The sequence below is a fragment of the Pteropus vampyrus genome, unplaced genomic scaffold (assembly GCF_000151845.1).
Source record: "Pteropus vampyrus isolate Shadow unplaced genomic scaffold, Pvam_2.0 Scaffold1000003592, whole genome shotgun sequence".
Lineage (NCBI taxonomy): Eukaryota > Metazoa > Chordata > Mammalia > Chiroptera > Pteropodidae > Pteropus > Pteropus vampyrus.
The window spans coordinates 1-59,602 of NW_011917994.1; the positions used below are offsets into that span (position 1 = coordinate 1).

General features: G+C 46.1%; 3 protein-coding genes across 7 annotated transcripts; 2 read left to right on the top strand and 1 right to left on the bottom strand.

Annotated features, from left to right (window-relative positions):
* Positions 1-1,397: 1,397 nt before the first annotated feature.
* LOC105311379 (acyl-coenzyme A synthetase ACSM4, mitochondrial-like) lies at positions 1,398-24,205 on the bottom strand. 4 transcript variants are annotated; one of them, XM_023527069.1, is made up of 7 exons: positions 24,201-24,205; positions 23,690-23,692; positions 10,300-10,551; positions 8,276-8,486; positions 5,228-5,435; positions 2,295-2,438; positions 1,398-1,590 (listed from the first exon to the last, which is right to left on the bottom strand). In XM_023527069.1, exons 3-7 carry the CDS (start codon positions 10,498-10,500, stop codon positions 1,416-1,418), a joined length of 939 nt encoding a protein of 312 aa, XP_023382837.1. In that variant the 5' UTR covers positions 10,501-10,551; positions 23,690-23,692; positions 24,201-24,205; the 3' UTR covers positions 1,398-1,415. The 4 variants fall into 4 exon arrangements, with proteins under 4 accessions (XP_023382837.1, XP_023382836.1, XP_023382838.1 ...); XM_023527068.1 differs by lacking the exons at positions 23,690-23,692; positions 24,201-24,205 and adding an exon at positions 13,800-14,304; XM_023527070.1 differs by lacking the exons at positions 23,690-23,692; positions 24,201-24,205 and adding an exon at positions 11,795-12,167.
* A 4,448-nt stretch (positions 24,206-28,653) lies between these two features.
* Positions 28,654-49,726, top strand: ACSM4 (acyl-CoA synthetase medium chain family member 4). 2 transcript variants are annotated; one of them, XM_011387359.2, is made up of 14 exons: positions 28,654-28,972; positions 32,195-32,446; positions 34,260-34,470; positions 37,311-37,518; positions 40,271-40,414; positions 41,102-41,258; positions 43,071-43,150; positions 44,600-44,723; positions 45,388-45,468; positions 45,605-45,706; positions 46,150-46,277; positions 46,371-46,470; positions 48,054-48,173; positions 49,312-49,726. In XM_011387359.2, the coding sequence occupies exons 2-14, from the start codon at positions 32,246-32,248 to the stop codon at positions 49,396-49,398; spliced, it is 1,743 nt and encodes a 580-aa protein (XP_011385661.1). In that variant the 5' UTR covers positions 28,654-28,972; positions 32,195-32,245; the 3' UTR covers positions 49,399-49,726. The 2 variants fall into 2 exon arrangements, with proteins under 2 accessions (XP_011385661.1, XP_023382835.1); XM_023527067.1 differs by having other exon boundaries at positions 46,150-46,229.
* Positions 49,727-55,711: 5,985 nt separating this feature from the next.
* On the top strand, positions 55,712-59,597 carry LOC105311380 (THUMP domain-containing protein 1-like; the record flags this gene model as incomplete). The annotated part of the gene is made up of 3 exons (XM_023527066.1): positions 55,712-55,795; positions 58,512-58,779; positions 59,221-59,597. Coding segments are annotated over exons 1-3 (729 nt in total), but the record flags the coding sequence as incomplete, so codon positions are not given.
* Between the last annotated feature and the right edge of the window lie 5 nt (positions 59,598-59,602).

Consider the following 59,602-nt stretch of genomic DNA (forward strand, 5'->3'; position numbering starts at 1 on the left):
TCACCGTTTCTGTAAAAGATATCAGTCCTTTTGAGGGAATTGATGACGTGCATCAGAAAAGCATTTTTTCCAGGCCTTTTCTTAATTGTTTAAGATTTACCAGGCTCATTACACTTCTAGTTCCTTAAAGTCGAAGGTGTCTGAAATCTGGAGAAATGCTGATGTTTTACAGATCCTCTTTCTGAGAGGTCCCACTGTGTCACGTAATGAACTGACAATTTGTGTTAAATTTAAGCATTTGAGAGAACACCCTCGAGATGTGTGTCTAGGCGTCTGGATCATCATAAAGCAAGAGTGACTTTTGATCCTTAAGTGCGCATTGCTGCTGTGTGTGCTTCTGACCGTTTTTATTAAGTGTAGTGCTTGTCACTAAGATTAGTGTAAATCCAGAAATGTTTTTACAGCCCTGAAAATACACACATTGTCTCTGTAAAATAAGGATGTCCTTATTTAATATTACAGTTAGTAAGATATATATCATTGTATTAACATATCAATCATATTAATGATTACTATATTATTAGCATTAATATATCTTAATATAGTATTAAATAAGAATTATTGATATTAATAATCTTGATATAACATTAAGTAAGAATATTAAAATAAGGATATATGTTAAATGTTTTATTTAACTATTATAAGGTATTTAATATTTTATAAAAAAGGATATTTTTCTGTTACAGATGTAAGTTTTGAAACTGCCAAGTCAGCGTATCTACCTCAGGGCACTTTGTAACCCGTGTAGAGATTCCAGTTCTTATGTCACCCTACACTTCTGTTCAGACCTCAAGCCATCTCGTCAGACCTGTTCGCACAATCACAGGGTGTGTATAGCTTTTCCCCCCACACAGGTGTGCTGTGTATTTAATAATGTGCGCTTCTGTAAACTTCATAGATTTTTCATGCTTGAAAGATAATTACCCAAAGCACGCTTTTCTAAATGCTAAAGCAATACGATACCTCCGTCTAGCTGTCTCTGGCAGAGATGGAAGGACATGCCTGGTTTCGAGAAGAGTATTGGGTTCTGAGAATTAATGGTGAGAAGCTTGGGGTTGGGGGCAAAGGGGGACCCCGCGTTCGGTCCCCACACAGGGGTTCAGATCTGACAGTGATTGTCTTTGTTTCACTAATCAGAAACCATAGCTTTGTCTAGACTTGAGACTTCTAATTCGTTTTTGAGAATCAGACTTTTAAATGGCCACAGAGTATGTGACATTAGCAAATCTTGAACAACAGAGGATGTCGCGCTGGAGTGTGACAGGTGTTCCCTCTCCACTCAGTCAAATAAACTGAAAAACCAAGTCCCCAGAGGCTTTGCCTCTTGAAAAGGAGTGATTTCTGTAAAGCAAGGCGCCCTGTATTCTAAGGAGTCCTTTTTCTGTGGTTTTGGGGGTGACGAGTTAGAGATGTATTTAGACATCACAACTTACGTCTAGGAAGGTGTCAGCGTCAAACTGGGCCATCCGATGCACAAAGATACAGGCTCCATAAAGCCAGGGAGCGAACAAGCTGCCGATGGCGGCCTTGATCCAGCCAGTGTCGGACAGACTCCATATGATGTCTGAGGACTTCAGGTCTAGCCAATACCTGAATGATGCGGAGAAGTGACAAGACAGACCAAAACAGAACGGGAAAGCGAACAAGCTGGTATCTTTGAGGACTGGCCCGGGAGCCCAATGGCTACAGGGAGGGGCCGAAAGAAACCGCAAGGCAGGATAAGGGGTTCTCCCTTCCACTTTCGTAGAGGACTTTTTTCTAATTTCTAGGTAGTCTGGGAGTAGAGTGGGAGGCTGGGTTTGGCATAGTTTCCGGAATTTTTCCATCGATGCGACAAATATTTATTGAGCAAATGTTATATGCTAGGCACGGTGAGCAAAAGAACAGAGTTCTGCTCTTTTTAGGGAGCTAGATGGCGCATAAGCTCGCATTAAAATGAGGAAATGCACAAATCAGTGTCGTAATTTCAAATAGCGGTACGTGCTCTAAGGACAATGAAACAGTGATGCGCTCGTTTTCGGATGTCTAGGAGGGCCTTTCCAGGTGGGTGAGTCTCCCTGGCGGTGAGGACAAGGAGTCAGATGTGCTCCTGTGGGGATCGAATGAAGTTCTTGCTGCATCAGTCAGCGAGACGGTGCCGTCTCCTGAGCGGGGGTTGGGCAGGGGCGTCAGAGCTCTGTTCTGGAGATGTCACATGGGCGATACCCAACAGCCATCCGTGTAGAGGCGTTGACTAGGCACACATGTTGGCAGCTCAGAGAGGCGTTTAGCAAAGACAGGGTTCTTCTCCCTACCTTCCAGAGATGGTATACCCAATCCCGAGGCTGCTCTGTGAGTGCAAGGCCATCTTGGGAGAGCCGGTGGTCCCGCTGGTGAAATAAATGGCCATCGGTTCTTGACTTGTGGTCTCCACACAGCTGTGCTCTTCAGAGGCGGCTCTGGAAAACAGGACCCCCGAGGTGGTGGCCGCAGATGGCAGACAAGTTTAACTCTGATATTCCTCCCTTAGTTCTGCATGTCCACGCTCTTCATACTAGAAGGTCATTAATAGTGCAGAACCTAATCCAGAGCCTGCCTGAGAGGCAGTTTTCATGAGCTCCTAAAGGAACTGGCAGGGCATTGCTAAGATTTAAGGGTTCATTTGTCTGCCTGCCTGTCTGTCTGTCTGTCTGTCTCTTTAAAGTCCTTCTCTCTGTAGGCCAAATGGCACAATCTCTTTTAATAACAAATGGATGTGTATTTTATTTAATCTATGAATTTTTAAAAATTAGTACTGAATTTTTATAAGTGGTTATGAACATCTCAGGAGCTTTTTATGATTTAAAGAAAGGTCTTTTGGCATTTGAATCAAACTTTGCAATACTCTTTATTCAGTATCTTCGCTATCACTGGCAGACACAGTCCCTTAGCAGATAGCATCCCTTTCGTCCTCCTTGCACTGATAAAACTGATTTTGTTCAGGTGTCAGGCAGCCATGTGTTTCAGGGTCAACTGTTCCCTGTACAGCTCTGGAGGTCAGGGGAGGGGCGTGGGGTGGGAAAGTGTAGCGACGAGAAGGGAAGTGTCCTTTTTACCAGGAGAAGAAAAGAGAAACATCAGTCTGGTCCATGATTTTGACCTTTCCTCCATCCTGTTACGAGTATTCTGGAGTGTGTTCATGGACTTCTATCCTTGGGAGGCAGAAGGAGGGTGAGAAGCCTTAAAATGAACTCCCTGGATAGAGACAGACTCTAATGATGTGACGCGAGCCCTCATTCCTCCTGCGTGTGGTTTTCTCAAAGACTGGCCATCTGTTGGCAGCGATCGCTCTGCTTCCCTTAGTTTTCAGAGGAGCGCTCCGTGCGTTTCTGGAGTCAGACACTCCAAAGTTGATCGTTTGAAGTGGGGACTCCTCCTATCTTGAAAAATACGCCCCCCTCCCCAACAAATGTTTAAATTTCATTTTGAAATTCACGGTCAGTTCAAAGTCCCTTTTGTCACTTTTGTGGTACCCTTAAGTTTTCTTGGGGACTCAGCAGAATATGGTAGTTGTTTATGACAGCGGACCTCTGAAGTGGGGGTGCGTATAGCCCAGGGGGTTTGCAAAACAACTTGGATGAGGAAGAAAATAAAACCTCAAGTTACATGTATGCTTTTATTCATTCTTCAAAATGCCTATTTCTTATATTTGCGTAATGTTCAAAAGTACATGTGTGTAATTTATAAAGAAATATACATGTATCCGAGGAGTGTGTTAAAAAATATTTTACCGATAGAGGAGCTTATTCAAATAACCTGGGAATCACCGCACTGCTGAATGACTGTATCTACTTGAAAATAATAATGACGATAATTATCATTACTGTAATATATATGGAGCGATTACTCTGCCAGGCATTATACTAAACATTTCACATTTGATTCTTCTCCAACTACACTATCCTTATCCCCATTTGAAGGAGAAGATACAGAGTTTCAGAGATGTCACTTGACCTACCCAAAGTTACACAGCTTATAAAAGGCAGGATTCACATGGGCCTTGGGAGAGAATTTGGGGATTGATCGATAGGATTTGGTTTACACTAATTAGTCGGATAAAATTTCATTCCAACAAAAAGAGAAAAACTGGTCTATTATTCAACAGGCTTTTCATGTCCCCTTTCTATAAGCTTCTCTGGAAGAAGTTTTTTTTAAGACATAAGCTATTTAACAGCTGTATGAACAATAAAACCATTCATTACCATTTTTCTTCCCCTTTTATTTAGACTGCGGAAAGTACTTTCTCCCATATTAGCTTATTTTGTCATTAAATAACACTTGAGATACGCACAGTATAATGATCCCCATTTTACATATGAGGAAAACTGAGGCTAACCGATCTGTTTTGTTCGTTCGTTCATTCGGTAAATATTTCTTAAACACCAGCTATATGGTAGCAACTGCAGATGGAGTGATCAGCTACACAAACAGTGCCTCTGCCTTCTTGGAGCTTACCTGTTGGCAATCTTTTTCTGTAAAAGGCCAGATAATAAATATCTGAGGCTTTGTGTGCCTTCAGGTGTCTGCTGCATCTATTCAACTCTGCTCTTATAAGAGGAAAGCAGCCATAGACAGTATATAAACAAAGGGGTGTGGCTGTGTTCCACTAAAACTTGATTTACAAAAACAGATGTCTAGACAGAACTGGCCCATGGACTCTAATATGCCAATGACAGGTACGGGAGAGAAAGAGACGGTAAATGACTAGTCGTGACATTCAGCTAGCGTCAGGGACTGTGAAGAACACAAGAGCTGACCGAGTAGCTTGAAATTCTACTCTACGTAGGGTGGTCAGGGACAGCCTCGCTGACGATGAAACATCGAGCTGAAATCTGACAGGAAGGACCCAACTGTGAAAGGGACCAGGGAAGAGCATGCCAGGCAGGAGGAGCAGGTGCAAAGGCCCTGAGGGAAGGCATGCTTCAGGAACTAAAATAGTGGCCACAGGGGCTCAAGGCAGGGAGGGCGGTGGGAGATGTGTCCACGAGCTAGGCGAGGGCCAAGCTATGCAGGACATTCATGGCAGGCCAGGTGGGAACGGGAAGTGGAGGCAGAGCTGCCTTCCCCCTGCCATCGGGTGATTCCTTTCTGGGCAGGAGCCCGGGTCAACTCGTGGCATTACTGAGTCCTCGGAGGCAAGGCGACTCTGAGATGCAGCTGTGAGTGGTACTGGTTCTGGAACCGCAGATGAGGATGGGGAGATACTCACTGAAGTAATTCCTGCAAGCTGAGCCACCCCTGCCGGCTGCGTGGAGACACCTGGAGTTTGGTCTTCAAGTGAGGACACTCTGACACGATGGACTCCACGGCTGGGATCACCTCCTCGCTGGCCACGACGCACTTGGCCTTGGATGCTTGTAGCCGGTAGAGTATGTCTTTTGCCGTCAGCAGGGTTGTTCCCGGCATGAAGACCAGCCCTGGGGAGGAGAGGGGGCCCCGAGCTGAGTGGAGCTGTTCATTCCGTGACACCGTGGACTGTGGACACCTGGGCTTGTGCCGGGGTGGAGCGGGGCTGCGGGATCCGGCCTTCTGCCCCCCTGCCTGTCCTCCAGGGACCTGCCACAGATCCCTGATCACTGCGAGAGCCTTAGAGCCCTGGCCTCAGAGTCTCTCAGGCCCTGGGTCTAACCCTGTCCTTGCAACTCTCTAGCTTTGTGACCTTGGCTTGGTGCTCGCTCTCTCTCTGCCTTCCTTTCCTTACCTGTAAAGTGGGGATAATTAATAACAGTAAGTGTCTGGCACACAGTAGACATTGTAATGGCGGGCTATTACTATGCAACATTTTCTCGAATATTTATATCATTATTATAGAACGCAAATAACAGCTTACACATCGTAACACATTTTCATGAACACGTTTGAACCAATGGTCTCCGAAGTGAGTTTTGCGAGATAATTCACAAGGGATGAGAAAAGAAATTGAAAATAAAAACAATGCATGGAAATCCTTTTATCTCTTTTTTGTATATATTTTATAGCATGCATACTCTATTAGCGCAGAACAATATAAACCACCATAACCAATGGGGGGGATGTCGTCTCACATATTCTTATACAAAGCCTGTGCAGCCAGAAAGCCTGGAACCGCTGATTTAAGGGACATGTAGGTCTGTGCCGTCATTGCCATTTGATGGCATCTGAGCCTGGGTCACGGCAGGTGAGTGGCAGAGCCGGCCCTCAAGCCTCCCCACGGTCTGGCCTCCTCGAGATGTGCCCTCACTGTTCGGGCCATGCTTCGTTTATCCCACCTCCCTACTGCGTTCTAAGCGCCGGCCTGATTCTGTGCTACTAGCTCCTTGCGAGAAGAATGGCTGTGAGAGAATTAGAGGGGTGTCAGAGGCACGGCGGTGGGCACTGGCTAAAGCGAATCACTGGAAGAAAGCGGAGTGTGCGCAAAGCGTTACCGAGCACTTATTATGTGCCTGGTGTCTCACTTAAGATTAATCCCAGTGTAGAGATGACAGCCAGCCCTGGGGTCGCAAAGGCAGCAAGTGGCATAACCAGGATTCAAAGACACATCTGAGATGCCTAAGATCGGTACCACAAATCAAGCTGTTTATTTCTTGGCGAGGTCCCTGAAGTCAGCTCAACAGGGAGAGGTAGAGTTGGATTCCTAGGAAGGAGACTTTATTTATCGAATGTATTTTAAGAGCGCTTACGTGTCATCCCCTCTTGAAGAAATGAATAAGTAAGTGATGACAAGGAAGTTAACTAGAACGCCTTAGCTCCGATGATCTCGGATCCTTCCGCAATCCAAAAATATAAGATTATTTTCCAAGCCACTTTTTCTTTTGGGCTCAGTAATAGTATTCCTGGTGTATTTAAACCATGAACGTGTTCGATGGCTGGATATCTAGCTTGGGAGTTAAGGGGGAGGTTTCCTTCTAGCAGATTTTAGACTGTACATACTTTACGGCGTAGTACACGCCTGTCAACGTTCGCTCAGAAGAGTTAACAATTTTGAGTTAGTAACATAATCCCCAGCTGCTTGATGAGCATCTAAAAGTTAATTAAATATTTTTGACCATTCAATCTGTGGGTTCATTTTTAATCTCTACATTTCACAAATTACGTAACACATGTTACATAATACTAAATGCATTTTTATGACAAATAAACCACCTTTAATCTTCTAATGCACAACTGGTTTCACATTTGCAAGTTCCTTTTTATAGTGAATGCAAAATAAATTTTATGTATTAGCGTTTTGATTTGATATTGGGAGCCAGAGCATCTTTCAACACCGTTATGAAATCCTTATAATTGGCCTTTTAATGATATCCCATCATTAAAGGCATTGTCAGTTTCAATTAGCAATAAACACACCTCCACCAGACTTTAGACTCAGCTAAGTTATAAAATATTTAATTATCTCTATATAGCTTTCAATTTTTCTATTATCGATCATATTGCAACAAGTATCTTTGTGTTCAACACAGTAGTACAGAGAATGCTTTGATATTCTTATTTAGGTTTAATTGAGTTATACATGTCTGGTCGTGGCAAACGTTTTCTGTAATGGGACAGATAGTAAATACTTTCGGCCTTGTGGGTTGTACCATCTCTGTGTCAGTCAGCAGTCCTGATACAGAGCAAAAAGAGGCCACAGACACGTAAATGAGGGAGCATGGCTGAGTCCATGAAAATCATAAAGCTTTATGATGAAACCAGAGCCACCCCATGGGCCATGGTTTTCTCTGACCTCTGCCCTAGAGGTGGAAGCAACACCGCAGAATTTTATTTGCGGTACATTATAAATTACTACTTCGGGAGAAAAACGTGTCATTCAATACATTCGTCTGTTTGCCTGGGAAGAGGTAGAGCTTTTCCAGCTGGGATCTACAGACATATTCTAACAAGTCCTTGCATGCTAAAATGCTCTTTCTTAAAAATATTATTATTATTATTATTATTTTATTTTTTTTATTTTATCTTTTGTATTTTCATGTCAGGGAGAATCCAAATGCATTCGGTGAAGTAAATTCTGGATCATCTGGGTGAATACATCATAATCCAGCACTTCCAATTGCATAGCTTGCTAGCTGTGTGACTTTGGGTGAGCATCTTAACCTCTCTGAGCCTCAGTTTCCTCTCCTGTGAAATGGTAAGGTAGTTGCTATTATCACAGCATGATTGCTCTTCGTGTTAACTCTTATTCTGCCGTCCTGTGTAAGCCTGGCTTCGGTCAGAAGTAACAAGTGAGCTCTCAGTCTCTCTGTCTCTGCATGGTCTAGCAAAGTTCATCACTGGCACTGACCTGTTCGCATACAAGCCACGTTTACAAGCCACCACTCTGGGACTCGGGGCAGAATGACGGCCACGCGGTCACCTCTCTCTAGGCCGCAGGACTTGGTGAGTACATTGGCCGCCTTGCGGGACAAGGAGCCCAGTTCTCCGAAGCTCCACTTCACCCCGTCCCCTTTGCCATTCACCCACCACAGGGCTGGGTTGGCCGGTCTCTCTCCTGTCTGGTTACGGGCACACGGGAAAGAGAGGAGAAGGCTTAGATGAATGGTCACCAGGTAGATGGGACATCTACTGTTATGTCCCCTCAGCATCCATGTCTGTGGAATCAGTTGAGAGCACCCCAGTTCATCTCTGGGGGACGACCCTTCTGCGGAATACAGCCTTGGCGAGACAACCTCGGGGTGCTCACCCTTCCCTAACCAGCAGGTGGGCATGGGACTCAATATGGGCCACTTAGAGCTTCTCTCCCAGACACTCCAAGCTTCCAGCCCCATTTTTTGAGTTCTCCCATATCCCTCCAATCAATTTCTCTCTTGCTTAAGTTAAATTCTGTTCCATCCACATAACCCTATCGGATGTGCCTCCGTTGATAGAAGCATGACATTTGTTTATGCCCAGAAGGCTGGGGTGGGTTTCATAGGAAATGAAGAGCAAGGTGGTGGGCCGTGCAGGTGGGGACAATGCCAGCCCGACTGATTGATTCGATGCTACACGGTGAGTCCTGTGGACTGCAAACCTTCCTTTTATGTATCTCCCTGGGGAAAAAATGACTCCCCGTCCCTTCCCCTATGTGCGATTCTCATTTTACTGTCCCTCGTTGGAAAACACTTCCAAGCCCGCCTTCCATCTCACCCTCTGCGAGGATTTTCTTAGCCAGCGCTTCTCCTGGCTGACTTGTCTGAGCTCCGGTGGCACTGTGCTCACAGTCCCGGTGACGCCGTGACACCGTCCTGTGTTACAGATGCGTCCCTACCTACATACGTGAGCACCATTAGGTCAGGGCCCGGTTCAGGTGCCTTTGGCATTGGTGACTTTGGAGAAGGAGCTTAACTTCTGCGAGATTAAGTTGCTTGTCTTCAGTCCCCAGGTGGTGGTGGGGATTTGACGAAATAATATAGGTCAGTATTTCTTAATCTTTAGTCATTCGAGTATCGCGAAATTTTGCAAGATCTGTCTACACCCGTGCTATTGTTCTCTGTATTTTTCTTTATATCAGCTCACTTGTGTACATTTACTTAAGAAGGAAAATGTGTTTAATCACCACCATAACTGGAAAATCAGTATTGCTTGCCAAAAGGAGTTTACTGAAAAATAAGCACATTGCAAACAAAATATGCTCTTAATTTGCATCTAGAGATCATCAACATCTACCTGATCTGTATGTTCTAAAGGGAGTTTAGCAAGTGTCAGGAGGTATTAAAACAGAATGGGCTTAAAGAAAGACTTTCCTCTCTCACAGGAAGGACTGATTCGACGTCACTTAATACTGCGGATATTCGGAAGCACAGGTCTTGCAGTGCATTTTGTAAGCGCTGAGAAGTAGAGAGTTTAGCTCAGTGCCTGTCATGCGGTGGGGGTCAGTGAGCAGAAGCCTTGACCCCAGGCTATACTGCAGACACTCTGTAAGGCTCGTTGCTTTATTCTTCTCAACTTCTGATTCTCACCTAACTGCTCCCACGATGACTGCTCGTAAAAGCAGAGCACCGATCACTCACTGTGTCTTGGATAAGCCCGTGAGCAGCCCCAGTAAGGGTGCGGAGAGCCAGAGCTACAGTGTAGCACGAGAGAAAGATGAAGGAAAGGAAGCGTGACTCTGAGTGCCCATGGTGAAGGGGACAGAGGAGGCTCCGGAGAAAGGCAGCCATGCGTAGCTGAGGCCCAGAGAGTGTCCCTGGAGAGAGAGGGGAGAGCAGCTGGAAAGCAAACTAAGGGAGCCAAGACGGATGAAAGAATCGAATCAAAGTGCAGAGCAGACCCCGCAACAAGGAAACGGAAGGGGCATCGAGCATCTAACGGGAGCTCTTCATCGTCTACCTTCTCCTTTTGGGACCACTGGTCCAGCACGTCCCCAGCAAAGTTAAACTTCTTGGGCACTGGCTTCTCACAGAGAGTTATGGCTTCGAAGTCAGCAAGAGTCAGAGGTGCACATAGCCCATGGACTTTGTGAAAGAACCGGCCAGGTGGCCTGGTGAGCCAGATGGATCTGAACACCTGGTAGCAAGAGAAAATCTTCATGATTCCCAAAGGGGCCTGGCGTCGGGTGCAGGTGTGGAAGTAGCACAGGGCCTGTGGGGAGAGGCGGGTGGAGAGCGTTAGTGTCTCCCTGATGCTCTGTGGTAGGATTGGAAAGTGGGCTTGCGTCTCTGAGCCCCTGGGAAGTTGGGGAACCCCTGGAGAACACCCCATCCTTCTTCAGAGCTGCAGCGGCCAGCCACTGACCAATCTCCCCACCAGTGGAATCTTCCTCCTCATTCGGTCTCTGACCACATTAGCCTGAAAGCTAAAAAGCCCCGCCACTAAGGAATTATCAAGCGCCTGTCTTCTGTCTCTACCTTCTCCCGAACCAAACAAGAGATAGTATTTGCTGCCCGGATTGACATTCAAGGGCCCCTTCTTCCTGCCTTGTCCTCTGTCCTAACTGTATTTGCAAATTCCTCTACTTCTAGTAAAAGCAGCCCATTCACTTTTCATGAATGTCCATTTCCACCACAAACAATCTAAAGTCACCCCCTTGCTTCTGGCTACCCCTCCGGCCTCTCCCTTCCAGCCCTCCGTTACAGGTGGTTGCAACCCTTGTTGATCTAGGTCCTGGCTCACCCTTTTTCAGGCCATAGGACTTTGGAAAAATTGCTTATCCCTCCTGTACCTCAATTTCTGATCCCTTAAATGGGGGAGAGTATAATAACTCTGTCCCAGGGTTATTGTGAGGATTGAATAAGATAATGTATGTGAAACGCCTAGCATGTAAAAAGTACCTTCACAGCGTTAACTAATGCTATCGTTAAGATTATTTTCATTTGTAATTTTACAATATAGTTTCATGATACGATCTTACGGGATGAATCATGAGACCTGGGCTTTACTCCCAACTCTTTCAAAACCAGCTTGGTGATATTGGTAAACTCACTTTCTTTTACTGGACAGCCATCTGTAAGCTAACATTTTTTTTTTCTAATTCTGTGATGATTTCTTCCTTTGAATTTCCATAACATGCATCTATACTACTCGGGTGACCGCTGTCTATTTGTATCATTAATGATCGTTTGGAACACCTGTGCCCTGTCTCTCTCCCCTCCCGAGACGGCGTGGGGAGGGGCGATGTCTTGCATCCTCCACACTTCCCATGATGCAGCCCTTCTTCACTCATGCAAACCAATGTTTACTAAGTGCTTCTGTAGACCAGGCACCTTACATTCCTGGTATCATTCCCCATTGGGACAAGTTTGTGAGTCTGGTACTGCGATTATCTCCATTTCAGGGGCGGGGAAACCGAGCCCCGTGTAGCTTAAGTAACGTGCCCAAGTCATACATCTCATGATGGCAGAGGCGAGGCTTGAAGCTGCTGTGTCTGACTTCAGAGCTCGCCCGCTCAGCTGCCCTGCTTTTCAGATGCTTTGTGCTGCCTTTTCCAGTGAAGGCTCCTTGCCGAAGGTGAACTCGCTCGCCCCGGTGCCCTGCAGCTGCCTCGCACGGAGTGGAAACATCTGCTGGCACAAAGGGTGCCTGCGGCTTCGGGGTGGTGAGAACATAGAAGCGAGAGAACAAAGGCACAGGGCATGGCGCCCCGTCTCTGTGGCTCCAGGCCCGCTTTGCTGCTCAGAGTGGCGTCTGGATGACGGAGCAAATGCAATTGACTGCGACCCAGAAAGGGCTGTTTATGGCAGCACTTCTGGGATCGAACTCTACAGTGTCAACATACGAAGAAGGGGGTGAATGCCTTACGGGGCGGTTTTCTGGAAGTGTGATGGAGGCATCATGGGTAAAGAAGGGGTGCGGGAGGTGGAGAAAATGAGGGGCCGTGCGCATGATTTAGCATATCGCGAAAGCGAGACCCCGTCGGAAACACACACGCTCACAGGCACGCACACGCGTGCTCACACACACATGCCACACACTTGCATCGCTCTGAAGACCTTTGCCAAGCTGCTTAACATCTGCAGGTGTCCGGTCACCTGTGCAATCAGAGTAATGGTAAAACTTTCTTCACTGGCTGCTCGTGGGCCATAAGTGGGCACCTCGGCACCGGGCCAGGTATGTGACCAGGATTCAACAAGTGCCGCATGGTAAAAATCAAACGTCAGTACTCTGTATGGCAGGGGCTTTACCTGCTCGACCTACGAGCAGCTAGATGAGCCGTTGGATTGGAGCCGCTACCGTCATGGCGACGCATCTCATCCCTGCCTCTTTTAACACCCTGTCCCTGTGCTCCAGGCTCTTGGGGCTGCACTGAGCCCCCATCGGTCTGACGCATTCTAGCCCTCACTTCCATCATTTCGATCTCTCTTGGTCCAGGCTTAATGATGAATTGTAAAGACTCTCAAGATCTGGGACACCTAGGACATTCTTGCTTCCGGAGGAGCACAGTGCAGACAACATAGCAGGTACTTTGAAATGTAAATCTCCATCTTCTCCAGAAACGACAATGTTTTTCTTGAATCGTTCTTACTTCCCATACCTCCATGGACAAACTTTCCATTTCTTAACAAATCATCAGATCAACATACCGACATATCCAAAACTAAGTTTCATAAACAGATCTGATCTGAACTTAGATTCCAGCATTTCCAACAGGAAAAGAGGTCTTACAAACACAATCATTGGTAACAACATACAAATCAAGATATCACAGAGTAGGATCTTTCAGTGAAACTGAAAATGTTCCTGCCAGCAACTTTTCCTTCTGTCTCTCTCTGTGGCATGCATGGGTAAGGTCACACGACTCTGAAGAGCCGCCGGTGTGCCCTGACCCGCCGTTCCCCATCCCGGGATTCCGTGGGAAGTTCAGGCGATTCCAGGGTTAAATCTCAGGGTTAGAACATTACTTTTGTAGAAATGTCTCTATACGTGCGTTCAACAAAACATCCCCCGACCTCAGCCCCGATCGAGGGTGATTTCTGAAGTTTCGGTGACCCCAGAGCTGACATGGAGGAAAATAATCACAGTGAAGAGAGGTTCGAGACTTTGGCGCTCACCCCGTGTGAGGTGTTTCTGCACACCGTCCCGCTTAGTTCTCAATGTCTCAGGGCCCGAGACCCTGAGAGGTGAGTCACGTACCTAAGGACATTCACCTGGCCAGCAGCGCAGCTTCCAGCCCTCCAAAGCCAATGCGAGGAAATGCTGTCACAGATTTTGCCATATTTCTACCGACCTTCGTACAGGTCCATTTTCCCGTCTAAGGGACACTTCCCCAGCATTGGGTCTGAAGCGACCCAGCTATGGCAGGACAATGGGACTCTTCTCTCACTGCTGCTCTGCAGATTTAAATACACTTTACTAGTCACTTTCACGTTACCACATGTATTTTTTTTCCTTACCAGAGAAAGATGTTATTGATCCCGAAAGGCCCCTGGCTCTTCTCAAGGACTCAGCTCTGTATCGGCCAGAAAACTGTTTTCTTTCTTGTCTTCCTTCGGTGGCACCTATGCCATCGGAGCCCCAGTCTCTGGTGTGCAGCTGGGAGGATACTAATTCCCCAGGAGGAGGTTCAGGTCTCTGAACACCTTGTGGTTAAAGGGATAGTACAACTGGGAGGAGAGGGAGGAAATGCAGGATCAGCCTCCTCGCGGGGTTCAGTGCCGAACAATGGCTAAGCTCCAGCCTATTAGCGGAATATTCTCGTCCATGAGGATGATATCGTGATTCATTCTGCTCACGTGGCCTGTCGATGAAGAGCAAGTTCCCTCTCATTGGCCGACATTTCTAATCAGTACTTTTCTACTCCTGTAAAAATGCCTGTTGCATGTTTACAGCCCGCAGAACAAACGACCTGTAAGACCAGTGGCCTGGAAATTCCTCCCCACTGCATCCCCCTCCTGAAGCTTCCACTCTCCATCCTGAGAAAGGCTGCACATGTGAAACCTCAAAGGAATCACGCGCCCCTTGCATGGACACTGCAGAGGTCTAAAACTGTAATCAATCTAAATAGAGCGAGCTCGTGCATGGAGTTATTAAGCCCACGCGCTCCGCCGGCCTAATAAATTCTCCTTCCTCTAACAAAGTGGTCTGAGCGTCCGAATTCCTCTGTCGGATGTTGCTTCCCAACACTATCATCTACGCCAAATTTTCCCCCTCTAGAACCATGTCCTTTTGACAGATTTTTGGTTTGTTTGTTTCCAAAAGACTAATGATAAAATCCCACCACCACGCCTACCTCCTTGGGGACTGCTCAGTAGGCCATGGGATGTCTTTGCGGGGGCAGAAAGGGACCCCACCCCTAGTCCCTAGTCCTGCTCACACTGACTACTGAAAGGCCGTGTTTTCATTAGGCTTGCTGTCTGGTTTCCTTCGTTTTTGCCCAAAGCCGCCCTTAGTGATGGAGAATGATGTTCACAGATTCATATTCACACCTGTAATCGTCTCCTACTTTAGAGCTCCCCAAGACTTCTCACTGAGGCTGCCACCCAGGGGGGTTCGGGTTACACCCAGAAAAGGTGCACCTCCTGGGGGGGGGCACTTCTTTCAAGTTCTTCTTGGAAAAAAATAATTTAAAGGTCATTCACTGAATTTTTGATTGAAAGTCACGTATTTTTCCCGCTAAAGATTCTCAGTGTAAAGAATGGTTTCTATTTCTTTGCTAAATGTTTTCATTTGTTCACTATGAGCATATTTTACTTGAGTCCTTGAGCATAGTTATTATGAAGAGGAATTTCCCTCTTAATTGGCCAACGTTTCTAATTAGCTCTTTTCTTCTTCTGTAAACATGCTTGTTGCAAGGCCAGAAATCTCAAGGTCAACTGAGAACTCATCCTCCCCTAAAGATGTATTACTTTAGTGCTTGTTAGATAGAAAATCCTATGATCTGTAACTGCCTGCAGCAAGGTCAGAGGTCTGTAAATCAGCCCGTGCCAACTGTAACAATGGGAATATAAAAATAAATCTGCCCCTAAGCTCGGGGCCCAGATTTTCAGAGCACTAGCTCTTCTGGGACCGCTGGCGAAATAAAATTGAGTAACGCCACACCTCCAGGTGCTGCCTGATTTCTCTCTGGTCTGAGTTTCTGCAACAATTAAAGCTATAGCATAGTTACTGAAATCCTCGTCTACTAATTTTCATGTATGGGTTTTCTCTATTGATGTCATTTTTCTCTTGAAAATGGGTCATGGTTTCCTGCTGTTTCTTTGTGTGTCTAGTAGTTTGGGATTGTATGCTGACTATTTTTCTATAATAGATTGTAGAGATTCTGGATTTTGATCCGTTTCCCCGAAGCGTAGTGATTTTGTTAGTTTGTTTGCTTATTTGTTCTAGTAAGCGGTGAACTTGGCCAGACTCGCGCTCCCAACTCTGTCCCCTCTGCGATGCTCAGAAACTCTGAGCCTCTCTCAGCTCATTTAGCTTGAGGTTGAAAGGATTCTGTGTAGGGATAGGCCATACATTTGGACAAAATCTAAAGACAGCATTTAGGGATTCCCTTCTCTGGCTCTCTCTCTCTTGAATTTTCCCCATAAAAATGGGTAACTCGCCCAATATCATTCATTTTCTCCAAGGGTAGACTCCCCCCATTTTCTGACAGCTTTTGGTTCCTCTAGGGTACGTTCTGGTCTTGGTTTTGGTATTTTGTCCAGGGCTTCTAGCTGGTATCTGTCAGAAAGTTGGTTCCTTGGAAGACCCTACTCCATTACTCAAAGTGAGTGTTCTGTAATTATATTCCTGGTCGTGAATGATTCGACTGCTCTCTGGCACTCACTTACGTGTATTGTGAGTATGTACACTTTAATTCAATTAAAAGCATTAACCCCCCCCTCGTCCCCAGATGCTATTTTATGATCATAGGTATTATCAGTTCCCAGGTCAGTGTAAGAGAGCATTCGGATTGCAATCCGTATACAAGTTTCGAGCTCAGCTTTGTTCTGCTTCTGGGTGTTTGCACTTAGATTCGGAATAGGTTGACTCTAAAAATCAAAGCAAAGCCTGACGAGCAAAGAATTGTGCATTCTTTCGGTTTGAAGTTCTCTCCGAGATCAATTCACCCTGGTGAATAAACATGGTGTCTAAGAGCCAAAGCTTTAGAGCTGGGTGAATCTAGATTCAAATGCAATTTCTACCATTTCCTGGCTGTATGACATTGGGTAAGTAGCTAAGAGTCTCTGAACATCAATATTCTCATTAATAAAATGGTGGTAACGATAGTACCTTCTGGATAATGTTTCTATTATGTGACTTAATACATACAAAGGGCTTGTCACAGTGCCTGGAACGTCATCAACATTCAAGAAATTCGAGTCAATATTTTCTTGTTATGGAAAATTTCTGAGTCTCAATTTATTCGTGTCTATAATGGAAAGAAAAAGACCTACTTTGAGGTATTAATATATGTACAAATGAGGATATGTTTATAAATTCTTTCAGGCAAGATGTCTTTAAGAAGTAATTATTTCTTCTCTCTTCCCATTACCCTTTGATGATGATGATGATGATGATGACAGTAATAGAAAAACTCTTACAATGTGCCACGCGCTGTTCTAAGCCGTCTACATGCGTTCTCTGCTTTCATTCTCATATCGATCCTGTGAAGTAGGGACCATTATTTTTATTTTCAGGTGAGGAAACTATAGCACGGTATTGCAATCACTTTCCCAGAACCTGTTGACCTAATGATCAGTGGAACGAGGCTTTTGGTTCTACCCATCTGACTCTGCAGTCTCTGTTTTAAAAACAATAACAGCTGCCATTTGGAGCACTTTCCATATTTTCTATATTTTCTATATGCCAGGCGTTTTCAAAATAATGCATTCAAAATAAGGTGTTTTGGAAATAACGTTTGTCTTCCAAACAGTATTTCAAAAGACTCCCCTCGGGAGACGCAAGTCCATGCAATACTGGATCTGAGACATAGGAGAGGGTGTTGATGAATTTTTATTATTTGGCCAAAGATAAAGCCACACTGGGATTTTGTAATGTCTCAATTTCAGAGCCAAAGATGTCTTTTTTCTCCCAGAGAGGACAGAGTGCGCTAGGTTATGTAAAGACAATCCGAGCCCCTCCCTCCCTGGAAAGACCTCAGCAACTCATATCTAGTCCTTTGGTGGAAAAAGCCAGAAATCAGACATGGAGGCGCGTGGCAGGTAGGGTAGAAGTAGAATATTGTCGGGAGCAGGACAAAACTCAGCGGCTTCAAGTCCCGCCCCTGCCCTTAGAGCCTTTGGGAGCTGGGACGTATTAGATAATCCCTTTGGCATGAGTTTCTACAGATATAAAACAACCTGCTGAATATGTCATTGCAGAAGCCAAAAGCCTGAGATTCGCCCTTCATTCGTCCCTTCTTCATTTCCTCTGTGGAAACCATCAGTAAGTCCTCTTAATGGGATCTCTCAAAATTTCCATCCCATGCATGAAGTACAGCATAGAGAATGTAGTCAGTAATATTGGAATACCTACGTATAGTGCCAGGTGGGTACTGAAGGGCAGGGGGAGAATCTCTTTATAAAGTATATAAATGTCTAACTACTAAGCTGTCACCTGAAACGAATAGAAAATAATATTGAATGTCAACGACACCTGAAAAAAAACCGTCCCACATCCATCCGCCTCCCCCATCGTCATTGCCATCACCCTCGTCCTAGCTGCCATCATTACCTGATAGACCACTGCAAAAGCCTCCTAACTCGCGGCACCACATCCATTCTCGCCCCTGGAAAATGCCCTCTCCACAGGAGTGCCAGTGAGCTCTCCAGAACACAAGCTGTGTCCTTTCTGCATTCTTTACTTTCCGGTCCTATTCCATTTCAAAACGGAGCATCCGAGGCAATTCGCTACTGAACTGGACCGCATCCCTTCCTTCTTAAAATCCTTCAAGACCCCCGATGGCACTTCAGACAAAAGCCAAAACCCTTCTTATGGCCAAACAGGTCCGTGGTGATCCGTCTTCTCTCTGCGTCTCTGACCCCATCGTCTCTCTTCTCCTCGCTCAGGAATCCGCCACACCAGCCTTCGTCCATCCCTAGAAAAAGTCGGCCTCAAGCCTTCGCACTCGCCGTGCCCCCCGCCCGCCCCGCCCCCGAGTCCCATCGTTACATCACCTCGTTCTATTTTCTTCTGGGCACGTATTACCATTTCAAATCCTCTTGCCTGTCGAATCGAGGTTTCGCTTGTCGTCTTTTGCCTCCCTATCACGGGACGACGGTAACCTTCTTGAGAAGCAGTCGCCTTGCCTGACACGTTCCAGGCTCTACCCATCCTCAAATATCTCTCGAATGAATGAACGCGCCATAGGTTGGTTCTAAGATCAAGGAGGGTAAGGGGTGCGAAGCATTCGGATCGACAGGGGGATTGGCTACGCAAAGTCGCTCAGAGAGCTAGGCTGATAGAGTCTCTGCCGTAGGGCGATGTCACCGTCTTCACGCACGGTTCCCAGGACTACGGGTCAGGTGGCGACGGTACAGCGAACTCACACCTGCCCCTAAGTGCCCTGGGCTGGAAGTGACTTGGGTCGCTTCCACCTGGAGTCCGTTGACTTCAACCGGATTTCAATGGCCTCCCCCTGACGTGGGTGGCAGTGGAGGAAAAGTGTGAGTGCGACCCTCGCAGTTCTGGCTCTAGCATCTACCCATCGTTAGAGACGAGGAAACGGAGGCGCCGGGAGATCGGAAATCTGCTCAATGGCACAGAGCCGGCCGACGGGGGGTTTCGCGGAAGCCCGGGCGGCCCGGCCTTCTGACCCCGTGCTGAAGCCGCATCTCATGAGCGGCCAAGCCAGAATTTCAGATGAAGACCGCGGATTCCACAGACGCTGCATGGTGCTGGCACACCACACTGCCACTCAGAATCCCGAATCGATAAAAACGGCCGACACCGACTACGCCAAGCACTTTCCTAGATGCTTCACATGAATCGTGTCATCCGATTCTTACAATAACGACCACGACAAAACAACCGGGAGACAGGCGTCAAATTTCCTTCCCCATGTGATAGAAGAGGAGACAGAAGCCTAGGGAAAAGGGGCTAGCGATGGACAAAGACGTGGCCGTCTTGAGGCTGAAACGCAAATCTTCCTACCTCCGGAACCCAGGCTTTAACTACTAGGCCACCTGACTACCTGGCCGTCATTTAGATAGAAACCTCGGTGGTGCAGGGCTGGGGCAGGGCAGCGGGTCGCCGCAGAGGACTGCGAACGGGTTCCTCTCGGCTTTATTTGTTCGCTTCCACTGAGTGCCAGCCTCCAGGTAGAGGCTGGAGGTGACCTGGCAGAGTTTGTTTCCTCTCACCATCGACCTCAGGGGCCTGCGAGTGCTTCCTGCCCTGTTCTGCTTGAATGTCTTCTTCCTTCCAATCACCCGCTTCCTGCCACGTTCTCCATCTCCTCTGCAGCCAGAAGCTGAGTTCTGTCGCGTACACCCTCCACGACACAGGTGATCAGAGAGAACGGAATGTGCAAAGTTGTGTTTTCTATAGCAGTCCAAGAACCTCTTACCCGCCTGTCGCTCAGCCGGTACCAGGTAAGATGGGGGTGAATGGCCGGCAAGCGACAGCTCCAGCGTGTGTGTGTGCGTGTGTGCACGTGTGCATGTGTGCGTGTTGGGGGCAGAAAAGTATACACAGAGTTCCGAATTTAAAATCTGAAAGCCCAGTTTCAAGTTCTGGCAATGTCACTTATAGGTTGGGTGACCTTGGGCAAGTCTCTTAACTTCTCTGAAACTCGATTTTCTTAACCACCGAAATGAGGACATTGATATTGAGTGAGGAGGATAAATGGGAATGTGTGTGTGTGTGTGTGTGTGTGTGTGTGTGTGTGTGTGTGTGTGTGTGTGTATATATATATATATATATATATATATATATATATGAATTGCTTAGCACAGTGACTGGCACCTAGTAGGTGATCAGTTTTATGTTCGCCATCTGTGCAGGGGGCGGGCTGTGGGGGGACCATGCAGAGGGGAGTAAACCAGAGCCCGAAGGTGAACACTTGAAAGAAAACTGTAGAATCAGGTTCGCATTATACAAGGGGAATGGCTTTCATTAAAAAAAATTTTTTTTCTTTGAAATCTCTAACTTTAGGGTTGGTGTCCGAATTCTCTGGTTGTGAGAAGGCATCGCAACATTTATTGAGTCCTACCCTTATGGGACACCGAGCTGGCAAAGTGATTTACGAGGATGATCTCGCCAAACCTGGCGGGAAGCAAAGTTGTTATTACTGTGCCTTCAAGTTTGGACACAAACAGTGGCCAAGACCACCTAGCTGGTAGGCGGCAGGCCAACCCTGGCTCTGTAACTCTACGTTTTTCTAGGACATGATAAATGTGTTGCCTCATAAATAAATAGCTTTTTTTTTTCAGCCCAAGGCTATCGAAATCAGACGTCTGTTGAGGAACTCTCCTCTAGCATAGCTGCCTCTCAGAGCCACCATGCCAAATCGGTTTCAAATGACACTTGAAAGCACTTCAGAAGACCGTTCTCTAAAACCATTTCATAGGATGTCCTCGGACTATACACCCCAAGAGGGCAGGAGCTCCCGCAGCCTAATTCACCTCGGAGGGCACCTAAAACCGTACGTGACACAGGGTAGACCCACAATACATATTTGAGGAGTGAAAAATCTATTTATCTGTTATTCGGACATCCTGTAGGCACACTGGGTGTTCTCTTCCCAATTTTTGTCTTCTGGTTTTCTGAATTAGTCATAAAGGGAAGACGCTAACATTTCTTTGAGCCCCGATGGGTGGGGGTGTTGTGAGGAATATATATACACATAGCACTAGTTAGAGGTGCAGATGCAGTTAGTTTGATGTTATGAATATCAGTATCGTTATATGTGGTGATAGAAACATAGATATCAATCTAGTTATAAGTACAGACATAGTATATAATATAGTTAGAGACCGTGATATTGATATAGCTAAAGATATTCGCATTATTGTGTTCTACGTTTTCCATATCGTTTGGTCATATCTTTGGCGATGTTTCTAAGGGTTTTATCTAGATACTTGATGAATGCACAACAGTAAATGTAAGCTTCTCTCCCACTATAAGTTTGTATTTATTTATACTTAAATTTTCAGTCTATACAATAGATCCTGTTGATCGACGATGCTGTTCAGTTCTACTGTATCCTCATTGAATTTGTCGATGACTTGCTGAATCTGACAATGAGTGGTAGGGGTTTTGAAGCCTCCAGTTATAATACAGGATTCATCTTTCGCTCCTAGCCATTCCGTAAGCGTTTGCCTCACGTATTTTGGCACATTGTGGATTGTTGTGTCTTCTGGATGGTCAACCCTTTACCAAAGTCCTACCCTCATTATCCCTGATAAAATTTCTTACCGTGCAATGTTGTTTACAAGGATAATATCAACGGTGACGGAATTCTAGATTGACGTTTCTTTACTTTTCACACTTTAAATATTTTATTACGCTTTCTTGTTGATTATGTAATTTCTGTAGAGAAATCTGACATACTTCTTATCTTTGTTCCTCTATTGGTAAGGGTTGTACCCTCCCCACCTACCTCTTAACCCTGGTTTCTTTTCCAAATTGTTTCCATCTTTGATTTTCTGTAGTTTGAGTATTATATGTCTAGGGGTAGTTTTTGGTGTTTGTTTGTTTTGTTTTTGTTTGGGGAATTACCCTGTTTGGAATTCCTTGAGCTTCCTGTGTCTGCGATTGGGTGACTGTCATTAATCCTGGAAAATGATTATTGCTTCAATCATTATTGCTTCAAATATTTCATCTTTTTCTCTCTTTTCCTGTTAGAAAAGGCAGATAGAGCTACGAATAGTTTTTAAATTACACTTGCTTGCTAGCTCTGTCTCTTGGGAAAGAGCAAACAAAGCACCTGGCTTTTTTCTGCAGGGACATGTAGACTCTACAGGCTATGGGAACTGGTTCCTCTGGGTGTGCCCTAACGCCAGGCTCAAGTAGGCAGTTGACAGGGAGGACTGCGGCTGGGCTCGCGGTCCTCATAGGGGGATGGATGCCACTACTTAGCTACACGCGTCAGATGCTCATGTCATCATCAGGTGGTCTGTCCCTTCCTACTGGGTGTAGCCTGAAGTGAAGGCCACGTTTCATGAAATGAATTCCACTTAAACTCACAGTCCCATTGGTCAAAGGGAGGAATTCAGACTAATACCTGACTAACAACTTGTTGACATCGTGATTAGAAATCTGTACTGGGTCATGACGATCTGTGTAGCAGATACTCTCGCCAGCTCTCTCGATTCTTCGATAAAATTATCGCGGCTTCGTGTACAAAAACAGTGAGGCTCAGAGAAGGAAAGACGCGGCTAGGCGGAGAATCGAACCCCCAAACATGGGCTTTGCCCACAACTCCGGTCGGGAGAGAAGCCACATTGGTTCTGTGCCCCTGGGTCTGCTGGGAGCTGAGACTCGGCCAGTGAGGCTTCCTCGCCTTCTATATCTGCGTCCAGTGGTCCAGGGCGTCACTTGCAAAGTTAAATTCCTCGGGTGTATCGTGGTCGTTCCACGTCCGGGCTCCAGCTCCCGATAAAGACTGGTAGAGAGAGTTGCGAGGGGCGGGGTGGAAGCCACTGCAGGACTTCTGGGTGCCCCAAAGGGTCCGGAACCTCATCAGCTGCTGGCACACAGGTCTCGGGTCACCATCTGCCTCGGGACGAGATGGCTAACAGGGTGGTCACAGAGCCAGACTTTCCTCCGCCATAAGAAGGCACATTTCCGGCACTGGTCTCGGTGCTGGTAACAGTAGCTGACTCCTACCCAGATCAGACCCAATGGGGCCAATCGCTGGACTGAGTGCTTCGTTTCAGCTCACCCGAAGTTGAAGGCGCAACTGACTGATTCAGGGGTGAGGATTCCGCTTGTGGGCTGAGGAGCCGCGAGGCAGAGAATCGTGGGGAGGGACCGTACCCACTGGATGAGCTGAGAGTTGTCTGCTTCATGTAAGTGGGGTGTTCTCCCATCTCAAATGGTTCCCACCACCTCCCTCACCCCTGCCTGCTCCTCCACATACTGTACCAGTCCAGCCTCTGTGGACATTCGAGCTTAAAATCCCTGATCCAGACATGTCGCGAGGGACAGGGATGGCCCCAAGCTTGCAAGATGAGGTTGGTAGGAAAGCTGGCTCTATGAACCCATCTTCCCTGCTATTTTTTTCAAAACATACCTCCCTCCATAGGCACCAACTCATGTAGAGCAAGAATGCCAGACTCAGGTGTTATTTTTAGACACAGGTGTATAAATGACCTCAGAATCCTCTTTAAAGTACCCAAGGACAGTGAAAATAACCCATCACTAACTGACTAAAGACCAAAACCAAAAGGAGAGAAATGACGAGAAAGTTAATTAATCCTTTATTGTGGGTTTAATCGCATCCCCTTTAAATCCATAAGTTAAATTCCTAACACCTCATACTTCAGAATGAGACTGAAATTAAGTTTCACTGTGGTCATAACATAGACCTTAATTCAATATGACCGATGTCCCTTTAAGAAGAGATTAGGACGCAGACACATATCGAGAGAGAATGACATAGGAACATGAAGACAGCCATGCACAAGCCACAGAAGAGTCCTCAGAAGAAACCAACCCTGCCAACACCTTGACCTCAAGGTGTGAGAAGGTAAATATCTGTTGTAATATACGTATAATGTTTAAAGAAATGGACATAGAGGTGGGCAGCTACTCGTATGATACTGGGACTATTATTCCAACAAAAATTAATTATGCATTATTGTTCAGCCCACGTTTCTAAAACCATTGAAATTTCCTTTCAGTGTTCACGTCGATTTGGAACCAGGACACACAATGTCAGATTTCTGAAGTCTATAAAAATTTGCATAATACAGTGAGCTTGTATATTACGATGAAAACTATGAGAACGGACGTTAGTTAAGGAAACGGTTCCAAATAGCCAGCAAAACAAATTCACGTTTATTTCCATAGTACCGCACCCAAATGGGTCAACAGCAACCATGAAAATCGATTCATGAAGAAGGTACAACTTCCAAATGCATGGCCACCAAAACAAAAGGTAAAACTAACATTGCACAAAAACTGAATTTACAAGTATTTCAGGAGAAACAAAACACATAATGAAACACATACTAATCCTCACACCCAGCTTTGGTTTTGTGCAGATAAGAAGCTCTAGAAGGTCGCCTCTAAAATCTGTAATATTGTCGTCTTCAGCCTTCACGGCCAAGGTCAGGAAAATGTGTGCTCCTAAGAACTGTGCACTGCCTTCGAGTAACCACTGTCACTCCCAGGACAATGATTAAACACACGGATCGAAGGCCCAAAGGACAAAGACCAGCTCGTCGATAGCCGGTAAGACGTCCTCAGTCACGGGCACTATGCCCGCATCCGGCACTGGTCTCGGTGCTGGTAACAGTAGTTGACTCCTACCCAGATCAGGCCCAATGGCACCAACAAAGCTGAGGTTCCGACGGTCAATGGCCACGACCAAGAGGAAAGGAGGGACATGCAAGGTGAGTTGGTCTATCTTAGTGCTCAAGGGTGAGGTGGGGAAAGAGAACTGAGCTCGTAGAGGGGGGGATATTCATTCCAATAAGTGTCATTGAGACATTTCATCCTTCGCAGGCTCAGAAAACAATAGATTCTTCTTTGAGTGAAGGTGATTGTTTAGGATGATTCATCTTCCTCTCTGAACTGCCAGGGTTTCCTACGGACAAAGTCTGAGAAACTCGGAAAGCAAATGATGGCAGGCCTGCAGGAAGAGTCACACACACACGCAGAGGATTTCACACCCCTCTCTCGGCAGCTCATACTGCGAGCACGCAAGACACCCATCAGATATAGATCTTAATAGCAAACCATCCTGATCACACAGCTCTGTCCCTAGATCTGTATCTATCTAACGACTGTAGAGGGCACACTAATTTTAGGCACATATGATCCATTTATAAAAATTAATCTCATTTATTTTGGCCATAAAGCAAATTTTGATATATTTCAGAGAAATAAAACTACACAGAGCACGTTTCTGACAGTGTAATTGTACTAGAAGTCACTGGTAAAAAGCTCCCTAGAAATTCCCATATGCTTGGAAATCGAGAACTATCTTTATACATAAAGTATGGATACAACCTTGGCACATCGAAGGGATGAAAAGCAGGAGCATGCTGAACACGGGAGATCCACAGGATCTCGGTTTATCCTCGCAGCAAGTTCATCCTATCTGTGAAGCAGACCCAGGGGAATACTTTGTGGCGAAATGACAACCGTGGCCATCATTGCTCAGCTACCCACCCCTCCAGTAGAGCTGCAATATGCACTGTGGCCAAGTGACAAGTTCTGGCCAATGAATGAGTGGGACCGATGTCCATCATTTCCAGGCTAGAGCATGTGATTGCTCCCTCTCCCACACCTATTGGCCACCCTTCAAATAGTGGCTGTTCCATCAGCCAGGAACAGAAGACCGCAGGAGACCCAAGTCGTGACCTGAGAGCAAAAAGCAAACCAACCTTTGCTGTTCTATACATCACGGATGTGGGGAGGATTGTACTGCAGCAAACATAGTTTATCATCGATGCTGATGCGAACTGAACCCTCCCTCTCTGAGTCTTCCTAGGGGTGACAAATGACCAGTTCCGTTTAAATAAGATTCATGCACCAAAGTGTGTGTGTTAGTGTGTGTCTTTTGCTTTGTTGCTAATAAGTCTATTAAAAATGAAAAACTCCGAGTTTATCAGTGGAAAATATTCCTCTAGGTATTTTTTCAGTATAAAGGGTCTGACCAGGCCGTCGATGAATGAAAGACTAAAGAATACCCCATTCAGGCCGCAGATAACCCCTTGGGAGGAAAACGAATGTGTGAGCCAAGCAAGGGCAAAGAGAAGGCCCCCAGGAGAAGAGCCGACACATATGGATGCCACCATGGGAGAAACACACCGATTCATGTAACAATACTGAGAAAACTGCCATGCTCCAGGCATTATTCAAAGCGCTAGAGGTGGAATCGTGAACCAAACAGACAGAAATCCCTCCTTTTGTGAACTTATACTCCAGTGGAACAAGGGGGGACGGTGACATGTTTCCAAAAGCATTTCATGGTCTCCCCATTTCTCACGATCTGAGCATCCGGCCAAATACGTGAGAAACACAGCAAGCGAACAACCTCCCTTCGACCTCAGTATTTATGGACGATCTGAAGCAGTGTACGTGGTAACCTAATCTACATCATCTGGGGCCCTGAAGCCCAGGTGGTTAATTTGACTTAAACCCTTAAACACCGGTTGGTTGGTTTGTTTGTTTGTTTTAATTTCCCTCCCCAGGAAACAACAGCCCTTCCTACTCCTGGCTGCACCTGGGGACACGGCAGGGTCCGGCTTCTGTCTTACTTATTGTAAGAAACTTATCTCGCCGTGTGTTAAAAGGGCCGAGAGTCAGAGACATCTGTATTTATATGTCTTCTCTCTCTCTATCTAGATGTTTCTATCTGGACGTCTATCTCTCTTTAAGACGATCAATTTCTATATCCACAATAATGCCAATAATTATAACTATATCAATATCACAACCTCTAACTATATCATATATGAGTTCTTTACTTATAACTAGATCGATATCTATATTTCTATCACCGTATATAACGACACTGATAATTATAACATCTAACTAACTGCATCTGCACCTCTAACTAGTGCTATGTGTATATATATTCCTCACAACACCCGACCATCGGTGCTCAAAGAAATGTTAGATTCTTTCCTTTTGGACATAATTCAGAAAAGCAGAAGATGAAAATCGAGAGAGAAAACCCAGGGTGCCTACAGATTATCCGAATAATAGATAAATATATTTTTCACTCCTCAAATATTTATCGTGGGTCTATCCTGTGCCACGTACGGTTTTAGATGCCATCCGAGGTGAATTAGGCCGCGGGAGCTCCTGCCCTCTCGGGGTGTATAGTCTGAAGAACAAGATTGTTTTTAAGAACGGTCTTCTGAAGTGCTTTCAAGTGTCATTTGAAGACGATTTGGCATGGCGGCTCTGAGAGGCAGCTATGCTAGAGGAGAGTTCCTGCAACAGACGTCTGATTGCATTAGCCTTGGGAATGAAAAAAACAAACAAACCCTATTTATTTTGTGAGGCAACACATTTACCATGTCCTAGAAAAACGTAGAGTTACAGAGCCAGGGTTGGCCCTGCCGCCTACCAGCTAGGTGTTCTTGGCCACTGTTTGTGTCCGAACTTGAAGGCACAGTAATAACAACCTTGCTTCCCACCAGGTTAGGCGAGATCATCCCCGTAAATCACTTTGCCAGCTCGGTGTCCCATAAGGGTAGGACTCAATAAATGTTGCGATGCCCTCTCACACCCAGAGAATTCGGACACCGACCCTCCAGTTAGAGATTTCAAAGAAAAAAGTTTTTTGTTTTTTTTTTTGATGAAAGCCATTCCCCTTGTATAATGCAAACCTGATTCTACAGTTTTCTTTCAAGTATTCGCCTTCGGGCTCTGGTTTACTCCCCTCTGCATGGTCCCCACACAGCCCGCCCCCTGCACAGATGGCGATCGTAAAACTGATCACCTTCTAGGTGCCAGTCACAGTGCTAAGCTATTCATATATATATATATATATATATATATATATATATATATATATGACATTCAAGCAGAACAGGGCAGAAAGCACTCGCAGGCCCCTGAGGTCGATGGTGAGAAAAACAAACTCTGTCAGGTCACCTCCAGCCTCTACCTGGAGGCTGACACTCAGTGTAAGTGAACAAATAAAGCCGAGAGGAACAGGTTCGCAGGTTCTCTGCGGCGACCCGCTGCCCTGCCCCAGCCCTGCACCACCGCGGTTTCTATTTAAATGACGGCCAGGTAGCGAATTCCGATGGAGATTTCAGACACTCAGACCACTTTGTTAGAGGAAGGAGAATTTATTAGGCCGGCGGAGCGCGTGGGGTTAATAACTCCATGCACGAGCTCGCTCTGGTTAGATCGATTACGGTTTATATACCTCTGCAGTGTCCATGCAAGGGGCACTCGATTCCTATGTCTGAGGTTTCACAGGTGCCTCCTTTCTCAGGATGGAAAGTGGAAGCTTCAGGATTGGGAAGCACTGGGGAGGAATTTCCAGGCCACTGGTTTTACAGGTCGTTTGTTTTACGGCCTGTAAACATGCAACAGGCATTTTTACAGGAGGAGAAAAGTACTGATTAGAAATGTCGGCCAATGAGAGGGAACTTGCTCTTCATCGACAGGCCACGTGAGCAGAACGAATCACGATATGATCCTCATGGACGAGAATATTCCGCTAATAGGCTGGAGCTTAGCCATTGTTCGGCACTGAACCCCGCGAGGAGGCTGACCCTGCATTTCCTCCCTCTCCTCCCAGTTGTACTATCCCTTTAACCACAAGGTGTCCAGAGACACGAACCTCCTCCTGGGGAATTAGCATCCTCCCAGCTGCACACCAGAGACTGGGGCTCCGATGGCATAGGTGCCACCGAAGGAAGACAAGAAAGAAAACAGTTTTCTGGCCGATACAGAGCTGAGTCCTTGAGAAGAGCCAGGGGCCTTTCGGGATCAATAACATCATTTTCTGGTAAGGAAAAAAAATACATGTGGTAACGTGAAAGTGACTAGTAAAGTGTATTTAAATCTGCAGAGCAGCAATGAGAGAAGAGTCCCATTGTCCTGCCATAGCTGGGTCACTTCAGACCCAGCTGGGGAAGTGCCCTTTAGACGGGAAAATGGACCTGTACAAAGGTCGGTAGAAATATGGCGAAATCTGTGACAGCATTTCCTCGCATTGGCTTTGGAGGGCTGGAAGCTGCGCTGCTTGCCAGGTGAATGTCCTTTGGTACGTGATTCACCTCTCAGGGTCTCGGGCCCTGACACGTTGAGAACTAAGCGGGACGGTGTGCAGAAACACCTCACACGGGGAGAGCGCCAAACGCTCGAACCTCTCTTCACGGTGATTATTTTCCTCCATGTCAGGTCTGGGGTCACTGAGAGTTCAGAAATCACCCTCGATCGGGGCTGAGGTCGGGGGATGTTTTGTTGAACGCACGTATAGATATTCCTACAAAGGTAATGTTCTAACCCTGAGATTTGACCCTGGAATCGCCTGAACTTCCCACGGAATCCCGGGATGGGGAACGGCGGGTCAGGGCACACCGGCGGCTCCTCAGAGTCGTGTGACCTTACCCATGCGTGCCACAGAGAGAGACAGAAGGAAAAGTTGCCGGCAGGAACATTTTCAGTTTCACTGAAAGATCCTACTCTGTGATATCTTGATTTGTATGTTGTTACCAATGATTGTGTTTGTAAGACCTATTTTCCTGTTGGAAATGATGGAATGTATATTCAGATCAGATCTGTTTATGAAACTTAGTTTTGGATATGTCGGTATGTTGATCTGATGATTTGTTAAGAAATGGAAAGTTTGTCCATGGAGGTATGGGAAGTAAGAACGGTTCAAAAAAACGTCGTTTTTGGAGAAGATGGAGATTTACATTTCAAAGTACCTGCTATGTTGTCTGCACTGTGCTCCTCCGGAAGCAAGAATGTCCTAGGTGTCCCAGATCTTGAGAGTCTTGACAATTCATCATTAAGCCGGACCAAGAGAGATCGAAATGATGGAAGTGAGGGCTAGAATGCGTCAGACCGATGGGGGCTCAGTGCAGCCCCAAGAGCCTGGAGCACAGGGACAGGGTGTTAAAAGAGGCAGGGATGAGATGCGTCGCCATGACGGTAGCGGCTCCAATCCAACGGCTCGTCTAGCTGCTCGTAGGTCGAGCAGCTAAAGCCCCTGCCATACAGAGTACTGACGTTTGATTTTTACCGTGCGGCACTTGTTGAATCCTGGTCACATACCTGGCCCGGTGCCGAGGTGCCCACTTATGGCCCACGAGCAGCCAGTGAAGAAAGTTTTACCACTACTCCGATTGCACAGGTGAACGGACACCTGCAGATGTTAAGCAGCTTGGCAAAGGTCTTCAGAGCGATGCAAGTGTGTGGCATGTGTGTGTGAGCACGCGTGTGCGTGCCTGTGAGCGTGTGTGTTTCGGACGGGGTCTCGTTTTCGCGATATGCTAAATCATGCGCACGGCCCCTCATTTTCTCCACCTCCCGCACCCCTTCTTACCCATGATGCCTCCATCACACTTCCAGAAAACCGCCCCGTAGGCATTCTCCCCCTTCTTCGTATGTTGACACTGTAGAGTTCGATCCCAGAAGTGCTGCCATAAACAGCCCTTTCTGGGTCGCAGTCAATTGCATTTGCTCCGTAATCCAGACGCCACTCTGAGCAGCAAAGCGGGCCTGGAGCCACAGAGACGGGGCGCCATGCCCTGTGCCTTTGTTCTCTCGGTTCTATGTTTTCAACACCCCGAAGCCGCAGGCACCCTTTGTGCCAGCAGATGTTTCCATTCCGTGCGAGGCAGCTGCAGGGCACCGGGGCGAGCGAGTTCACCTTCGGCAAGGAGCCTTCACTGGAAAAGGCAGCACAAAGCATCTGAAAAGCAGGGCAGCTGAGCGGGCGAGCTCTGAAGTCAGACCCAGCAGCTTCAAGGCTCGCTCTGCCATCATGAGATGTATGACTTGGGCACGTTACTTAAGCTACACGGGGCTCGGTTTCCCCATCCCTGAAATGGAGATAATCGCAGTACCAGACTCACAAACTTGTCGCAATGGGAATGATACCAGGAATGTAAGGTGCCTGGTCTACAGAAGCACTTAGTAAACATTGGTTTACATGAGTGAGGAAGGGCTGCATCATGGGAAGTGTGGAGGATGCAAGACATCGCCCCTCCCCACGCCGTCTCGGGAGGGGAGAGAGACAGGGCACAGGTGTTCCAAACGATCATTAATGATACAAATAGACAGCGGTCACCCGAGTAGTATAGATGCATGTTATGGAAATTCAAAGGAAGAAATCATCACAGAATTAGAAAAAAAAAATGTTAGCTTACAGATGGCTGTCCAGTAAAAGAAAGTGAGTTTACCAATATCACCAAGCTGGTTTTGAAAGAGTTGGGAGTAAAGCCCAGGTCTCATGATTCATCCCATGAAACTATATTGTAACATTACTAATGAAAATAATCTTAATGAAAACATTAGTTAACGATGTGAAGGTACTTTTTACATGCTAGGCGTTTCACATACATTATCTTATTCAATCCTCACAATAACCCTGGGACAGAGTTATTATACTCTCCCCCATTTAAGGGATCAGAAATTGAGGTGCAGGAGGGATAAGCAATTTTTCCAAAGTCCTATGGCCTGAAAAAGGGTGAACCACGACCTAGATCAACAAGGGTTGCAACCACCTGTAACGGAGGGCTGGAGGAGAGAGGCCGGAGGGGTAGCCAGAAGCAAGGGGGTGACTTTAGATTGTTTGTGGTGGAAATGGACATTCATGAAAAGTGAATGGGCTGCTTTTACTAGAAGTAGAGGAATTTGCAAATACAGTTAGGACAGAGGACAAGGCAGGAAGAAGGGGCCCTTGAATGTCAATCCGGGCAGCAAATACTATCTCTTGTTTGGTTCGGGAGAAGGTAGAGACAGAAGACAGGGGCTTGATAATTCCTTAGTGGCGGGGCTTTTTAGTTTTCAGGCTAATGTGGTCAGAGACCGAATGAGGAGGAAGATTCCACTGGTGGGGAGATTGGTCAGTGGCTGGCCGCTGCAGCTCTGAAGAAGGATGGGGTGTTCTCCAGGGGTTCCCCAACTTCCCAGGGGCTCAGAGACGCAAGCCCACTTTCCAATCCTACCACAGAGCATCAGGGAGACACTAACGCTCTCCACCCGCCTCTCCCCACAGGCCCTGTGCTACTTCCACGCCTGCACCCGACGCCAGGCCCCTTTGGGAATCATGAAGATTTTCTCTTGCTACCAGGTGTTCAGATCCATCTGGCTCACCAGGCCACCTGGCCGGTTCTTTCACAAAGTCCATGGGCTATGTGCACCTCTGACTCTTGCTGACTTCGAAGCCATAACTCTCTGTGAGAAGCCAGTGCCCAAGAAGTTTAACTTTGCTGGGGACGTGCTGGACCAGTGGTCCCAAAAGGAGAAGGTAGACGATGAAGAGCTCCCGTTAGATGCTCGATGCCCCTTCCGTTTCCTTGTTGCGGGGTCTGCTCTGCACTTTGATTCGATTCTTTCATCCGTCTTGGCTCCCTTAGTTTGCTTTCCAGCTGCTCTCCCCTCTCTCTCCAGGGACACTCTCTGGGCCTCAGCTACGCATGGCTGCCTTTCTCCGGAGCCTCCTCTGTCCCCTTCACCATGGGCACTCAGAGTCACGCTTCCTTTCCTTCATCTTTCTCTCGTGCTACACTGTAGCTCTGGCTCTCCGCACCCTTACTGGGGCTGCTCACGGGCTTATCCAAGACACAGTGAGTGATCTGTGCTCTGCTTTTACGAGCAGTCATCGTGGGAGCAGTTAGGTGAGAATCAGAAGTTGAGAAGAATAAAGCAACGAGCCTTACAGAGTGTCTGCAGTATAGCCTGGGGTCAAGGCTTCTGCTCACTGACCCCCACCGCATGACAGGCACTGAGCTAAACTCTCTACTTCTCAGCGCTTACAAAATGCACTGCAAGACCTGTGCTTCCGAATATCCGCAGTATTAAGTGACGTTGAATCAGTCCTTCCTGTGAGAGAGGAAAGTCTTTCTTTAAGCCCATTCTGTTTTAATACCTCCTGACACTTGCTAAACTCCCTTTAGAACATACAGATCAGGTAGATGTTGATGATCTCTAGATGCAAATTAAGAGCATATTTTGTTTGCAATGTGCTTATTTTTCAGTAAACTCCTTTTGGCAAGCAGTACTGATTTTCCAGTTATGGTGGTGATTAAACACATTTCCCTTCTTAAGTAAATGTACACAAGTGAGCTGATATAAAGAAAAATACAGAGAACAATAGCACGGGTGTAGACAGATCTTGCAAAATTTCGCGATACTCGAATGACTAAAGATTAAGAAATACTGACCTATATTATTTCGTCAAATCCCCACCACCACCTGGGGACTGAAGACAAGCAACTTAATCTCGCAGAAGTTAAGCTCCTTCTCCAAAGTCACCAATGCCAAAGGCACCTGAACCGGGCCCTGACCTAATGGTGCTCACGTATGTAGGTAGGGATGCATCTGTAACACAGGACGATGTCACGGCGTCACCGGGACTGTGAGCACAGTGCCACCTGAGCTCAGACAAGTCAGCCAGGAGAAGCGCTGGCTAAGAAAATCCTCGCAGAAAGTGAGATGGAAGGCGGGCTTGGAAGTCTTTTCCAACGAGGGACAGTAAAATGAGAATCGCACATAGGGGAAGGGACGGGGAGTCATTTTTTCCCCAGGGAGATACATAAAAGAAAGGTTTGCAGTCCACAGGACTCACCGTGTAGAATCGAATCAATCAGTCGGGCTGGCATTGTCCCCACCTGCACGGCCCACCACCCTGCTCTTCATTTCCTATGAAACCCACCCCAGCCTTCTGGGCAGAAACAAATGTCATGCTTCTATCAACGGAGGCACATCCGCTAGGGTTATGTGGATGGAACAGAATTTAACTTAAGCAAGAGAGAAACTGATTGGAGGGATATGGGAGAACTGAAAAAATGGGGCTGGAAGCTTGGAGTGTCTGGGAGAGAAGCTCTAAGTGGCCCATATTGAGTCCCATGCCCACGTGGTGGTCAGGGAAGGGTGAGCACCCCGAGGTTGTCTCGCCAAGGCTGTATTCCGCAGAAGGGTCGTCCCCCAGAGACGAACCGGGGTGCTCTCACCTGATTCCACAGACATGGATGCTGAGGGGACATAACAGTAGATGTCCCATCTACCTGGTGACCATTCATCTAAGCCTTCTCCTCTCTTTCCCGTGTGCCCGTAACCAGACAGGAGAGAGACCGGCCAACCCAGCCCTGTGGTGGGTGAATGGCAAAGGGGACGAGGTGAAGTGGAGCTTCGGAGAACTGGGCTCCTTGTCCCGCAAGGCGGCCAATGTACTCACCAAGTCCTGCGGCCTAGAGAGAGGTGACCGCGTGGCCGTCATTCTGCCCCGAGTCCCAGAGTGGTGGCTTGTAAACGTGGCTTGTATGCGAACAGGTCAGTGCCAGTGATGAACTTTGCTAGACCATGCAGAGACAGAGAGACTGAGAGCTCACTTGTTACTTCTGACCGAAGCCAGGCTTACACAGGCAGAATAAGAGTTAACACGAAGAGCAATCATGCTGTGATAATAGCAACTACCTTAAAAGGCAGGTATTATTGTGATGCCCATTTCACATGAGAGGAAACTGAGGCTCAGAGAGGTTAAGATCCTCACCCAAAGTCACACAGCTAGCAAGCTATGCAATTGGAAGTGCTGGATTATGATGTATTCACCCAGATGATCCAGAATTGACTTCACCGAATGCATTTGGATTCTCCCTGACATGAAAATACAAAAGATAAAATAATAATAATAATAATAATAATAATAATAATAATATTTTTAAGAAAGAGCATTTTAGCATGCAAGGACTTGTTAGAATATGTCAGCTCTACCTCTTCCCAGGCAAACAGACGAATGTATTGAATGACACGTTTTTCTCCCGAAGTAGTAATTTATAATGTACCGCAAATAAAATTCTGCGGTGTTGCTTCCACCTCTAGGGCAGAGGTCAGAGAAAACCATGGCCCATGGGGTGGCTCTGGTTTCATCATAAAGCTTTAAGATTTTCATGGACTCAGCCATGCTCCCTCATTTACGTGTCTGTGGCCTCTTTTTGCTCTGTATCAGGACTGCTGACTGACACAGAGATGGTACAACCCACAAGGCCGAAAATATTTACTATCTGTCCCATTACAGAAAACGTTTGCCACGACCAGACATGTATAACTCCATTAAACCTAAATAAGAATATCAAAGCATTCTCTGTACTACTGTGTTGAACACAAAGATACTTGTTGCAATATGATCGATAATAGAAAAATTGAAAGCTATATAGAGATAATTAAATATTTTATAACTTAGCTGAGTCTAAAGTCTGGTGGAGGTGTGTTTATTGCTAATTGAAACTGACAATGCCTTTAATGATGGGATATCATTAAAAGGCCAATTATAAGGATTTCATAACGGTGTTGAAAGATGCTCTGGCTCCCAATATCAAATCAAAACGCTAATACATAAAATTTATTTCGCATTCACTATAAAAAGGAACTTGCAAATGTGAAACCAGTTGTGCATTAGAAGATTAAAGGTGGTTTATTTGTCATAAAAATGCATTTAGTATTATGTAACATGTGTTACGTAATTTGTGAAATGCAGAGATTAAAAATGAACCCACAGATTGAATGGTCAAAAATATTTAATTAACTTAGATGCTCATCAAGCAGCTGGGGATTATGTTAACTCAAAATAGTTAACTCTTCTGAGCGAACGTTGAGAGGCGTGTACTACGCCGTAAAGTATGTACAGTCTAAAATCTGCTAGAAGGAAACCTCCCCCTTAACTCCCAAGCTAGATATCCAGCCATCGAACACGTTCATGGTTTAAATACACCAGGACTACTATTACTGAGCCCGAACGAATAACTGCCTTGGAAAATAATCTTATATTTTTGGATTGCGGAAGGATCCGAGATCATCGGAGCTAAGGCGTTCTAGTTAACTTCCTTGTCATCACTTACTTATTCATTTCTTCAAGAGGGGATGACACGTAAGCGCTCTTAAAATACATTCGATAAATAAAGTCTCCTTCCTAGGAATCCAACTCTACCTCTCCCTGTTGAGCTGACTTCAGGGACCTCGCCAAGAAATAAACAGCTTGATTTGTGGTACCGATCTTAGGCATCTCAGATGTGTCTTTGAATCCTGGTTATGCCACTTGCTACCTTTGCGACCCCAGGACTGGCTGTCATCTCTACACTGGGATTAATCTTAAGTGAGACACCAGGCACATAATAAGTGCTCGGTAACGCTTTGCACACACTCCGCTTTCTTCCAGTGATTCGCTTTAGCCGGTGCCCACCGCCGTGCCTCTGACGCCCCTCTAATTCTCTCACATCCGTTCTTCTCGCAAGGAGCTAGTAGCACAGAATCAGGCCGGCGCTTAGAACGCAGTAGGGAGGTGGGATAAACGAAGCATGGCCCGAACAGTGAGGGCACATCTCGAGGAGGCCAGACCGTGGGGAGGCTTGAGGGCCGGCTCTGCCACTCACCTGCCGTGACCCAGGCTCAGATGCCATCAAATGGCAATGACGGCACAGACCTACATGTCCCTTAAATCAGCGGACTCCAGGCTTTCTGGCTGCACAGGCTTTGTATAAGAATATGTGAGACGACATCCCCCCCATTGGTTATGGTGGTTTATATTGTTCTGCGCTAATAGAGTATGCATGCTATAAAATATATACAAAAAAGAGATAAAAGGATTTCCATGCATTGTTTTTATTTTCAATTTCTTTTCTCATCCCTTGTGAATTATCTCGCAAAACTCACTTCGGAGACCATTGGTTCAAACGTGTTCATGAAAATGTGTTACGATGTGTAAGCTGTTATTTGCGTTCTATAATAATGATATAAATATTCGAGAAAATGTTGCATAGTAATAGCCCGCCATTACAATGTCTACTGTGTGCCAGACACTTACTATTATTAATTATCCCCACTTTACTGGTAAGGAAAGGAAGGCAGAGAGAGAGCGAGCACCAAGCCAAAGTCACAAAGCTAGAGAGTTGCAAGGACAGGGTTAGACCCAGGGCCTGAGAGACTCTGAGGGCAGGGCTCTAAGGCTCTCGCAGTGATCGGGGATCTGTGGCAGGTCCCTGGAGGACAGGCAGGGGGGCAGAAGGCCGGATCCCGCAGCCCCGCTCCACCCAGGCACAAGCCCAGGTGTCCACAGTCCACGGTGTCACGGAATGGAGAACAGCTCCACTCAGCTCGGGGCCCCCTCTCCTCCCCAGGGCTGGTCTTCATTCCGGGAACAACCCTGCTGACGGCAAAAGACATACTCTACCGGCTGCAAGCATCCAAGGCCAAGTGCGTCGTGGCCAGCGAGGAGGTGATCCCAGCCGTGGAGTCCATCGTGTCAGAGTGTCCTCACTTGAAGACCAAACTCCAGGTGTCTCCACGCAGCCGGCAGGGGTGGCTCAGCTTGCAGGAATTACTTCAGTGAGTATCTCCCCATCCTCATCTGCGGTTCCAGAACCAGTACCACTCACAGCTGCATCTCAGAGTCGCCTTGCCTCCGAGGACTGAGCAATGCCATGGGTTGACCTGGGCTCCTTCCCAGAAAGGAATCACCCGATGGCAGGGGGAAGGCAGCTCTGCCTCCACTTCCCGTTCCCACCTGGCCTGCCATGAATGTCCTGCATAGCTTGGCCCTCGCCTAGCTCGTGGACGCATCTCCCAACGCCCTCCCTGCCTTGAGCCCCTGTGGCCACTATTTTAGTTCCTGAAGCATGCCTTCCCTCAGGGCCTTTGCACCTGCTCCTCCTGCCTGGCATGCTCTTCCCTGGTCCCTTTCACAGTTGGGTCCTTCCTGTCAGATTTCAGCTCGGATGTTTCATCGTCAGCGAGGCTGTCCCTGACCACCCTACGTAGAGTAGAATTTCAAGCTACTCGGTCAGCTCTTGTTTTCTTTACAGTCCCTGACGCTAGCTGAATGTCACGACCAGTCATTTACCGTCTCTTTCTCTCCCATACCTGTCATTGGCATATTAGGGTCCAGGGGCCAGTTCTGGCTAGACATCTGTTTTTGTAAATCAAGTTTTAGTGGAACACAGCCACACCCCTTTGTTTACATACTGTCTATGGCTGCTTTCCTCTTATAAGAGCAGAGTTGAGTAGATGCAGCAGACACCTGAAGGCACACAAAGCCTCAGATATTTATTATCTGGCCTTTTACAGAAAAAGATTGCCAACAGGTAAGCTCTAAGAAGGCAGAGGCACTGTTTGTGTAGCTGATCACTCCATCTGCAGTTGCTACCATATAGCTGGTGTTTAAGAAATATTTACCGAATGAACGAACGAACAAAACAGATCGGTTAGCCTCAGCTTTCCTCATATGTGAAATGGGGATCATTATACTGTGCATATCTCAAGTGTTATTTAATGACAAAATAAGCTAATATGGGAGAAAGTACTTTCCGCAGTCTAAATAAAAGGGGAAGAAAAATGGTAATGAATGGTTTTATTGTTCATACAGCTGTTAAATAGCTTATGTCTTAAGAAAAACTTCTTCCAGAGAAGCTTATAGAAAGGGGACACGAAAAGCCTGTTGAATAATAGACCAGTTTTTCTCTTTTTGTTGGAATGAAATTTTATCCGACTAATTAGTGTAAACCAAATCCTATCGATCAATCCCCAAATTCTCTCCCAAGGCCCATGTGCATCCTGCCTTTTATAGACTGTGTAACTTTGGGTAGGTCAAGTGACATCTCTGAAACTCTGTATCTTCTCCTTCAAATGGGGATAAGGATAGTGTAGTTGGAGAAGAATCAAATGTGAAATGTTTAGTATAATGCCTGGCAGAGTAATTGCTCCATATATATTACAGTAATGATAATTATGGTCATTATTATTATCAAGTAGATACAGTCATTCAGCAGTGCGGTGATTCCCAGGTTATTTGAATAAGCTCCTCCATCGGTAAAATATTTTTTAACACACTCCTCAGATACATATATTTCTTTATAAATTACATACATGTACTTTTGAACATTACGCAAATATAAGAAATAGGCATTTTGAAGGATGAATAAAAGCATACATGTAACTTGAGGTTCTATTTTCTTCCTCTTCCAAGTTGTCTTGCAAACCCCCTGGGCAATACGCACCCCCACTTCAGAGGCCCCCTGTCATAAACAACTGCCACATTCTGCTGAGTCCCCAAGAAACCTTAAAGGTACCACAAAAGTGACAGGATGGACCTTGAACTCAACGTGAATTTCAAAATGAAATTTAAACATTTGTTGGGGAGGGGGGTGTATTTTTCAAGATAAGGGGAGTCCCTACTTCAAACGATCAACTTTGGAGTGTCTGACTCCACAAACGCACGGAGCGCTCCTCTGAAAACGAAGGCAAGCAGAGCGATCGCTGCCAACAGATGGCCAGTCTTTGAGAAAACCACACGCAGGAGGAATGAGGGCTCGCGTCACATCGTTAGAGTCTGTCTCTATCCAGGGAGTTCATTTTAAGGCTTCTCACCCTCCTTCTGCCTCCCAAGGATAGAAGTCCATGAACACACTCCAGAATACTCGTAACAGGATGGAGGAAAGGTCAAAATCATGGACCAGACTGATGTTTCTCTTTTTTATCCTGGTATAATGAACCCTTCCCTTGTCTTCCCTTCACTTTTCCACCCCCCCCCCCCGACCTCCCGAGCTATACAGGGAATGGTCTACTATGACGCACGTCGCTGCCTGACACCTGAACAAAATCAGTTTTATCAGTGCAAGGAGGACGAAAGGGATGCTCTCTGCTAAGGGACTGTGTCTGCCAGCGATAGTGAAGATACTGAATAAGAGTATTCCAAAGTTTGATTCAAATGCCAAAAGACCTTTCTTTAAATCACAAAAACTCCTGAGTAGTTCATAGCCATTTATAAAAATTCAGTACTAATTTTTAAAAATTCATAGATTAAATAAAATACACATCCATCTATTACTGAAAGAGATTGTGCCATTTGGCCTACAGAGAGATGGACTTTAAAGAGAGAGACAGACAGACAGACAGGCTTAGCAATGACCTGCCAGTTCCTTTAGGAGTTCGTGAAAAAGGCCTCTCACGCAGGCTCTGGATTAGGTTCACTATTAATGACCTTCTAGTATGAAGAGTGTGGACATGCAGAGCTAAGGGAGGAATATCAGAGTTAAACTTGTCTGCCATCTGCGGCCACCACCTCGGGGGTCCTGTTTTCCAGAGCCGCCTCTGAAGAGCACAGCTGTGTGGAGACCGCAAGTCAAGAACCGATGGCCATTTATTTCACCAGCGGGACCACCGGCTCTCCCAAGATGGCCTTGCACTCACAGAGCAGCCTCGGGATTGGGTATACCATCTCTGGAAGGTAGGGAGAAGAACCCTGTCTTTGCTAAATGCCTCTCTGTGCCTAGTCAACGCCTCTACACGGATGGCTGTTGGGTATCGCCCATGTGACTGTTGGGTATCGCCCATGTGACATCTCCAGAACAGAGCTCTGACGCCCCTGCCCAACCCGCTGACTGATGCAGCAAGAACTTCATTCGATCCCCACAGGAGCACATCTGACTCCTTGTCCTCACCGCCAGGGAGACTCACCCACCTGGAAAGGCCCTCCTAGACATCCGAAAACGAGCGCATCACTGTTTCATTGTCCTTAGAGCACGTACGGCTATTTGAAATTACGACACTGATTTGTGCATTTCCTCATTTTAATGTGAGCTTATGCGCCATCTAGCTCCCTAAAAAGAGCAGAACTCTGTTCTTTTGCTCACCGTGCCTAGCATATAACATTTGCTCAATAAATATTTGTCGCATCGATGGAAAAATTCCGGAAACTATGCCAAACCCAGCCTCCCACTCTACTCCCAGACTACCTAGAAATTAGAAAAAAGTCCTCTACGAAAGTGGAAGGGAGAACCCCTTATCCTGCCTTGCGGTTTCTTTTGGCCCCTCCCTGTAGCCATTGGGCTCCCGGGCCAGTCCTGAAAGATACCAGCTTGTTCGCTTTCCCGTTCTGTTTTGGTCTGTCTTGTCACTTCTCCACATCATTCAGGTATTGGCTAGACCTGAAGTCCTCAGACATCATATGGAACATGTCCGACACTGGCTGGCTCAAGGCCGCCATCGGCAGTTTGTTCGCTCCCTGGCTTTATGGAGCCTGTATCTTTGCGCATCACATGATCCAGTTTGATGCCGACGCCTTCCTAGACGTAAGTTGTGATGTCTGAGTACATCTCTAACTCGTCACCCCAAAACCACAGAAAAAGGACTCCTTAGAATACAGGGCTCCTTGGCCTTACAGAAATCACTCCTTTTCAAGAGGCAAAGCCTCTGGGGACTTGGTTTTTCAGTTTATTTGACTGCGTGGAGAGGGAACACCTGTCACACTCCAGCGCGACATCCTCTGTTGTTCAAGATTTGCTAATGTCACTAACTCTGTGGCCATTTAAAATTCTGATTCTCAAAAACGAATTAGAAGTCTCAAGTCTAGACAAAGCTATGGTTTCTGATTAGTGAAACAAAGACAATCACTGTCAGATCTGAACCCCTGTGTGGGGACCGAACGCGGGGTCCCCCTTTGCCCCCAACCCCAAGCTTCTCACCATTAATTCTCAGAACCCAATACTCTTCTCGAAACCAGGCATGTCCCTCCATCTCTGCCGGAGACAGCTAGACGGAGGTATCGTATTGCTTTAGCATTTAGAAAAGCGTGCTTGGGTAATTATCTTTCAAGCATGAAAAATCTATGAAGTTTACAGAAGCGCACATTATTAAATACACAGCACACCTGTGGGGGGGGGGAAGCTATACACACCCTGTGATTGTGCGAACAGGTCTGAGGAGATGGCTTGAGGTCTGAACAGAAGTGTAGGGTGACATAAGAACTGGAATCTCTACACGGGTTACAAAGTGCCCTGCAGTAGATAAGTTGACTTGGCAGTTTCAAAACTTACATCTGTAACAGAAAAATATCCTTTTTTATAAAATATTAAATACCTTATAATAGTTAAATAAAACATTTAACATATATCCTTATTTTAATATTCTTACTTAATGTTACATCATATTAATATCAATAATTCTTATTTAATACTATATTAAGATATATTAATGCTAATAACATAGTAATCATTAATATGATTGATATATTAATACAATGATATATATCTTACTAACTGTAATATTAAATAAGAACATCCTTATTTTACAGAGACAATGTGTGTATTTTCAGGGCTGTAAAAACATTTCTGGATTTACACTAATCTTAGTGACAAGCACTACACTTAATAAAAACGGTCAGAAGCACACACAGCAGCAATGCGCACTTAAGGATCAAAAGTCACTCTTGCTCTATGATGATCCAGACGCCTAGACACACATCTCGAGGGTGTTCTCTCAAATGCTTAAATTTAATACAAATTGTCAGTTCATCACGTGACTCAGTGGGACCTCTCAGAAAGAGGATCTGTAAAACATCAGCATTTCTCCAGATTTAGACTTCTTCGACTTTAAGGAACTAGAAGTGTAATGAGCCTTAAGTCTTAAACAATTAAGAAAAGGCCTGGAAAAAATGCTTTTCTGATGCACGTCATCAATTCCCTCAAAAGGACTGATATCTTTTACAGAAACGGTGATGGAAAGGCTTTGGTGGGCTGTCTTACAGGTGCAGAGCTGGTACTAATTACCGAGTAGTCACTACTTAAAACTCCATCACGAAAGGTAATCTGCCGCCTCAGGGTAGAATGAACCGGTTCATACTTTAGAGATGTTCTAAATTGAAATTCGCTTTTTGTTGAATTTGACTGTGCATGTCTATGACTATCACATACACTTATTCTTCCCAATAATTGAAAATTCCCAATGGACTTACAGTCACTGGCGACAACTAATAAATATTTGCTTTCTTATTCCTATGAGATGGGCTCACGTGAAAATGAGACAGTGAGGGGTCGCAGACATCAGCTCTCACCGTGGCCTGTAATGAACCGCTTCTGACATCCGTGTCTTTCTCCATCATCCAGACGCTTAGCACGTACCCCATCACGACCCTGTGCTGTGCTCCCACTGTGTACCGGATGCTCGTGCAGAAAGATCTCAAGAGGTACCTGGGTGGAACCCTCCCTTTGAATGCCAAACAAAAGCAATAATGGGACCAGAGAATCTACCCTCGGGGCCTGTCCTGTGCGTCCTAGGATGTCGGCCAGCATTCCACTCTGGCCTCTTCCTACTACGTGCCAGTAGAACCTCTCTCTCCACCAGTCGTGAGGGGCGAGAATGTCTCTGGATATTATCAAAAGTCCCTTGGGGGAGCAAAATTGCCCCCCAGTTTGAGATCAACAGAGGGACCCTCCAGGGGCAACGGAACAATTTGCAGGAACAACCAGAGCCCACTGTCTCAGAATATCCATGTCCCCTCCCGAAAACCCCACCACAACTACATTCACACTGCCTTGAAGAGGACCTAATGAAGTCTATGACTTGAGGATAATATTTAATTTGGCCGAATCACCTGAACATCCAGTGGAGTTGCAATGCATCTTTATTTAAGTAATAGGAATTTGATCCCTGAGGAGACACAAAGGAAGAGAGAAACACTGAGGTAGTGCGGGCTGGCCCGGCCTGGCCCCGCCAGGTGTGGACGCCCGGGAGGGACGGTACCTCGAGAGACGCGATAAGTGGACGTGAACCTTCCCTCGTCCTCTTTAGTGCCAGCTCCTTGGTGGCCCTCCAGCGTGAGTGTCTTGCTCACCTTTCAGGAGTAACTCAAGGGCCATTCAAGGGTCACTTGAGTGGGCACGACTCCTGTCCCACCATGCCCTCCCGCCCATTTAGGACCTCGCGGTGTCAGAGTCGGGCTGTCGCAGACTCTCTCGCCCCAGGCCTGGGGGCGGCTGAGTGGGAAGGCCAGTGGCTGAAAGCTCGAGCTTCAGAGTCGAACGGGTGGGGCCTGCTCCTTACTGACAGTGTGACCTCAGGCACTCAGATGACCCCGACAAGTCCTCTGAAGTCCCAGCACGAGAGAGGATGGAGGGCCGCCTCGTGGGGCTGCGGTGGGAACGCAGCATAAACAGTGCTGGGAACCTGACGGCCGGTGGGTGCAGAGCGCGGGCTGCCGAACGCGGCCCTGTGTCCTCTGCGAGGCCCTGGGCAAGTTCTTGAACTTCCCTCAGCCTCCGTCTCCTCATCTGTAAAATAGGGGCTGCGAGGACTGTACAACACCCCAGAAGCCCTCACGACACAGTCAATGCTCATCGAATGCCACCGTGACATCACTTGGCTCGCAGAAGTGCTTGATTTCATCAGTAGCCTTTCCCCTACCTTTCTCCTCCTTAAAAATCTGATAAAATGTCGGATTGGTCAGGACGCTTGGTTTTAATCGCCAACGCGTCCACATGCCTAGAACGACGTCTGACAGGACGGGGGGTGCGTGACAAACACTCCCTGGATAAACCCAAGACCTGGCTCTCCCAGCTCGTCCGCTTGTTGCCAGGGCACCCTGATTATCTTCTCAGACTTCTCCCCCCAAAACCCCCAACCACTGTCTCTCCAGATACAAATTCAAGAAGCTTCACCACTGCATGGCAGGAGGGGAGCCCCTGAACCCTGAGGTGGGCGAACAGTGGAAGACGCAGACGGGCCTGGAGCTGTACGAGAGCTATGGACAGACGGAGTCGGTGGGTTTAACGGCGGCGTTGAAGTTGATCAGGCCGGCAGCCCTCAACCCCGGACTGTCACACGACACTGGGACTGTCAACTGCACCCCAGGAGAGTCCCTGTTGTGCTCTGAAGCTTTAGGGAGCGTCCCGGGGCACCTCACCTTGCCAGCAGTTACCAAAACCTCTGAGTCACCGTTCGGTGTGGCCGAAGGGGAACGATGGTCATTCCGTAGTCTTCCTGTCTTCTCCCCACACGGGGGACATTTCGGAGGTGCTCGGGATTGAGAGGCCCCTGTATTACACTCACTCCAAGCTGCTCTTAATGGACCCCTTAGTCTAAAGGGGTGGGTTTCAAAGCGTGTCCTGGAACCAGCAGTGTTGGCAGCACCTGGGAATTCGGTAGAAATACCAATTCTCAGACCCTCACCCCTCCCCAATTCCCCGAGACCTACTGAATTAGAAATTCCGGGCTGGGGCCCAGCATGTGGGTTTAACAACGCTCCAGGTGATTCTGAGAACCCTCAAGTGTGAGAATCACTGGTCTAAACTAATAGATTTCAGAGTATGAGCTTGCAGACTGGGAAAATCAGTCAAAACTGCGTCGTAAGATTCACTGTCATGATATACATAACTACTGAAAATGAATTTTTACACACTCACAGAAAACATGTCTTCCCATTAGGGAGTCATTTGTGCTAATCGCAGAGGACAAAAGATTAAACCAGGCTCGATGGGGAAGGGACTTCCACCGCACGACGTCCAGGTGGGTTACGTCTGATCGCCTCACTGAAGAAGACAGAGTTTGGGGCTTTTCTGCTGTTCATGATACAACCCTTCCCGACCCACGTTCGTTTTGTGAAAAGAAAACTTGAAGAACCGGATTGTTTCTTTCATTCTAGATTATAGATGAGAATGGCGACACCTTGCCACCTGGCAAAGAGGGAGAGATTGCCATCAGACTGACGCCTACACGGCCCTTCTACCTCTTCTCTAAATACGAGGTACGGGAGTGGAGAACACGCTATTCACAATCTCACAGAAAAGGGGGTGCAGGGAGTCACACGGGCTCGGGGTGAATCTCACATGCGTCATGTTTGGCGACGTGCCCTGGGACAAGTCACAAAATTTCACTCTGGTTCCTCAACAGTAAAGGGGCGAGATCATCTGTCCCTTACACCTTGTGACGATAAATTTCTATGTGCATGAAAGCGATTGCAGGGCTCGTCCCCAGGGAGCACGACTGGACAAGCCACCAGGGAGAGGGAGTTGTATAGGTCCTGCTTTTTATTATCCTCCCAGGCCTTTTGTATTCTGTCCCAGGAACTACCTGCTATAAAAATTCATTTAGAAATAGAATGTGCAGTGTACCAGTCCGTCCCTGGGTGCCACAACCCCCGTTGCCGTTTCGACCAAATTAATCCCCCACGCCATCTTCGATCCCTAGGACAATCCGGAGAAAACTGCCGCCACGATGAGAGGAAACTTTTATCTCACCGGGGACAGAGGCAGGATGGACAGCGACGGGTACTTCTGGTTTGTCGGCCGCGCGGATGACGTCATCATAACCTCCGGGTCCGCACGTTGGCCCTGCTGGGAGGTGACCCTTGGCCGGGGGGAGAGGTCCTCAGGCGGCGTCGTGACCCGAGGCCCGCTGTCGCCCTCCAGGTACCGCATCGGGCCGTTCGAGGTGGAGAACGCGCTCATGGAGCACCCGGCGGTCGTCGAAACGGCCGTCGTCAGCAGCCCAGACCCGGTCAGAGGAGAGGTACGGCCCATGCCCCCGACTAACGTGGCGACTTCGCGTGTTCACGTTCTGTCCCCTCGACCACTCTAAAGCGTCCTGCAATTCCCGTGAGGCACACGTGTGGCCGAGATGTGCACGAGGCTTCGACTTCACAAAGGCATCGTGTCCCAGAGGGGATGTTAGGGTCCTAGGGGTGACAAGTGACAAAAATTCAACCCAAAGTGACTTAGGGTCAAACACAAATGACCATATTGGCTCACACGTAGGTGAGGGCTTTGGGTACAGCTCCGTCCACGGGTTCGCGTGAAGTCGGCAAAGTCTCTCTCCATTTCTGGGCGCAGTCGTTCCTTATGTCACCTCCACGTGGGCAGGTTCTTCCTACTTGACAGGCACCAACTGTGACCTGCAGAGCTTACGGGCCCCAGGGAAGGACACGGCAAGCTTTCCAGCAGCTTCCAGGCACTCCCACAATGGCCTGTGCTGATCACGGACCACACCTTAACCACGATGGTCCGGTGCAGGCCGACGGGCCAGCCCTGGGGCCCATGCCGGTCATGGGAGGTAGGAGTTAGTGGTCACCCCACCAGAGAGAAGTTAGGGTCCTCCCCACAGGAAAATCGCGGTGCTGTGACTCGAAAGGGGCAATCGATTCCGCACAAGCAAAGAGCTGCAGACTGCACTCTGTGCACGATTGGCACGGAACTCAGTCAATGTTCTCACAGACACGAGGCAAACAGGAGACTGCGTCCGGGGTCCCAAACAAGCCCCAAGCCTACTCAGGACACAGTGGAAGGGGAACGGCAGCAGGAGCAGGAGCTCCGGGGGAAGCCGTGTCATTTGCGGGGAGGAGACTCCTTTCCCCGTGGACGTTTCCTGCAGACTCACGAAGAGGCGAAATTTCAAAACACTTCACCTGACGGCGGCGTCCCACATCTCTGTCTCTGCCCCGTGCTCACACACCAGGGACCCTCTGCAGTGACACTCTGGGTCCCGTACTCATCCTTCCCGTTCCAATGCCACACTCAACGATCCCAGCCTCCAAAGTATTTTGCCCCTGACACCATATTCTCCTTCTCTCAATATAATTGATTTCGGCCAATCAGCAGAAGTGAACACCAATTAGAATCAATGTATGAGTGATTACTACTTAAATCAAACTCAGTAATTATCTCAGTGGTGGGTTTTAAATACAATTACGAAGACAAGCAAAAACTATCAGGCAAGAAAGACCTTTCCGACTTAGATGGATCCTTCCCGAGATTCCATCTCCCGGGGCACACGAGCCCTCCTTAGTGTTCCCCAAGCCCCTTCCAAACCAGCACTCTCTACAACCTCTGTTTGTACCCTTACTGTAAGCTTCTAAGAGTCTGGGTTTGTTGGAGCAAGTGGCCACCTGCACCCCTCACACCACAAGCAACTGACCTGGAGTTAGGTCTCAAAACCTCATTTGCTGGATCCAAGCGTTGTTCAGAGGTGATCTGTGGCATTTGCATTCATCACTCAAGCTGCTGTTAAGAAATAAGTACCCGGGTTCAGCATTTCCTTCCAAACTCCTGCTGGGTCTGAAAAACAAACCTCCATGTGAACTGACTTTCCTCCTGCAGGTGGTGAAAGCTTTTGTTGTCTTATCTGCGTCTTTTAAATCATCCAACCCAGAGAAATTAATTCCTGAACTTCAGGCTCATGTGAAAGAATCAACTGCACCTTACAAGTACCCAAGAAAGGCAAGTATTTCGCCCAAAAGTTAAGTGTATGTTACCGAGAAGGGTCTAAGCTAGGAAGCGTATAAGTGTCATTAGCTTGTGACTTCAGGATAGCAAATTATATAAGTAGAAGACACCTATTTCAACTTGTTTAGCCCTAAGAACTCTGCGTTAAAATATTTTATATCGGGACAGTACGATTGCTTGATAAACCACAAGTTTTGATTAGCTCTGCAAAACTGAATAACTAAAGATCCTTATAGGACTAATCAGTCCCATTCTGTGAAAAAAAAAAAATGGTGGCAGACCGTTTCTAGTAAAAAGACCGTACCTGATTCATCTACCATAGCACTCTTGGGCCCTTACTCATTCAACGCACATGCCTTTAATTATCAAGTAACCAAATTATCGAGTGACTTAAATTCGGTCACTTGATAATTTATGCAAACTGTGGAATCTTTCTTGCGAACTTCAAGGGAGGATTTAAGAAAAACTCTTTATAAGACACGAACAGTACTGCATGTTCTTCTACCCTGGAATCCTGCTGGTTGGTGACATAAGAATTCCATTTCAAGTGGCATCATCGGCTAAAAGATGGTTAATTTCAACCTAACTAGTTAAATTTTCTCCCTTAAATTCTCTGAATCAGTGACCAGGTGACTTTCAAAAAGGGTGGAGGATGTTTTAAACTACAGTTAAGTCTCATCTTGAGGAAACGGTCTTTTACCATCAAGTGAAAGCATAAGGAGAAAATTACGTATAGTCAAAATCACCTCCAAAAAATCCTCCACAGAACCTCCAGGACCCAGCTCTTAGAAGCTCAAAACACAAGAATTACCATTCTCTGGGCATTTACATGTGGCTATTTCCCTGGGGGGATTAGAGGCCAAGGTCTAGTTTGAAGTGGGGGGAAGCAATGGATTCGTCTTCTAAGAAAGCATACAGGTGGATCGGCACTAAAAACCAGGATGAGGAAGCCCCGCTGTCACATGTACAAACGCAAGTCTCTCCTGTCCAAAAACATTCAGTGAGCTTAGGCTAAGGTAACCCCGGACCGAAACTCAACGCCTGAGTCTCAGGAAAGCACTCTCCTATTGTACTGACAGTCGGGGTAATCGAAACAGAATTGACTGTCTCGTCATATGTTTTTGTTGCTTAGGTGGAATTTGTTGAGCAGCTCCCAAAGACAGTCACTGGGAAGATCAAACGCAACGTTTTAAGGGACCGCGAATGGGGAAGAATTTAGCGTGATGGGAACCTGAGGCATCAAGTCGCTGCACTTGCTCTTAGTCCTTGCTTTCTCGTAATTCGGCAACGACTCTTTAAAAGGCTTAAGATGATTCCTGGCTGAAAACTAAGTTTGTGTTCTGTACTTAGCCACAAGTAAACAGAAATCTAAAATCTTTGAGAAGAGAATTGTCAATGTCCAAACCGACAAAGGAAATGATTGTGACTTGTAGCGTTTAAAATTGCAGGGGTCAAATAAGTTTGGAAATGCACAGTGGACAACACATTTCTCTTGTGTGTGATTAACTCAAAATAAAGATTGAAACTGAGAAATGTTCAAGAGAGAATTCTGCTGAACATTTTTATATATTACTAATTCTTTAAGGTGGGATCAAATATTAATGTTAAAATGAGAAACAACTCAAAAGCCATTAAGTGAATTTAATTAAGTCCTTTCACTCATGTTGAAGCAAATTCACTGTAAAATATCTAAAGCTTGGGCCACTTTGAGTAATTATTCGAGAGCAGTTAAAGTTTTGTGTATTTACTTTTTAGGATAATGTCATGACTTTCATGCATCACTTGATATTTAAACATTTTTAGGATACATGTATTCACTATCAAGCAAGAGATTGTATTACCAAGAGGCAGGAAGAGAGTACAGAACACCAATCTTTAAGAAACAAATTTATTTTAATTCTAATGAAAAAAATCAGAAACTCTGAGAAACAAGCTCAATATTTGGCCATAGCAAAAGCAAAATACAAGTAAAAATAACATTTAGAAGGTATGTTTAACTTTAGAGAAATATATTTTATAATACCAAGTTTAACACTTTTCTTCCATGAAGCGAAGCAAATTTACTGAACCATAACACTGAACTGGACTTTTTTTTTTTTTTTTTTTTGAAACTGACACAATGTTTTTAAACAAAATTTAACAACAAAAAGCACTGAATTCCACCCCTGAAATCTCATCATCTGTAAGTAACATGCTCAAATGTCGGTGAACATAAACATTTGTAAACCTGAAAACAACTCATTCAATGAACAAATGCAGTCCGACAGAATACAGTACTTTCCAGCCAGGGGAGAACAGCTCGTCACACTCAGGTCTTACAAAGACAGACAAATACAAAAGGGGGTTAAAACAAACTACTAAACCCAAATCTTTTTGTAGAGTAGCAGCTTTCATAAAGCAAAAGGAACCTGGTTCCGCACAGTCGTGTGTTCTGTAAGCACATGGCCCATTTTATTCCCAGAGTCCCAAACTATGGAAACAAATGTCATGTTTGTCTAGGAGCAAGCACGTCTGATAAAGTCACCCGAATCCGCTCCTCCGTGTTCGCCCGAATGACACTCACAATGCTCATGTCCTTTCAAGATCACTGCCACCTATCGAGAGTAAACATTCTAAATGTGGGAAGCTACGTAAGGAAGTCCCAGGCTCATGGGAATTAGCAAGGACCCATCTTCCCTTTGTCCCATCTAAACCCTTCCAGATTGATTTTCCAAGCAGGACCTCTAGCTACGAGGATGAAAATACATTCCACGTCCATTAGCCATTGGTGCAGGAAGACTTAACATCTATAACACTCTCAAACTTCTTAACCTTTACGAATAAACCCATCCCCAAAAGCTCGTTTCCCACCCCCTTAAGATTCTCCATCTGGACCTGTTACTTTGCAACCCTCTTTGCTCTTCTGGCATTTTTCAGTTTTGCCCTAGAGGTCCCCTTGAAAACACCCTCAAGTTAAGGGACCTCTCACGGTATGTGAGGGTGAGCACTGAGGTTGAAAGATATTCTTATTTCAAAAGAATCCAGGAACCTCCCCTGTGTGAGTGTTCACCAATCACCCACGCCATCCCCGAGCTCAACCCAATGTCCGTGGGGCTACTTCGCCCTCCACACGGGCTGAAAACATCGCTAACTAAACAGCCTCCCACAGGGCTGCCCAGTCACTGCTCACCACCGTTGAGCACAGTATTATGCAGCTCAGACGTTCAAAAACACTATTTGCAGTCACAATTTCACATGGAATCCCAGCAACACCTCACAGAAACTCACCTCCAACACCGAATGATTTTTTTTCCTACGAGAGGTCATTTTCATTTGACTTAGAGCCTTCTGGGACTTGACTTGCAAGTTCAGGTTTAGCTCCTCCCTCCTTCACCACCTGTGTCTCAGAGCCGGGTTTCCTCTGCCCCTGGCCCAGCTCCTCACTATCCTCAGGTACGGGCTGCTGCTGATTTTCTCCTTCTGCTGCGTCATTTGGATGTGACGTGTCCCCAGGCTGCAAGTGAGCTGCTTTCTCGTTTCCGGCGTGTGCTGCCTGCTTCGGGTTATGCTGGGCTGTGTCCCTAGCACCTTTCACCACCTCCTGGAGATTGTATTTTCTGAACAACATGTAATCCTTCACGACGCTCAGGCAACAGACGGCTTTAATGATTTCCACCACCACTGTGTACTGCGGGTTGGTAAGATCCACTCTGTTTTCCGAATTGAGGCTTCCAACTATTCCTGTAACGAAAAGGACAGGGAGACACATAGGCGGAGAAGGACACGGGAAGCTCGATGGATACAAAAACCATCTTTCATCTCCCTCCGTTTGGGACTCGTTGAAGCTAAACACACACAAGTCCATTCTTCCACACGGACCTCGTCGAATTCCCTGAACTCTTTCAAAACGTAAAAGTAAATGAAATCCTGGGAATTTAACAAGAGCATTTTTCCTTCCCTCAGAAATTTCAATCTTGATTTGGAAGACTTATTAATGTCTACCTATCAGAAAACCCCCCATCCAGCATCTTGAAATCAGTGATGTTTAATATTAGCTTAAGGACATCTCAATATACATGCTCTACGCTCAGAAAGGTAAGTCTTACAGCTTTAAAAATAATTCTTAAAGAGAACAAGTATTTTTCATCGAAGACCGACGTAAAATCGCGAAGAGAAACATAGCTGCCTATTCTTTGATAACTTCTCCTCTACTCACGTGGCTGTTATTTTGAGATTTGTACACAATCTGAAATGGCCCTTTCTTTGGTGCCTTAGACCAGGCTTCCAAAAAGGTTTTGCATATTTTTTCATATCTTCTAAGAAAGCCTTGCACGAGCCTGAGACGGGTAGCATTCGCAGAATAACCCGAGGCTTCTTCTTCTTGGTTTTGTACATATCCTGGAGAATATGATGCACCAATTTCTCCGGTTCTAAGAGGAGAAGACAAAAAAAACAGCTCACGACAAACAAATAAGAATATAAGTTCTCAGACATTTTTTAAAGACTCTTCAAACTCTCTAAAATGAATTTTCACTGGCCGTGACATAAGTTGACAGTAGAATAGAGGAAATGATCATGATGAGTTTGAAGTAAGTCTAACCAACCATGTTTTCCAATTAATGTTTCTTCGACGCCTACTATGTTTTAATACTGCGTCTAACGTGTTAGCTCTTCAGCATTCCTGCTGCTTTCACTAGAAATTCTGTTCCTGAAGACACAGGAGTTACCAGTTTTGTGATGTCTGATTCGTCCAATGACAAAACCATACTGTTTTCCTATCATAGCAACTATCAGATTAAGAAACGTTAAAGAGTCTACACTTTTTACAAAAACAAGACAAAAATCTGCAAGTCACTGAAAAAGACTGACTTGCTCCATTAGGCAAGTCTGCACGGAGTCCTAACCTCACACCTGGGGAGCCTCGATTTGAGAAGACCATGATGCAGTACGCCTGATCGCATACGAGTCTGTGCAGGGCTGCTCAGTGTTTCTGATATTTCTAAGTTAGCCAACTGCATTTAAAAATGGGGACACGGCAGGGTCCAGCCTCTGTCCTAATAAGAAAGAAACTTATCTCACCGTGTGTTAAAAGGGTCGAGAATCAGAGACATCTGTGTTTATATGTCTTCTCTCTCTCTATCCAGATGTTTCTATCAGGATGTGTATCTCTCTTCATGACAATCAATTTCTGTATCTATAATAATGCCAATTATTATAACTATATCAATATCACGATCTCTAACTATATTATATACTATGTCTGTAGTTATAACTAGATCGATATCTATATTTCTATCAACATATATAATGACACTGATAATTATAACATCAATCTAACTGCATCTGCACCTCTAACTAGTGCTATATGTATATATATTCCTCACAACACTCCACCCATAGGTGCTCAAGTAATGTTAGATTCTTTCCTTTTGGACATAATTCAGAAAAGCAGAAGATGAAAATTGGGGAGAGAAAACCCAGCGTGCCTACAGATTATCCGAATAATAGATAAATATATTTTTCACTCCTCAAATATTTATCGTGGGTCTATCCTGTGCCACGTACGGTTTTAGATGCCATCCGAGGTGAATTAGGCCGCGGGAGCTCCTGCCCTCTCGGGGTGTATAGTCTGAAGAACAAGATTGTTTTTGAGAACGGTCTTCTCAAGTGCTTTCAAGTGTCATTTGAAGACGATTTGGCATGGCGGCTCTGAGAGGCAGTTATGCTAGAGGAGAGTTCCTGCAATAGATGTCTGATTGCACTAGCCTTGGGACTGAAAAATATATTAAAAAAAAAAACGATTTATTTTGTGAGGTAACGCATTTATCAAGTCCTAGAAAAATGTAGAGGTACAGAGCCAGGGTTGGCCCTGCCGCCTACCAGCTAGGTGGTCTTGGCCACGGTTTGTGTCCGACCTTGAAGGCCCAGTAATAACAATCTTGCTTCCCACCAGATTTGGCGAGATCGTCCTCATATATCACTTTGCCAACTCGGTGTCCCATAAGGGTAGGACTCAATAAATGTTGTGATGCCCTCTCACACCCAGAGAATTCGGACACCAATCCTCCAGTTAGAGATTTCGAAGAAAAAAAAAATTTTTTTTTTTTTTTTAATGAAAGCCATTCCCCTTGTATAATGCGAACCTGATTCTACAGTTTTCTTTCAAGTGTTCACCTTCGGGCTCTGGTTTACTCCCTTCTGCATGGTCCTCCCACAGCCCGCCCCCTGCACAGATGGCGATCGTAAAACTGACCACCTACTAGGTGCCAGTCACTGTGCTAAGCAATTCATATATATATATATATATATATATATATATATATATATATATATATATATTCCCGTTTATCCCCCTCACTCAATATCATTTTGGCGGTTAAGAAAATCAAGTTTCAGAGAAGTTAAGAGACTTGCCCAAGGTCACCCAACCTCTAAGTGGCATTGCCAGGACTTGAAACTGGGCTTTCTGATTTTAAATTCGGAACTCTGTACATACTTTTCTGCCCCCAACACACACATGCACATGTACACACACGCACACACACAGGCAGAAGCTGTCGCTTGCCGGCCCTTCACCCCCATCTTACCTGGTACCGGCTGAGGGACAGGCTGGTAAGAGGTTCTTGGACTGCTATAGAAAACACAACTTTGCACATTCCGTTCTCTCTGATCACCTGTGTCGTGGAGGGTGTACGCGACAGAACTCAGCTTCTGGCTGCAGAGGAGATGGAGAACGTGGCAGGAAGCGGGTGATTCAGAAGGAAGAAGACATTCAAGCAGAACAGGGCAGAAAGCACTCGCAGGCCCCATCTCACACGGGGTGAGCGCCAAACGCTCGAACCTCTTTTCACTGTGGCGATTTCCCTCCACGTCAGCTCTGGGTCACCGAGACTTCAGGAATCACCCTCTATCGGGGCTCAGGTTTGGGGATGTTTTGTTGAACGCACGTATAGAGAGATTTCTACAAAGGTAATGTCGTAACCCTGAGATTTGACTCTGGTATCGCCCGAACTTCCCACGGAATCCCGGGATGGGGAACGGCGGGTCAGGGCACACCGGCGGCTCCTCAGAGTCGTGTGACTTTACCCATGCGTGCCACAGAGAGAGACAGAAGGAAAAGTTGCCGGCAGGAACATTTTCAGTTTCACTGAAAGATCCTACTCTGTGATATCTTGATTTGTATGTTGTTACCAATGATTGTGTTTGTAAGACCTCTTTTCCTGTTGGAAATGCTGGAATGTATATTCAGATCAGATCAGTTTATGAAACTTAGTTTTGGATATGTCGGTATGTTGATCTGATGATTTGTTAAGAAATGGAAAGTTTGTCCATGGAGGTATGGGAAGTAAGAACGATTCAAGAAAAACATTGTCGTTTTTGGAGAAGATGGAGATTTACATTTCAAAGTACCTGCTATGTTGTCTGCACTGTGCTCCTCCGGAAGCAAGAATGTCCTAGGTGTCCCAGATCTTGAGAGTCTTGACAATTCATCATTAAGCCTGCACCAAGAGAGATCGAAATGATGGAAATGAGGGTTAGAATGCGTCAGACCGATGGGGGCTCAGTGCAGCCCCAAGAGCCTGGAGCACACGGACAGGGTGTTAAAAGTGGCAGGGATGAGATGCGTCGCCAAGATGGTAGCGGCTCCAATCCAACGCCTTGTGTAGCTGCTCGCAGGTCGAGCAGTTAAAGCCCCTGCCATACAGAGTACTGACGTTTGATATTTATCGTGTGGCACTTGTTGAATCCTGGCGTCATCTGGCTGGTCCTGAATCATCTCTTCTATAATAAAACTGAAATCCTAAGCATAGCACTTTTCTGAGTTCTGTGAGTTGTACTAGTGAATTAACAGACACGAGGGTTTTGGGGGACCCTCTGGTTTTGTAGTCTGTGGGTCAGGGATGTGGGTGGCCCGGCAACCCTCAAACTCACAGCTAGCATCTGCAGTCTTGCAGGGGGCTGTGTCCTTAACGTTCTGGGGTCTGATGCTAAGCCCAGTGTCAGACTGTGTTGAAATGCAGCATCGTATTGCCTTCCTTATTCTGCCCAGGGGCTTATGTAATGCTTTATTCGTAAAATTAATTAACTTCAGTTAGCGACACTGTGATGTTGTTAGTTCTATATCAGACCTTACCTGGAACAGAATATGGCCGATTCTACAGTCTTTCTTCTGTTATGTTACTTTATGGTCTTTCTCTGTGATAATTTCTGCCTTCATTTCTGGTGACTTTGGTCTCCATGTGAATGATCCATTCAATAGCCTGGCGTTTCATTCCTTGATCGCCTGTCTGCCAATGACCTTGTTCCACCCAGCCTCAGCCACCCATTCTTTTGACAGATCTGAGGTTAGGACCAAAAGGGAGGAATGTGACGGCCTGTATAAACCAAGTGCCCTTGGAACAATAATTCACCGAAATGTCACTGTCGCTTGTTGTGACATCGCTCTGAAACAAATGTGAAGAAGTGGAGACAGACAATATTTTTGATAGTAATAGAAATATATTTTACAAATAAAAACGTTCCCATAGAGACAACTTAATGTTAAGAAGTCTGGCTAAGTTTCCTTGTAGTTTGTGTTTCTCGTTCTGATCATCAGATTTCTGACTTCGTTGAGTTCTTTGTCCTTGTGTCCTGTTCTACTTGTTACCTCTGGAGTCTTGCAACAGGAGTACTACAGGAAAGTCCACTGATTATGCACATTCCCGTAGGAACCAAAAACTAAGAGGGATGGTTGGGAGCAACATTGGCCGGTAAGGGCAACATGAGTTTGCAGTGTGTCTGGCTTTGCTAACGGTCGCCATCTCAATACTTGGGACAATCCCCAGCGCATGGGTGCTTAATAAATATTAACTGGTGAATCAATGAACGTGAATAAGTGAAATGGTCTATTGCAAACACAGGCTACGTCCAGTTGGCGACCGGCATCTAAGTTTGCAGGCCGGCTCCTCCCGCAGACCACATCTCCAGGGAAACCCCTCCTTTCAGTGGCGAGGGCAAAGAAATGCCCGCCAATCTTCGTGAGGGGCGGGCCGCGATCTTTGACCTTGAAATGCTAACACCCTGCACTTCTCTTTATCAATTACGATGTTTCCCACTTAGATATTGCTTCCTGCGGTCCAGGCGCTGTGTCCCTCAAGCTCCGTCAGAAACATTTACTTCTTAACGACAACCTTGTAATGGTCGCGAGGACACGGGGCGTTAAGTAGGTAGATGGAATCAGTTCACAGAGACAGACGTGGTTCGTCCTCGAGGTTTTAGCCATATTCCCCCCGTCTAAACACCATGGCTGTATTATGTGTTTGTCCTAAGCAGTGTCTCTGTAGTAGTGGGTTTACTTTTACTGAGAACTAGTTGTCCAATGCACATATAAATACATTTGAAAAGTGAGAACTTTTGTACCAGTGAGTGCCACCTTAAATTCAATTATCCCATCACAGTTTGGAAATCATACTCTTGGCATGGGATCTAAGACACATATGAAATGCCCAAGAATTAAATGAAGGAGCACATCACAGAGGGGATTTGAACTCATGTGCTATCATTTACTGGCTCTGGGGCTCGAGCACGTTAATTCTGCTGAGCTAGATAAGAGAATAATGATAGCACTTCATAAGGTTGGCTAAAGAGTTGCTTATGTACATAAAGTACATCCTGGTATATGGCAGAGTCTCCATAAGTGTGTACAGTCACTCCTAGACTGCTCCGGACTGCGGGAAAGCCTCCTGTCGCGACCAAACCTCCTGGTAGTTCAGAAGGATTTGGAAAGCTGGGGAAGTTTCTAGATTTTGAAATGCAGTTGGCTAACTTAGAAATATCAGAAACACTGAGCAGCCCTGCACAGACTCGTATGCGATCAGGCGTACTGCATCATGGTCTTGTCAAATCGAGGCTCCCCAGGTGTGAGGTTAGGACTCCGTGCAGACTTGCCTAATGGAGCAAGTCAGTCTTTTTCAGTGACTTGCAGATTTTTGTCTTGTTTTTGTAAAAAGTGTGGACTCTTTAACGTTTCTTACTCTGATAGTTGCTATGATAGGAAAACAGTATGGTTTTGTCATTGGACAAATCAGACATCACAAAACTGGTAACTCCTGTGTCTTCAGGAACAGATGTTTCTAGTGAAAGCAGCAGGAACGCTGAAGAGCTAAAACGTTAGACGCAGTATTAAAACATAGTAGGCGTCGAAGAAACATTAATTGGAAAACATGGTTGGTTAGAGTTACTTCAAACTCATCATGATCATTTCCTCTATTCTACTGTCAACTTATGTCACGGCCAGTGAAAATTCATTTTAGAGAGTTTGAAGAGTCTTTAAAAAATGTCTGAGAACTTATATTCTTATTTGTTTGTCGTGAGCTGTTTTTTTGTCTTCTCTTAGAACCGGAGAAATTGGTGCATCATATTCTCCAGGATATGTACAAAACCAAGAAGAAGAAGACTCGGGTTATTCTGCGAATGCTACCCGTCTCAGGCTCGTGCAAGGCTTTCTTAGAAGATATGAAAAAATATGCAGAAACCTTTTTGGAAGCCTGGTCTAAGGCACCAAAGAAAGGGCCATTTCAGATTGTGTACAAATCTCAAAATAACAGCCATGTGAATAGAGAAGAAGTTATCAAAGAATTGGCAGCTATGTTTCTCTTTGCGATTTTACGTCGGTCTTCGATGATAAATACTTGTTCTCATTAAGAATTATTTTTGAAGCTGTAAGACTTACCTTTTTGAGCGTAGAGCAGGTATATTGAGATGTTCTTAAACTAATATTAAACATCACTGATTTCAAGATGCTGGATGGGGGGTTTTCTGATAGGTAGACATTAATAAGTCTTCCAAATCAAGATTGAAATTTCTGAGGGAAGGAAAAATGCTCTCGTTAAATGTCCCGGGATTTCATTTACTTTTACGTTTTGAAGAGTTCAGGGAATTCGACGAGGTCCGTGTGGAAGAATGGACTTGTGTGTGTTTTGCTTTAACGAGTCCCAAACGGAGGGAGATGAAAGATGGTTTTTGTATCCATCGAGCTTCCCGTGTCCTTCTCTGCTTAAGTGTGTCCCTGTCCTTTTCATTACAGGAATAGTTGGAAGCCTCAATTCGGAAAACAGAGTGGATCTTACCAACCCGCAGTACACAGTGGTGGTGGAAATCATTAAAGCCGTCTGTTGCCCGAGCGTCGTGAAGGATTACATGTTGTTCAGAAAATACAATCTCCAGGAGGTGCTGAAAGGTGCTGGGGACCCGGCCCAGCGTAACCCGAAGCCGGCAGCACACGCCGGAAACGGGAAAGCAGCTCACGTGCAGCCTGGGGACACGTCACATCCAAATGACACAGCAGAAGGAGAAAACCAGCAGCAGCCCGTACCCGAGGATAGTGAGGAGCTGGGCCAGGGGCAGAGGAAACCCGGCTCTGAGACACAGGTGGTGAAGGAGGGAGGAGCTAAACCTGAACTTGC

What these genes read in the sequence shown, in the direction of transcription:
- LOC105311379 (XM_011387360.2), bottom strand. Translation starts at nt 10,671, where the DNA reads ATGGGGTGTTCTCCAGGGGTTCCCCAACTTCCCAGGGGCTCAGAGACG. An exon ending in CGTGGCTTGTATGCGAACAG is followed by an intron (nt 5,436 to 8,275) that starts GTCAGTGCCAGT and finishes TCTCCTCCCCAG; the next exon opens with GGCTGGTCTTCATGCCGGGA. An exon ending in GGGTATACCATCTCTGGAAG is followed by an intron (nt 1,591 to 2,294) that starts GTAGGGAGAAGA and finishes CGCATCATTCAG; the next exon opens with GTATTGGCTAGACCTGAAGT.
- ACSM4 (XM_011387359.2), top strand. Translation starts at nt 32,246, where the DNA reads ATGAAGATTTTCTCTTGCTACCAGGTGTTCAGATCCATCTGGCTCACC. An exon ending in GTGCAGAAAGATCTCAAGAG is followed by an intron (nt 43,151 to 44,599) that starts GTACCTGGGTGG and finishes CTGTCTCTCCAG; the next exon opens with ATACAAATTCAAGAAGCTTC. An exon ending in CTTACAAGTACCCAAGAAAG is followed by an intron (nt 48,174 to 49,311) that starts GCAAGTATTTCG and finishes TTTGTTGCTTAG; the next exon opens with GTGGAATTTGTTGAGCAGCT.